The sequence below is a fragment of the Triticum dicoccoides genome, chromosome 3B (assembly GCF_002162155.2).
Source record: "Triticum dicoccoides isolate Atlit2015 ecotype Zavitan chromosome 3B, WEW_v2.0, whole genome shotgun sequence".
Lineage (NCBI taxonomy): Eukaryota > Viridiplantae > Streptophyta > Magnoliopsida > Poales > Poaceae > Triticum > Triticum dicoccoides.
Genome location: NC_041385.1, coordinates 569,815,612 through 569,887,700, shown reverse-complemented (window position 1 = coordinate 569,887,700; position 72,089 = coordinate 569,815,612). Strand labels below are relative to the sequence as shown.

At 45.6% G+C, this 72,089-nt stretch overlaps 1 protein-coding gene across 1 annotated transcript; it reads right to left on the bottom strand.

The window, feature by feature from the left end:
* Positions 1-35,317: 35,317 nt before the first annotated feature.
* LOC119277146 lies at positions 35,318-37,907 on the bottom strand. Its single transcript, XM_037558380.1, has 3 exons — positions 37,475-37,907; positions 36,193-36,270; positions 35,318-36,041 (listed from the first exon to the last, which is right to left on the bottom strand). The coding sequence occupies exons 1-3, from the start codon at positions 37,696-37,698 to the stop codon at positions 36,038-36,040; spliced, it is 306 nt and encodes a 101-aa protein (XP_037414277.1). The 5' UTR covers positions 37,699-37,907; the 3' UTR covers positions 35,318-36,037.
* Between the last annotated feature and the right edge of the window lie 34,182 nt (positions 37,908-72,089).

Below are 72,089 nucleotides of genomic sequence, written 5' to 3'. Positions count from 1 at the left end.
AACAAACTCGGCATCACCACTTTATGCCACCTTGTAGGTACATTGTGCTGATGCATTCACTGTCGCATGTCCTTATACCAACCTTTTGCTTTTGTTAATGTAAGGGCGCATGTAAAATGAAGCGACCACACTATTACCTTAGGGACATGTCTAACCAGTGTTATTGTAAATCTAATGCCTCCAGTGATAAGATGCAATTAAACTGTGTTACAAATGGCACTCCTGCTGTTTCCCCCAGTATGATAAGTAAGTTGCTCCTTTATGCTGCTAAGTGTCCTAGTGTCCCCACGGTCCCATGCCCTTAAACCAACTCTTTAGCTAGTGTTGATTTACTGTGTCTGGTAAACAAGCAATGCCACCATTAAAGTAATCCCATATTTGAGGAATCTCATTGTTGATCGTAATGCTTCCGGTAACATGAAGCATTGCTGGCGTTTTAAAATTTCTAATGTCCTTGCATGATTGCCATGAACATAATTAAGATGCTTCTTTTCATTTTATATATGTTTCGTATATTCTTATTGACCAGCAACTGTTTACTTTCTATCTTTTTGTGCAGATAGGGATATCCATTTCACCTTGTTGCTATTGTGACCTTTTGGTGAACTGCACAAAACACTTATTTTTTGGAATAAGTATCTTGTGCAGTTCAACTAAAATGTCATGTGGGCAACATCTCTCAATTTTGGTGGAACTGCACAAAATGGTGATTGGAGTTTCCAAAATCTTCGTCAAGTTTTGCTGGTAATCTCGTGCAACATTTTATTAGCCTTTGCAAGATGGAGACGTCACTGTCACCACAATGGCACTTTATTTTAGTGGAACTGCACAAAAGGATAAGAAAATTATAGTTGCACCTTACATGAGCCGGACAGCCAACCTTAATGTTCCTCAATTTTAGTGCAACTACTAAAGAAGAACCTGCTAGCTCATGAGAGCAAGTACTTCTTGCTAGCTGAATGATGTAATCTTTGCTTCATTTCAGGTGAATTGCAGAAAAAGGCGCATGAATTGAATCAAGGAACTCCAAGCAGACCTCATCCTAGTGGAGCTGCAGGTTGAGTTCAAGGAGGCCGCTATTAAAGTGAAATCATGTTGTCCTGTCTCATTGTTTGTGCTGTGCAAACAGGAATACTCAACTACAGATGTTGTGACGGTCAAGAGCATTCGCCAAGTTCTTTGATTGTATGACATGGCTAGCCAAGATGGATTTAATCCCGATATTCACTTTATCAAAAGGCTCTAATGGGTTGGTTCTGAATCTTGCAAGCTGGGAATCAATGAGATGTGTAGGCATCTTTGTTGTACTTATTATTTGAATCTTATTTGTTGGTTCTGAATCTTGCAAGTTGGATCAATGAGATGTGTAGGCATCTTTGTTGTACTTATTATTTGGATCTTATTTGTTGGTTCTGAATCTTGCAAGCTGGGAATCAATGAGATGTGTAGGCATCTTTGTTGTACTTATTATTTGGATCTTATTTGTTGGTTCTGAATCTTGCAAGCTGGGAAACACGGCATGATGATGCAGAGGACAACAACCATAACAAACAGTTCAAACTTGGTAGTATTATCTTTGTGAAAGTGCGACAAATGTGCTGATCGTGTGCGTCCTGAGAATAATAATTATAATTGTTGTGCATGTTGATCATGTGGCACTGATAGAACGAGCCAATGCATTGCTTGTTTTAAGTATAAATTTCTATTAAAGCTAATTAAATTTAAGTAAAGTGACCACTAACTCCTGTTATTACAGTACCAATACAGACCGCTCGTGAACCGACGTGTGACCGGAGTAGGTTTCTTAATGGAGGCATTTGAATGCGCCGAGGGTGCATCTTCTGCCGGGCGTGCAGCGAACGAGGGAGGGGTAGTAACTGTTGTCGCCTATACACACTCAGCTTACTGTTGAATCCAGTTCCCCAAGAGCTGAAAAACGAACTACTGCCGCCGCCTACACACTCGTTCACTCGAAGAGACTCCAATGGTGATCCGAGGGGTGAGCCTGCTGGATATGGACTTCAGCAAGGAGTTCCCCTTTGAGTTCGCCGTTTAGTCCTATGGCTGCACCAAGTTGAATGTGATGTACACGAACGATGCGGACTCGGTGAAGCTCTGCCTCACCTCAGTCCTATGGCTGCACCAGGTTCTGGAGCATTCACCCGTTTCATCGGCAGCGCCGACTGCATCTTCGCTACGATGGAGAGAAGGAAGAACGCGACGATTCGTCCATCTGGTGCAACAAGCTTGTCGACATCCAGAAGCAATACAAGATCATCAGCAACGGGTAGGAGAAGGACTCCATGGTTGACCTCGCTGAGACCATCATTGACCCCTGATACGCCAACATGAAAGAAGACGACCTGAACACGTGGGAGGTACCTCTGAATCTAGCCTACATAACCTATGCGGCCAAGGACGCATACACATGCTATGACATGTACAGGCAGATCTTGGACATGAGGGCGTGTCTGCTTCCAATAACCGACGAGTACACGGACAGCCGCAACGTCATGATCAAGCGTGCCAGGAAGGTCTAGATGTTGTACTTTATCTGTTTATAAGCACCTTTATCATCTGAGTGTTTCATGCATTAGCCTATGTGTCGTAATTATCTGTTTTGTCCGAAATATTTCTTTTAAGAACCCATTAACCTGATTGCTTTTTTTAGTGGCTATTTGCTTATGTATGTAACTAGTTCACTTGTCCGTTAAAAAAACTAGTTCACTCGGCTGCCGTGCTTTGAATCTCCTTCCTCCCAACATATTCCCCTCCTCAGGTGGACCCAGCAGGTCTCTGAATTTTCTCCCACTTTCTTTTTCGATGTAAACTGAGTTTTCGCCCAGTACTTTTCCATAGAACCAACTCAACTGTCCCACGTCTAGCCTAAAAAATAATAATACCCCACGTACTATTAACTCATCAAATTTAAATGATATTTTATTTCGTAAGTTGAAAGTTCTTACAAAATAATAATAATAATTGTTTATATATAACTTGGCAAGTTAACTCCTAGTGATTGCGTACATAAGCTTGCAAATATTTTACAGACCAATGCAGTAATAGACGTGCAATCATGTGTTTATGTTTTTATAACATTTCTCCGTCTAGCCCAACATGATATTTTCACCCAGCCCAGCAAGTCCACGGATTTCGAGAAAAATGCAAATGGGATTTAAATGGGCTGCATAGATGCTACATCATTGTTTCACCCAGCCCACCAAATGGACTAAAAAAACAAATGGACTGGCTGACATGTGGGCCAGTAGGTCGAAGCCAAAGAAGGCGTTGGATTTACATCCAACAGCCGACATTCTTCTTCAATCTCTCGTCTTCTTCCCCCAGCGCTGCCAGAACCGCCTGCTCCAGCCTTCGGCGTCCAGCGACGTTGTTTTGCGCTCCTCAGCGAAACGCTACCCCGCCGACGGCCAGACCATCCCTCCACTCCGCACCTCATGTTATTCTTTGCCGAGTGTAGGCCCACCCCGCACACGAACCAGTCAAGTTTCCCACTCGTCTCCGTCTGCGACTCCACTGTTGCGTCTTCCCCATCTCCGGGACATTCTAGTCTAGGGCCTCGCTGTCGTCCACCGCCTCGGTGCGCTCGGCGCGGCGTAGTCAACATACGAGAGTCATCAGAAGAGGACTGTATGTGGAGAGCGTGACAGCTGGGACCCACGAGGTCCATGGTCGCACGCAAGGAAAGTTCCTCCTTATTACGCACTGTCCATGGAATGTACGTGGGAAGGGCTTCTGTATTTCACAAAAAAACGTTCCCCCCGCTGACAGGTCGGACCCACCAGCTATATCTTTGCATGCAAGAAAGTGCCTCCTTATTACGCACAAAAAATGAATACCCCCTGCTAGCTAGGACCCACCATAGTGGGTGGCTGACTTGTGGGCCTACTAAGTTGACGAGGATGGAGGGCATTGTCAACTTAGTCAATATGAACGATTCTAGCTCCAGTGACCGTACGATATCCATCCAACGGCCATAGTGCTTCTTCAACCTCTGGTCATCTTGCTCCAGCCGCCCAAAGCAGCGCCGGTCGTGCCGCGTGTTCCTGCCTCTTGTGGACGGCTGTGATGCCGCGGAGGCCTCACCGCCCCCTACTACTCCCACCGCTGGCCCGGGGCATCCCTCTACTCACCCACACCCCCTATTATTCTGCGGCGATGGCAGCCTGATGCCGCAGCCGAACCAGTGAACCCTCGTACTCCTCTCCGCATGGGCATCCATTGCCGCATATTCCCTGGCTCCGCGTCGTCCCCTTCCTAGGCCTCGCCGTCGTCCACCACCTTGGTGCTCTCGGCGCAGCGTGGTCAATATGGTCAACAACCGACTTCCATTGGAAGAGTACTGTACATGGAGAGGCTGACAGCTGGGTCCATGGCCGCAGCTGGGTCCATGGCCACATCCCAGTTTTTTTGTGATTTTCCAAGTAAGTCGCTTTGTCAGGCTTGTTGGGCTGCAAATCTTTCAAGGCGAGGAGAGCTTCATTCGGTTGGCCGAGAAAATGTCCTATCAGTAATGAGAAATGGGTTGTACATTTTTAAAACACATCAAACCGGCAATTAGTTCCAAATATCTTTTTTATTATTTCGAGATTTTAAATTGCATTTATTTTTATGCGTGGACAATTTGTTGGATTTTATATTGATATACATTTATTTTTTAAATCATTTTGAATGTGACTCGAAATTTCGGGATTAAAAACAGTTCAGACCGCACCAAAATATGCAAAATTTCGTATAATTTTTTAACTGTGGACACAATATGGGCTGTAATGCTAACAAAAAGAATATGGGCTCCAAAAAAACCTTAAGAATTAGCAAATGGGCTGTAAATTATTAGAAATAATGGCAGACGGGCTGTATGCTGTTTTCCACAGATTTGAGGCTTTCCTAAAAAAAAGCTTGACGCACAAGCAGTGACTGTTGGATTTCCATCCAACGGCCGTCGTGCTTCTTCAATCTCTGCTCTTCCTGCTCCAGCCACTCAAACAAGCGCCGGCGAGACTACCTGCTCCCTCCTCCCCGCGGCCGGCTGTGCTACCGCGCGGGCCTCACCGCCCCACCGTACTCCCATCGCTGGCCTAGCCATCCCTCTACTCACCCACACCTGCTGTTATTCTCCGACGACGGCATACGAACCAGTAAATCCTCGTACAGTCGTACTCCCCTCCGTGTGGGAAACAACTGCCGAGTCTTCCCTGCCTCCATGTTGTTCCCTTCCTAGGCCTCGCCATCGTCCATCGCCCTGGTGCTCTCGGCGCGGCCTGGTCAACGTGGTCAACGACCGACATGTATCTGAAGTGGACTATACGTGGAGAGGCTGACAGCTGGGTCCACGGCCGCACGCAAGGAAATGCCTCCTTATTACACGCAAAATAATGATTCCTCCACCTGAAATATGGGACCCACCGAAAAAACATTACCGCCGCTGACAGCTTGGACCCACCAGCTATATCTTCGCACACAAGGAAGTGCCTCCTTATTACGCAAAAGAAAAATAGGACCTAGTATTGTGGCAGGCTGACTTGTGGGCCTACTAAGTTGACGGGGACGGAGGGCTTTGTCAACTTAGTCAATACTCTAGTGACCGTACGATGTCCATCCAATGGACGTAGTGCTTCTTCAACCTCTGGTCTTCGTTCTCCAGCCGCCCAAAGCAGCGCCGGTTGTGCCACATGCTCATGCCTCCCGTGGCCGACTATGATACCGCAGAGGCCTCACCGTCCCCTACTACTCCCACTGCTAGCTAGGCCATCCCTCTACTCACCCACACCCCCTATTATTCTACGGCGACGACAGCCTCACACCATAGCCGAACCATTGAACCCTCATACTCCTCTTCACGTGGGCATCCACTGTTGCGTCTTCCCCGGCTCCGCGTCGTCCCCTTCCTAGGCCTCGCCGTCGTCCACCGTCGTGGTGCTCTCGGCGCGGCGTGGTCAATGTGGTCAACGACCGACTTTCATCGAAAGAGTACTGTGCGTGGAGAGGCTGACAGCTGGGTCCACGGCGGCCGCAAGGAAGTGCCTCCTTATTACGTGCAAAATAATTATTCCTCCACCTGACAGCGGGGACCCACCGGAAGGGCCACCGTATTTCGTGAAAAAAACGTTTCCCCCTAACTGCTGGGACCCACCAGCTACACCTTCGCACGCAAGGAAGTGCGTCCGGGCAAAAAAACACAAAACGTTTCCCCCTAACTGCTGGGACCCACAAGCTACACCTTCGCCCCCCTGACTGTTGGGACCCACCAGCTACATCTTCGCATGCAAGGAAGTGCCTGACAGTCGGTACCCACCTGGTCGAAGCGTATGTAGCGTTGTCATTCTGGTCACGAACGTGTAAGTACATATATACTGGTCGATGTAGAGGCGCGCACGTAGCATGTACACATACGTATAGCGGCCAGTGTGCAAGAAAGAAAATACAGCCACATATGTGTACATACGGGCGGGGTCTCGAACGCCTACTCGCGCATACGTACGGCCAGGGCTCGTGTACATGGCTGGGTCGGAACGGAGAAACAGCGTCGTCGTCGTGTTCATGGGGAGCCAACTGGCTGGGTCGGAACGAAATGCGTCGTCGTGTTCATCGGGAGGGCTTGGACGGAACAGGCGATGGAAACGAGGCCTGGCGTACCGCCGAATGGAGGAAATGTCCTTGTGTTCAACTGGCCACGTTCGAAACGGGATCCTGTTGATCGGGAGGGGCTGGCATATCGCAAAATAAAGGAAACGGACCTCCTACAGTCGAAATGGGGGTCATGTTGATCGGGAGGGGTGTGGTGTACCGCAAAACGGACGAAACGGACTTGTGTTGGAGCGCTACGGTCAAAACGAGGGTCCTGTTGATCGGGAGGGGTGTGGCGTACCGCAAAACGGACGAAATGGACTTGTGTTGGAGCGCTATGGTCAAAATGGGGGTCCTGTTGATCGGGAGGGGTGTGGCGTACCGCAAAACGGACGAAACGGACTTGTGTTGGAGCGCTACGGTCGAAACAGGGGTCCTGTTCATCGGGAGGGGTGTGGCGTACCGCAAAACGGTACTCCACGGGATACTGTTCATCTCCACCGTCGACCTCCTCCAGCCTCCACGGGCTACCATCGACCTCCTCCAGCCTCCACGGGCTCCTGTTCATCCAGCCTCCACCGTGCGCTACTCCACCGGCTACTGTTCAACCACCCCTCCACGGGTACCCCTCCATCGTCTACTGTTCATCCAGCCCTCCACGGGGTCGATCTGTTCATCCACCCCTCCACACCACGGGGTCCTGTTCATCCAGAGGCAACGCCACCGCTCACTGTTCATCCAACTCCCCCGCAACACTCACTGTTCATCCAGAGAGGCAACATCGATCGGCTTCAGTTAGCAGCAGTAGCGAAGGAATCGATCGATCGGGTTCAGTTAACAGCCATCGATCGATCGCTCGGGTTCAGTAATGCGTAGCCTGCAGTGCAATCGCTCGTGTTGAGTTAGAGCCCAACGCCTTGCTCGGGTTTAGTTAGAGCCAACGCCTCGCACACATGTGCGTACGTGTACGAGAGAAACGCGCATCTCTCGGCCCCCGACCGCCCACCGTAACCGGGAACTCTCTGAAATTTTCCTCGCCCTCGCTTCTACCACGGTTTTTTCCATCATGGACGGCCCAAAGAATGTCATGCAGCTGTGTCTCCAGCCCGCCCAGGACAAAAAGCCCATTTTCTGTCATGATTTTTTGTCATAGAAGTAGGAGCCCACCACATCTATGATGATACCGGGTTTTGTCACAATTATCGTCATAGAAGTGTCATATGTATGACATGAAAAAAATTCGTTCGGCCCAAAATGTCACGGATGTGTCTTCTTTTGTAGTGTTATGTTTTGCACAACTCTATGATATGTTTGAAGAAGACGCGTAAGGTACCGACAACCAAGAGGAGAAGAGAAGAAGCAATGAGCACAAGGTGCACGGGGAGTAAAGTGATGGCAAGAAGCTCAAGGAGCAGACAGAAGCCCCAATGCTATATATGAATAATTATGAAACATTATGAATAATGTTGTATTTCTGTTGGATGATGTTGGACCCATGTTAGAACAATGTTTGACATGATGTTTAAATCTGTTGGATGATGTTTGAATGAGCACATGGTTTTTCCTTTTTTTTGATTTTTTTGAATTTTGTTTTGCTCATTTGAATTCTGGTCAAACCTAACTTTGACCAAGATTTAAACAAGTCTAAAATATCAAAATGAAAAACTAATCCTGGATCCTTCTTAGTCAATCCAAAATGAAGCTGTGGTGAGGTTTTTGAAATTTTCATGAAAAATATGCTAAAATGAGGGGTCCAAAGGTAGGGTAAACGGCCTCATTTCTAAGCAAGGTTTTTTTCGACCTTGTCTAAATCAGCAAAATAACTTTCCTAAACATATATTCTATATATACGGACTATGTGTGCTGGTTTTTCCATTTTTTGATTTTTTTTTTAATTTGTTGTGCTCATTTGAGTTCTGGTCAAACTTAACTTTGACCAAGATTTAAACAAGTGTAAAACATCAAAATGAAAAACTAAGCCTGGATCCTTCTTAGTCACTCTAAAATGAAGCTGTGGTGAGTTTTTTGAAATTTTCATGTTCATTTTCCCAAAACACTTCTCTTCACTTCTTACAAGAGAGTTTGAGATACTCGAGATATCACACAATACACATGAACTTATCGTTTAAATGTATGTAAACCTTGTTTATCAACTTAAATCGTTAGTATATGACATAAGAAGACTATGTGCGCAGGTTTTTTATTTTTCTGATTTTTATTTAATTTATTATGCTCATTTGAAATCTGGTCAAACATAGCTTTGACTGCTCCAAACCCCGCTAACCCTAGCGCTGAACAAGGACCGTTCATCTAACCCTAGTGGCGATCAAGGGCCGTCGATCTAACCCTTCTAGAAGGAATCTGCAGGGGGGGGGGCGATCCGCGAGATGCAATATGATTGGCTGAGAGATTCTTTTTTTAAAACAAATACCAGGCGCACTAGATGGACCGTTGGGCCGTCTCGTTGTCTAGGCCTGAGACCACAGTAAATAGCCCGTCTCAGCCTTTCCAGGCCTTGCATGCATGGGAGGCGGCGACGTGGGTTTGCATGCGTGGGAGGCGGCGACGTGCATGCATGCGAGCGAAGCGCGCTAGGCGTGCTAGGCTAGTGAGGCCAGCTAGGTGGTTCAGGCCCGCCCAGTCAAAGAGCTATGTAGTGATTCAGATGCACGCACGCGCCCCATGCATCATTTTCGTGCAAAACTTTAAGAGTGCAAAACGTAACGGATACACACACACGTCCGGATACACACACGCGTTCGGATTCACACACGCACCATTCTCATCCTTTCTCTCTTCCTGTCCCACCCACAGGCCTATAAATGGGGTGCCTCTCTTCCTGTCCCACCCATAAGCCAGATCCGATCCATTATCTCCAACTTCAAACACCCAATCGACCGAGCCCTCCCCAAGCGAGACCATGCAGTTCAACGGGCCGACCTTCAACCGTTCGCCTGTCGTGCCGGAGCTGCGCTACCCACCGGGCGTGCTCGTGGAGAGGAAGCTCCATGTGTGGGCTATTTCAAGGTGGAGGGGTTCCGTCGAACTCACCCGCACCTTCCTCAGAGTTGGCTATGCCCACCTCCCACGGGGCTCGCCGAGGATGTTCATCCTCAACGAGATTCGGGACCGCGGCGGCATCCTCCTACTGCTCACGGTCACCTACACCAACCCGTTTGACGCGCACGAGCTCCTCGGCCAAGTCTTTTGGTGCGGCTGCGAGGCCATCTTCTTCACCGTCTACAACATCTACACCAACTACGAGAGCATCTTCCCCACTCCAGCCCAGATGCACTCCCTTCCCTATGATGAGGAGGAGGAGGTGTGAAGATGAAGACAGTGTTGAAGGGGGCGCGCGGACAAAGTGGAAGAAGGAGGTCAAGATGAAGATGTTCAAGCCTGGAGTCAAGCTCGTCATGTTTCGTTTTTTATTTTGTTGCTTTTCTATGTCGTATCATGTCGTGACATGTTTCGTCATGTGTCCATGAACTGACCGTGAACTTATTATTGTAATGGTACGGTGTGTTGCATCTTATCTAAGTTATTAGGGTTTATTATGTGTGTTAAAAAATGTTCGTGCCCAAACATATCATTTCTTCCCTAAACAAAGTCATGAAGTTCTAGAACTTGTGGTTTTCATTAATGAAAATCAGAGGGGGTGAGAAGCCCTCTGTTTCATTCAAAAAAATAAGTCATGAACTAACATGCAAATTCATTCCCTTTAAATCCTAAACCAAGTGCCACTCTAACACTAAACCAAGAGCCACTCTAACAAAAATCATGTGGCAGTGCAAACATACGTTTTCAACCTTCCAACCCTCCAAAATTTCAGTGCAAAACAAAGGAAAACCACTCTCACGCGTGTGCAAACATTCACGGTCTCACTATTTTTTTGACAAATTTCACAGTCTCACTATGTATACCTTCCTTCCCTACCCATGTCAAAGTCTTGCCATCTGTCCTAGCGGTTACCAGCGCAGCCCTAAACACCACAAACCCACGCGGTCCTGGGTTCGAGTCCCCAGCCGCACCAATTTTTTGTGCATTTTCCACCCTTTATTTTTTTAGACAAATTAGTTTTTTCTCACTCTAATGACCTTAAAAAATGTTCATTTATTTTGGCACCAGGTGTAAACCTCTACCAGAGCTGAGGCACATTTTTCATGACATTTTGGTCTTTGATTTAAATCATGGTGTATTTGAATCGGATTAATTAAATTGCTATTAAATATTTAACAGCTCCAAAAAATTTCTAACCTTAATTGTTTGGCTCTGGAATAATTCAATTAGCTTCCACAAAAAGTTTCAGCATTATGATTTACTGCCTAAATTAAATCAGAACAGAAAATAGAAAAACACGCAAGAGAACCCCCGAATGGGCCTAATTGGATGCAGTTGGCCCATTAGTCTAGCCAGCACTTGGCTCTACGCTCTGAATTTGGCCCAAGAGCAACCTTTTTTTTGACAGAAAGGCAGAGCAGAGAGCTGCATTTCATTGATCAAAAGTTTCTGAATTCCTCATTTCTTCTCCTTTTTTTTCAACATATTTAAATGTTGGTCACTTCTTCTCTTTTTTCAACATTTAAACAACTTTGACCAACATTTAAACTAAGTAAATTTCTCATACAATTTCAAGATTACAAATTCCTCCATAATTCATGCCTTTCCATACATTTTCAACATTACAACCAGTGTGATTACCATACCTACAAATGCCCAAAAGTATTTGCAAATGGGTATTGGTAGTGCTTGATCTTCAAGCTTCCTAACCTTCTTCTTCAACATCTTAAGCTCAACAGCTAGCTCTCTGTCAGTGCGTGCTTTGCCCTCCATCTCTTCTTCTGGAGCTCGTGCTGCGGCCACTGCGATTCGTGGCAGCATGTGCAACCATTCTTCATGCTCTTCTTGCAGTTCATTTATCAAAGTCTTGGCCAGAGCATTGACCCAAAGAAAGAAGCATGTCACCTGCATGAACATGAAACAGATCAATCCATTGCTCAAAGATCCCGACCACAGAAATGGTGCAATTGCCCCGATTCTTACCCCATTCTCGCTGCACACGTAGAACGGACGATTCTGGTTCCTCGGTGTGTGAGAAACCCTCCGATCAACGCCCGTCCGGCACCGCGGACAGACAAAGACAGGCATCTCCACACGCGCCCGGCTCTGCATCCGCGAGGTGGCGCGGGAGCTTGAGGAAGAAAATAAATATAGCTCCAAGTAAAGTTATGTGGTGAATAAAAATATAGCTCCAAGTAAAGTTACCGATGAACGAAGACGAAAGAGGGGATGCCTTCCAGGGCATCCCCAAGCTTAGGCTCTTGGTTGTCCTTGAATATTACCTTGGGGTGCCTTGGTCATCCCCAAGCTTAGGCTCTTTCCACTCCTTATTCCATAGTCCATCAAATCTTTACCCAAAACTTGAAAACTTCACAACACAAAACTTAAGAGAAAACTCGTAAGCTCCGTTAGTATAAGAAAATAAATCACCACTTTTGGTACTGTTGTGAACTCATTCTAAATTCATATTGGTGTAATATCTACTATATTAAAACTTCTCTATGGTTCGTACCCTCCGATAGTACTCATAGATTCATCAAAATAAGCAAACAACACTTAGAAAACTAAATCTGTCAAAAACAGAACAGTCTGTAGTAATATGTAACTCCCGAATACTTCTGTAACTCCAAAAATTCTTAAATAAATTGGTGGACGTGAGGAATTTGTCTATTAATCTTCTGCAAAAGAGACAACCAAATATTTTATAGCATACATGTCATCACAATAATCATCATATATAGCAACTTTGTTCTCATAATCAAGTGGAACCTCTTCCAAAATAGTGGATTCATCACTAAATAAAGTCATGACCTCTCCAAATCCACTTCCATAATTATCACAATAAGGTTCAACAGCCTCCAAAATAGTGGGATCATTACTTCCTAAAGTTGACACTCTTCCAAACCCACTTTCATCAAAATAATCATCATAAATAGGAGGCACGCTATCATCAAAACTTGGGGGACTAAAAATATCATCTTCATCAAATACATCATACCCAAGCTTGTGGCTTTGCATATCATTAGCATCATGGATATTCAAGGAGTTCATACTAACAACATTGCAATCATGCTCATCATTCAAAGATTTAGTGCCAAACATTTTAATGCATTCTTCTTCTAGCACTTGGGCACAATTTTCCTTTCCATCATTTTCACGAAAGATATTAAAAAGATGAAGCATATGAGGCACCCTCAATTCCATTTTTTGTAGTTTTCTTTTATAAGCTAAACTAGTGATAAAACAAGAAACAAAAAGATTTGATTGCAAGATCTAAAGATATACCTTCAAGCACTAACCTCCCCGGCAACAGTGCCAGAAAAGATCCTAGTTGACGGGGTGTTAGTGTCGTTTACCTCGCCTCCCCGGCAACGGCGCCAGAAAAGAGCTTCATGTCTACTACACAACCTTCTTCTTGTAGACGTTGTTGGGCCTCCAAGTGCAGAGGTTTGCAGGACAATAGCAAATTTCCCTCAAGTGGATGACCTAAGGTTTATCAATCCATGGGAGGCATAGGATGAAGATGGTCTCTCTCAAACAACCCTGTAACCAAATAAAAAAGAGTCTCTTGTGTCCCCAACACACCCAATACAATGGTGAATTGTATAGGTGCACTAGTTCGGCGAAGTGATAGCAATACAAGTGCAATATGGATGGTAGATATAGGTTTTTGTAATCTGAAAATATAAAAACAGCAAGGTAACAAGCGATAAGAGTGAGCACAAACGGTATTGCAATGCTTCGAAACAAGGCCTAGGGTTCATACTTTCACTAGTGCAAGTTCTCTCAACAAGGATAACATAATTAGATCATATAACAATCCCTCAACATGCAACAAAGAGTCACTCCGAAGTCACTAATAGCGGAGCACAAACGAAGGGATTATTGTAGGGTACGAAACCACCTTAAAGTTATTCTTTCCGATCAACCCATTGGGCTATTACTATAAGTGTCACTGTAGGACCGAAAGTATGTCTAGAGGGGAGTGATCAGACTACTTGACCAAATAAAAATCTAGCCTTTTCCCAATTTTAAGTCTTGGTAGATTTTAGCAACTTTACACAAGTCAAGCAATCAACCTACACATGCAATTCTAAGAGTATAGCAGCGGAATGTAAAACATTGCACATGAAGGTAAAGGGAGGAGTTTGAGGGAGCAAACGCAATTGGAGACACAGAGATTTTTGGCGTGGTTCCGATAGGTGGTGCTATCGTACATCCATGTTGATGGAGACTTCAACCCATGAAGGGTAATGACTGCACGAGTCCACGGAGGACTCCACCCACGAAGGGTCCATGAAGAAGCAACCTTGTCTATCCCACCATGGCCATCGCCCACGAAGGACCTGCCTCACTAGGGTAGATCTTCACGAAGTAGGCGATCTCCTTGCCCGTACAAACTCCTTGGTTCAACTCCACAATCTTGACGGAGGCTCCCAAGTGACACCTAACCAATCTAGGAGACACCACTCTCCAAAAGGTTATAGATGGTGTGTTGATGATGAACTCCTTGCTCTTGTGCTTCAAATGATAGTCTCCCCAACACTCAACTCTCTCTCTCATAGCATTGGATTTGGTGGAAAGATGATTTGAGTGAAAAGCAACTTGGACAAGGCTAGAGATCAAGATTTATGTGGTTGGAATGGAATATCTTGACCTCAACACATGAGTAGGTGGTTCTCTCTCAGAAAATGAATGTTGGAAGTGTAGGCATGTTCTGATGGCTTTCTCCATGATGAAGAGAGAGTGGAGGGGTATATATGGCCTCCACACAAAATCTAACCGTTATGCACAATTTACAAACTCGGTGAGACCGAATCAGAAAACTCGGTCAGACCGATTTAGTTCATAATGTGACCGTTGGGCATTTCGGTGGGACTGACATGTCAACTTGGTGGGAATGATTTCTTTAGGGTTAGGGCATAACGTTATCTCGGTGAGACCGATTACACAAACTCGGTGGGACCGACTTTGGTAATAAGCTAACCAGAGAGTTGGTCTGGCAAACTCGGTGGGACTGATTCGCTCATCTCGGTGAGACCGAAACGTTACAAAAGGGAAACAGAGAGTTTGCATTGCGAACTCGGTGGGACTGATCGCTCATCTCGGTTAGACCGAAACGTTACAAAGGGAAACAAAGAGTTTGCAATACCATCTCGGTGAGACCGAGATCCCTATCGGTGAGACCAAAGTGACTAGGGTTTCTGGCAGTGGCTATGTCAAATGAACTCTATGGTGCTGGATAGATCAAATCGGTGGGGCCGAGTTTGACTTATTAGTTTGGGACATATGTGGATATGAGAAAGTGGTTGAGGGTTTTGGAGCATATCACTAAGCATCTTGAGCAGGCAAGCCATTAAGCAACACCTCATGCCCTTTTAATAGTATTGGCTTTTCCTATGGACTCAATGTGATCTTGGATCACTAAAAGTGAAATGTAGAGTCTTGAGCTTTAGAGCTTGAGCCGATCCTTTGTCCTTAACATTTTGAGGGGTCCACATTCCTAATCCATGCCATGCCAATCATTGAACTTTCCTGAAATATTCATCTTGAAATAGGATTAGTTCAATGAGCTGTATGTTGTTAATAATTACCAAAACCACCCAGGGATAGCTGCACTTTCAATCTCCCCCTTTTTGGTAATTGATGACAACATATAGATCAAAGCTTCGACAAATGATAATAAGATTGAAATACATTGTCGCTTTGAGTAGTACGTGATAAGCAAGAGCTCCCCCTAAATTTGTGCATTATTTAAGACTTGCTTTTGAATGCAAATGCACAATCGATTAGTATCATGGGTTACTCTTCCATGTAACATACATCTTTGTGGAGCGATCAAAATGATAGCAATTAAAAGCATGCACTCATCACCAAGCAAAGTGAATGATCATATATGGATATAAGAGATAATATCATCCAAGCAAACATTAAAGTAGCATATGAACAAACACATGATCATACAAGTATCTCGCACAAGGACATAAGGTATCAAACAAGCACACAATAAAGTTCAACCAAACAAATAGCAAGAGAGACAGAAAGCAACACTCTCTCTCGAAGCCTATGATCTATACATATTTCTCCCCCTTTGGCAACAAGTTACCAAAAAGTTCAAATATGCATAGTGTTATGCGTCTCTCAGGCTTGGTCTTCGGGAGGTGGTGTAGAGAGAACTCTAAGGATCAAGGCATCAGTCGATGTAGCTGGAGCTGGTGGAGTGGCTGCTGGAGGTAGCACTGAAGCTGTTGGTGCTGATGTGGTAGCTCTAGTATCTAGTACTGGCACTGCAGCTGACCTCTGACCTCTTGGCACTTGCTGAAAAGCGTTTGTAGTTGCCTTCCCTTTCTTCTCCTCTGCTTCCTCCTGGAGCTTCTCAACTGCTGTCTGCATCTCAGTTACTTTAAGATCAAGATCATAGAATTTTTGTTCAATGATCCTCTCCAAGCTCTCCTGATTCTGAGTCAGGGTGGCCAAGCCCTTCTCAATCCTCAAAGTTGATTGGATCAGATATCCAAGTTGATCTTGTTTGCTCTTCAAGAACACTTGAGATACCTCTTCAACACTTGGCATCTTTGCAGCTTTTTCTGTCTTTGCCTTAGCTCTCTTCTCTTGTGCTGGTAGCTTCCTTTGGCAAGTTGCTTGGAGTGCTCCTGCTGCCCTCATCATAGCACTAGTGCCCTCACTCATTTGCACTTGCTCTTCAGATTTATTCTGGCTATCACTCTGGTCAAACATCTTGGCAGGCAAACTGACAGCAAACCCTGTGAATAGATATAGATGAGGTAGAGTAGATGAGCATCACAAAGTGCAGAGATTTTTGCAAAATAAATGAGTCAAAAACTTAGTTTTAGTTCTCTACTGAAATGATTTCGGAGCTACCGAATTGATAAACTCGGTGATACCGAAGCAACATTTGGAACCTAAACTAGTGAACTCGGTCAGACCGAGTCACAGTTTGGTGGCACCGAGATTGCTAGGGTTTCACAGAGAATTGAACCCGGTCACACCGATTTGCAGTTTTCGGTCAGACCAAAAAGCGCATGTGCAATGGCCTAAGCCAAATCGGTGAGACCGATTTCTACAATTCAGTCGATCCGAGATGAGTTCAGCAGAGACCTAACCCTAATTTTTCGAATCAAACTTAACCTAAAGGAAGTTTTCTCTGGATAGATTGATTTCATATGTGGCAAAGATCATGGCATTGACCTTGTGCTTAGAATCGGAGGTAAAAGGAGAGCATAAAGGGTCGAACTCATACCCTAGTTTGGCGGGAGTTCGCTACGGCGGCAACGGCGGAACAAATTCCCGTTGACAGCGACAAAAACCAGTGGCGGGAGGTCGCTGACGGCGAGGAGACAATCCGGAGACTCTAGGAGGCAGAGCAGGGTACGCACGGGCTGAGGGCTTTTGAAGAAATTTCCAAAATCTCACCCCTGTATATATATATCCCGACCCTATCGGTGTGACCGAGTGTAACAACTCGGTGGCACCGAGATGCAAAATCACAAGCGGTTACTGCAACTCGGTGTGACCGAAATGTTCAAATCGGTTGCACCGAGATGAAAACCTAGATCAACTTAGTGAACTCGGTGTGACCGAAATGGATGACTCGGTCATACCGAATTGCACAAAGAGGTTTGGGAAGTTTAAGTCTATGAGGAATCGGGGACTCCGAGTGCTCCTCACATAGAGTGGTTTGAATCTGACTTGATCAAACTTTGTGATGTAGCATGAATAGAGTTTGAGACGAGAAAAGCATAGATAACTAGAGGAGGTTCTTAGGCATTCTTGTCCATCCACTTGGCAAAAGAGAAAGAACCAAACAATCAAAGCAACAAGTGGATGTCCCCGAATGAGAAAAATATGCAACCAACATGCTCACATAATAAAATGGCAAATGAAATATGTGGCAAAGCATGCACAAACACTCTAGCATCTATCAAGCAATTTGCGATGACTAGGTCATCTATATATGAGTATATTGACTTAGGAGTCAAATGGGAACATTTGATCATAGGTCATACTCATCGTTTAAGCACAAGTGGGGTTACCACTTTTACATAAGGCATTGTTGTGTTCACACTGTTAGAGTTGCTTTAGCTCAATTCTTAGAGTAAAGCTCCCCCTAGATGTGATATCCCCCCTAAGAGGGATGAACTAACCTTGGGTTTTGTCGATGATGACTTCATGTAGGTGTTGAAGATGTGGACGCTCAATGTTAATGTAGATCATTCGGAGCAATCCATTGGAGTGAGTTTCACTTTCAATACCTACACGGGTTAGTCCCACAAGGAACAAGCAAGGATATCCATAGACATAGAATGATGTACACACAAGATGATGTCCATGAAACCATTAGGTTACCTTGTCCCTTGTCTTACCAACAAGAGGGTTTGTGACTCCTTGAACTAGTGCAGGATATGGAAGTTGTTTGCACTTGTTCTTACCAAAATGATATGAGTGAAGTGTGTTGGCGGAGTCACCTCAAGAACTCTAGTTCTTCTTCTTTGGAATCCAAATCACCTTGATGGGAATCCTTGGGGTTGTAGTCATACTTGATGAAGTAGAACTTGATGTAGTCTTGGGAACCCACTTGACCAAGGCCTTGGGAGCTTCTTCAAATGCATCAATCTCCTCTTGAAGCTTATCCTTGCCTTTTTGCTTGTGGTCTTGTGGTGGAAGATCATCTTGAGCTTGTGTCCCTTGGAAAGAAGTAGGATCATACTTCTCTTGTTGAGGAACAAACTTTGTCTTGGGGTATTGATCTTCTTCCCACTCAACTCCATTGGCATTGAACTTTCATTCAAAACCAACACCTTGGTTCTTCCGGTGCCTTCCTTGCTTGCATACAATTTCCTCAAATTGCTTACTTCCGGTAAGGCTATTTTAAACACCTTTCTCTATAATTCCCTTCAATAAGCTATTTTATTGCTCAAGTGTAACTTGGCTAAGAGAATCATTAGTGGAATCAAGAGAACTACTAGAAGCAACAACATTGGATTTAGCATGATTATTGTTACTACTAGAAGAAGAATCTTTCTTACTTCTGTTGCTAGATTTAACTTGTGGCATGTAAGTAGAAAAGAGTAAACGCTTGGCAATGTAAGAAGAACTTTCCTTTAGAAGATCATCATTGATTGCCTTTAAAAACTCATGCTCTTGCTCTAGGTTGAGCTTTTCAAAGCGTAGCTTCTCACGAGTCTTTAAAAGTTCTCGATGATCTTCCAAGGTAGTTTCATGAGCTAACTTAAGAGTATTTAGTTCTTTAGTTAGACGATCAATCTCCTTCTATCATCGTCATTCATTTTATCTTGATTAGCATGATTAACAGCAAATTCATCATAGTTTTCATAACTAGAGTTATCAACAAGTAAATCATCATCATCTAGCAAATCATCTTCATCACTATTGAAATCAACATACTCGGGGTGTGATACCTTTGGGCCTTTATCCATGAAGCATCTTCCAATTCCTTCATTTGGTGAGTCAAATATGTCATAGGAGTTGGTTGACACGACTGCTAGACCGGCAACACCTTCATCTTGAGTATATTCGGAGTCGGAGTGATAACTTCTTTCGGAGTGATGGTCGGAATCGGAGCCGGATACCCATTCACCGACGTGAGCTTGATGTCTTTGTTTTGTCTAGCTCTTTGATGATTTGTCCTTCCTTTCCAAATCCTTGCTTCTCCGGGAGGTTCTTCGTTCATAACGATCATCTCTACTCCTTATCTCTCTTGGTGATGATTCTTCTCTTCTACTTCTTCTTTTAGATGAATCTTCTCTTCTTTTGTAGGGAGCCGTATACTCATTGGAGTAGTGTCCGGGTCTTCCACAATTGTAGCAATTACGTTCACGGCTCGAAGATCTTTTGTCATTGTAGGACCTTGACTTGGAACTTCTTTCCTTGCTTCTACTCTTGTAGAACTTCTTGAAGTTCTTCACCATTAGGCACAATTCTTCATTGAGGTTTTGTTTATCACTTGACAATGTAGGAGCATCACATGAGGCTTTGTAAGCACCACTTGACTTGTTGTGAAGCTCTTCTTTATCCTTGAGTGACATCTCATGAGCAACAATTCTTCCAATGACTTCCGTTGGCTTGAGATCTTTGTAATTGGGCATCATTTGGATCAATGTGCACACGGTATCATATTTTCCATCCAAGGCTCTTAGGATCTTCTTGATGGTGAATCTATCGGTCATCTCTTCACTTCCTAAGCCGGCAATCTCATTTGTGATGAGAGCAGGCCTAGAGTACATTCAGCGACACCTTCACCATCCTTCATTTTGAACTTGTCAAGCTGACTTTGAAGCACATGCAATTTGGATTCCTTGACGGGGTTAGTACCTTCGTGCATATCAATCAAAGCATCCCAAATTTCCTTTGCATTCTCAAGACGGTTGATTTTATTGAATTCTTCGGGCACAATCCGTTGAAGAGAATATCACAAGCTTGAGCGTTGCATTGCAGCATCTTCAACTCTTCCGCGGTAGCTTCACGGTTCGGTTCTCTCCCATCGAAGAACTCACCTTGTAAGCCAATAAACACAATAGCCCAGACGGTGGGGTTATGTCCAAGAATATGCATTTTCATCTTATGCTTCCAACTAGCAAAATTAGTACCATCAAAGTAAGGACCTCTACGGTGGTAATTTCCCTCGCTAGACGCCATATGCTCCTAGGTTCTGAAACCAAGGCTATGATCACCAAAATCTATGGAAATCAAGGCAAATGGAGACCGTGTCTCTGATACCACTTGTAGGATCGAAAGCATGTCTAGAGGGGGGTGATTAGACTAATTGACCAAATAAAAATATAGCCTTTTCCCAATTTTAAGTCTTGGCAGATTTTGGCAACTTTACACAAGTCAAGCAATCAACCTACACATGCAATTCTAAGAGTATAGCAGCGGAATGTAAAACATTGCAAATGAAGGTAAAGGGAGGAGTTTGAGGGAGCAAACGCAATTGGAGACATGGAGATTTTTGGCGTGGTTCTGATAGGTGGTGCTATCGTACATCCACGTTGATGGAGACTTCAACCCACGAAGGGTAACGGCTGCACGAGTCCACGGAGGGCTCCACCCACGAAGGGTCCACGAAGAAGCAACCTTGTCTATCCCACCATGGCCATCGCCCATGAAGGACTTGCCTCACTAGGGTAGATCTTCATGCAGTAGGCGATCTCTTTGCCCGTACAAGCTCCTTGGTTCAACTCCACAATCTTGACGGAGGCTCCCAAGTGACACCTAACCAACCTAGGAGACACCTCTCTCCAAAATGTAATAGATGGTGTGTCGATGATGAACTCCTTGCTCTTGTGCTTCAAATGATAGTCTCCCCAACACTCAACTCTCTCTCATAGGATTGGATTTGGTGGAAAGATGATTTGAGTGGAAAGCAACTTGGGAAGGCTAGAGATCAAGATTTATGTGGTTGGAATGGAATATCTTGACCTCAACACATGAGTATGTGGTTCTCTCCCCTAGAAAATGAATGTTTGAAGTGTAGGCATGTTCTGATGGCTTTCTCCATGAATGAAGAGAGGGTGGATGGGTATATAGCCTCCACAAAAAATCTAACCGTTACACATGATTTACCAAACTCGGTGAGACCGAATCAGAAAACTTGGTCAGACCGATTTAGTTCATAATGTGACCGTTAGGCATTTCGGTGGGACCGACATGTCAACTTGGTGGGACCGATTTCTTTAGGGTTAGGGCATAACGTAATCTCGGTGAGACCAATTACACAAACTTGGTGCGACCGACTTTGGTAATAAGCTAACCAGAGAGTTGGTCAGGCAAACTCGGTGGTACCGATTTGCTCATCTCGGTGAGACCGAAACATTACGAAAGGGAAATAGAGAGTTTGCATTGCAAACTCGGTGGGACCGATCGCTCATCTCGGCTAGACCGAAACGTTATGAAGGGAAATAGAGAGTCTGCAATCCCATCTCGGTAAGACCAGATCCCTATCGGTGAGTCCTAAGTGACTAGGGTTTCTGGCAGTGGCTATGTCAAATGAACTCGGTGGCACCGGATAGATCAAATCGGTGGGGCCGAGTTTGACTTTTTAGTTTGGGACATATGTGGATATGAGAAAGTGGTTGAGGGTTTTTGGAGCATATCACTAAGCATCTTGAGAAAGCAAGCCATTAAGCAACACCTCATCCCCTTTTAATAGTATTGGCTTTTCCTATGGACTCAATGTGATCTTGGATCACTAAATGTAAAATGTAGAGTTTTGAGCTTTAGAGCTTGAGCCAATCCTTTGTCCTTAGCATTTTGAGGGATCCACATTCCTAATCCATGCCATGCCAATCATTGAACTTTCCTGAAATATTCATCTTGAAATAGCATTAGTTCAGTGAGCTATATGTTGTTAATAATTACCAAAACCACCCAGGGATAGTTGCACTTTCAGTCACAAACAGCCCTAGAGTTCGTAGTAAAATAATGCCTTAAGACACACATCAACCAACACCCTAATGTCAGCGAGATACTCCAATGTCACCTCAAGTATCCACTGGCATGATTATACGATATGCATCACACAATCTTAGATTCATCTATTCAAACCAACACAAAGAACTTCATAGAGTGCCCCAAAGTTTCTACCGGAGAGTCAAGACAGAAGTGTGTGCCAACCCCTATGCATAAGTTCACAAGGTCACTGAACCCACAAGTTGATCACCAAAACATACATAAAGTAGATCATGTGAATATCCCAGTGTCACCACAGATAAGCACATGCAAGAAATACATCAAGTGTTCTCAAATCCTTAAAGACTCAATCCGATAAGATAACTTCAAAGGGAAAACTCAATCCATTACATGAGAGTAGAGGGGGAGGAACATCATAGGATCCAACTATAATAGCAAAGCTCGCGATACATCAAGATCGTGTCAAATCAAGAACACGAGAGAGAGAGAGAGAGAGAGAGAGAGAGGGAGAGAGAGATCAAACACATAGCTACTGGTACATACCCTCAACCCCGAGGGTGAACTACTCCCTCCTTGTCATGGAGAGCGCCAGGATGATGAAGATGGCCACCGATGATGGATCCCCCCTCTAGCAGGGTACCAGAACAGGATCCCAATTGGTTTTTAGTGGCTACAGAGGCTTGAGGCGGCGGAACTCCCGATCTAGGTTTCTTTTCGGGGGTTTCTGTATTTATAGGAATTTTTGGCATCGGTCTCACATCAGGGGGGTCTCCGAGTCGTCCACGAGATAGGGGGGTGCGCCCAGGGCGGTAGGGTGCGCCCTCCACCCTCGTGGATGGCTCGGGACTCTTCTGGCCCAACTCTTTTACTCCGTGGGCTTCTTTGGTCCATAAAAAATCATCAAAAATTGGCACATCAATTGGACTCCGTTTGGTATTCCTTTTCTGTAAAACTCAAAAACAAGGAAAAACAGAAACTGGCACTGGGCTCTAGGTTAATAGGTTAGTCCCAGAAATCATATAAAATAGCAAATAAATGCATATAAAACATCCTAGATGGATAATATAATAGCATGAACAATAAAAAATTATAGATGCGTTGGAGACGTATCAGCGCTTTACACCAATATGACCTAAACGGCAGTACCACAAGTATGTTGCACTATCATTATCAACTTTGCATCTTTTGGCATCAATATTATGAATATGCGTATCACTATGATCAAGATTCAATAAACCATTCACATTGGGTGTATGACCATAGAACGTTTTATTCATGTAAACAGAATAACAATCATTCTCTGAATTAAATGAATAACCATATTGCAATAAACATGATCCAGTCATATTCATGCTCAACACAAACACCAAATAACATTTATTTAGGTTCAACACTAATCGCGAAGGTAGAGGGAGTGTGCGATGGTGATTGTATCAACATTGGAATCACTTCCAACACACATCGCACCTCGCCCTTAACTAGTCTCTGTTTATTTTGCAACTCCTGTTTTGAGTTACTAATCTTAGCAACTAAACTAGTATCAAATACCCAGGGGCTACTATGAATACTAGTAAGGTACACATCTATAACATGTATATCAAATATACCTTTGTTTACTTTGCCATCCTTCTTATCCGCCAAGTATTTGGGGAAGTTCCACTTCCAGAGATCATTTCCCTTGCAGTAGGAGCACTCAATTTTAGGATTGGGTCCAGCTTTGGGCTTCTTCATAGGAGTGGCAACTTGCTTGCCATTCTTCTTGAAGTTCCCTATCTTCCCCTTGCCCTTTTTCTTGAAACTAGTGCTCTTGTTTAACCATCAACATTTGATGCTCTTTCTTGATTTCTACCTTCGGCAATTTCAGCATTGCGAAGAGCTTGGGAATCATTTTTGTCATCCCTTGCATATTATAGTTCATCATGAAGTTCTGTTAGCTTGGTGATAGTGACTAGAGAACTCTGTTAATCACTATCTTATCTAGAAGATTAACTCTCACTTGATTCAAGCGATTGTAGTACCCAGACATTCTGAGCACATGCTCACTGGCTGAGCTATTCTCCTCCATCTTTTAGGGAAAGTACTTGTTAGAGGTCTCATACCTCCCGACACGGGCATGAGTCTGAAATACCAATTTCAGCTCTTGGAACATCTCATATGCTCCATGTCATTCAAAACGTTTTTAAAATCCCAGTTCTAAGCCGTAAAGCATGGCGCAGTAAACTATTAAGTAGTCATCATATCAAGGTAGCCAAACATTCATAACGTCTGCATCTGCTCCTGCAATAGGTCCGTCACCTAGCGGTGCATCAAGGACATAATTCTTCTGTGCAACTATGAGGATAATCCTCAGACTAGGGACCCAATCCGCATCATTGCTATTATCATCTTTCAACTTAGTTTTTCTCTAGGAACATATCAAAAACAGGGGAGCTACAACGCGAGCTATTGATCTACACATAATTTGCAAATACTATCTGGACTAAGTTCATGATAAAATTTAAGTTCAATTAATCAAATTACTTAAGAACTCCCACTTAAACTTACATCCCTCAAGTCATCTAAGTGTAACGTGATCCAAATCAACTAACACATGTCCGATCATCACGTGCGATGGGGTAGTCATCAATGGTGAACATCTCTATGTTGATCATATCTACTATATGATTCATGTTCGATCTTTTGATCTCCAGTGTTCCGAGGCCATGTCTGTACATGCTAGGCTCGTCAAGTTTAACCCAAGTATTCCGCGTGTGTAAATCTGGCTTACACCCGTTGTATGTGAACGTAGAGTCTATCACACCCGATCATCACGTGGTGTCTCAACATGACAAACTGTAGCAAAGGTGCATACCCAGGGATAACACTTTTTATCTTGAAATTCAGTGACGGGATCATCTTATAATGCTACCGCCGTTCTAAGCAAAATAAGATGCATAAAGGATAAACATCACATGCAATCAAAAATATGTGACATGATATGGCCATCATCATCTTGTGCTTTTGATCTCCATCTCCAAAGCATCGTCATGATCTCCATTGTCACCAGCTCAACACCTTGATCTCCATCGTTGCGTCGTGGTCGTCTCGCCAACTATTGCTTCCACAACTTTTGCTAACGCATAGCGATAAAGTAAAGCAATTACATGGTGTTTGCATTTCATACAATAAAGAGACAACCATAAGGCTCCTGCCGGTTGCCGATAACTTACAAAACATGATCATCTCATATAATAATGTATATCACATCATGTCTTGACCATATCACATCATGACATACCCTACAAAAACAAGTTAGACGTCCTCTACTTTGTTGTTTCAAGTTTTATGTGGCTGCAATGGGCTTCTAGCAAGAACCGTTCTTACCTACGGCACAAAAACCACAACGGTGATTTATCAAGTTTGTTGTTTTAACCTTCAACAAGGATCGGCCGCAGTCAAATTCGATTCAACTAAAGTAGGAGAAACAGACACCCGCTAGCCACCTTTATCCAAAACTAGTTGCATGTCTGTCGGTGGAACCGGTCTCACGAACGTGGTCATGTGTGATGCCCTCGATTCAATCGTACACTAATCATACACGCAAATGTGTACGATCAAGATCAAAGACTCACCGGAAGATATCACAACACAACTCTAGACACAAATTAAAATAATACAAGCTTTATATTACAAGCCAGGGGCCTCGAGGGCTCGAATACATAAGCTTGAATACACAAGAGTCAGCGGAAGCAACATTATCTGAGTACAGACATGAGTTAAACAAGTTTGCCTTAAGAAGGCTAGCACAAAAGCAACATTGATCGAAAAGGCAAGGCCTCCTGCCTGGGAGCCTCCTAACTACTCCTGGTCGTCGGCGGTCTCCGCGTAGTAGTAGGCACCCTCGGGGTAGTAGTAGTCATCGATGGGGTCGTCTGGATCCTAGGCTCCATCATCTGGTTGCATCAACCAGAAAGAAGAAAGAAGGGGGGAAAGGGGTAGCAAAGCAACTGTGAGTACTCATCCAAAGTACTCGCAAGAAAGGATCTACTCTACTTATGCAACATTTATCAAGGGAAGGTTGTATATGTGTACTGGGCTACAGAAATGCCGGAATAGAGAGAAGGCCTAGTCCTATCGAAGACTAGCATCTTCTAGAAACCACCATCTTGCAGCAAACATGAGGGAGTAGAGTAGCATAAAGTAAAGTAGTAGTAGTGTTATCAACCTCGGACAGAGATCCTTTCTCGACTCCCTGCAAGAAAGCAATTCCAGAGCCTACTATCCATTTCTCATATCCATGTCTCACTTCAAGTATCCAGTTCTAGTTGTATCGATCAGGATACAACTCCAAGTGTCCATTACCGTAGGCCAGGCTATCGATAGATGTTTTCTTCCCTGCAGGGGTGCACCAACTTACCCACCACGCTTGATTAACTCCGGTCGAACACACTTTCCCGGGTCATGCCCGGCCTCGGCCAAACAATACGCCGCAACCCGACCTAGGCTTAATAGAGAGGTCAACACACCGGACTAAACCTATGCCCCCAGGGTTCATGGGCCATCGCCTCTGGAACTCCTGCATGTTGCGTACGCGGCCGGTGAGCATACCTAGCTACCTCCTTCAAAAAGGCAGGTGCTTACCAGTCCAACCCGGCACGCGCCGCTCAGTCGCTGACGTCTATTAAGCTTCGGCTAATGCATATGATGTAGAACGCCCATACTATGCCCACGTGATGGTTAGTGCTATCAGGCCAGAGGCCCCTCGGATCAAATATCCAAATCATAGTGGATTAGGAACGTGCGGTAACAAGCAGAGACTCACGAAAGATGTGACCCTGTTTCCCCGTCTCGAGGACTTGCGGCAAGGGCTAGGAATGTCCGGCCACTCCTCATAATTATCTCGCGGGAACCCTCCATGTCAACCCGTCTCCACATCACTCGCGGGTACCCCTCAGGGTCGACCCGCCTTTCCAAGTAGCAGTGGTAAAGTCCAAGTATCCGTGTGTCCAAACATCAAGGGAAAAACCCGAGGAATCACCCCCAGTGAATTCCACTCGATGTAATCATCAAGATGAACATAAGAGGAATCACCCCTGAGGTTCACACTTGAGGGGTTGCACGACAGAGTCATGTCGGAAGTGGTTAAGGCGGAATCACCCTCGATGACCACGACCGAATAGCTACACTATAGGGTTAACATTAGAAGTGATGTAGAGGTCTCACCCTCGGCACTCGATAGTAACCCAGTAGTGTCGAGCAACTAAGGGGAAAGTGACGTGCGGTGCCGGGGCCTGGTCTTCGATCTCGTTGATTGGGTCTTTGATGATGAAGCAGGGGCAACAAGGACAAGGTGAGGGTCACTGATGGATCACTAATCAACCTATACTAAGCAGTTTAGGATAAGCAGGTAGGTATGAATAAGCAGGTTACAAAAGCAGGCTATGCATCAGAATATGAGCAAACAATAATAGTAGCAAAATCTAATGCAAGTATGAGAAAATGGAATGGGCGATATCGGGATGATCAAAGGGGGGGCTTGCCTGGAAGCTCTGCTGAAAAAGAAGAAGTGTCATCGTCGACGTAGTCGATCACAGGGGCAACATTGTTCTCGGGGTCTACCTGAGGGAAGAGGGGGAAGAAACAGTAAATATAAAGCAAACATAAAGCATGACATGACGAAAGCATCGCTAGAGGTGTTCTAACGCAGTGTTACTCGATACCGGCAAAGGGGGATAACATCCGGGAAAGTTTTCCCGAAGTCCGGCATTTTCGGTCACATGAAACGAAGGGGAAAGGTTGCATGTTTGCTATGCTAGGGACGTGTGGCGGACGAACAGACCGCGAATCCGGATTCGTCTCATCATTCTGAGCAACTTTCATGTATAAAACTTCTTAATCCGAGTTACGGTTTATTTTCTATTAATTTTCAAACTTTATACAATTTCCTGAAATTCCAGCATTTATTTAAACCGAATTGACCAAGTCAACTTGACTGGTCAAAAAGGCAGGGCATGGCCCACATGTCACAGGAAGCAAGTAAACTATTCTAGTTAAATAGATTAAGTAGCATGAGGGTCCACTTGTCATTGACTTAGACATTTTTATGTTTATTTTATTTTTTTAATCTAACAATGGGTCTTGCATGTCATTGGCATATACTCCCTCCGTCTCATAATATAAGAACGTTTTTGACACTAGTGTTGTGTCAAAAGCGTTCTTATATCACTAGTGTCAAAAACGTTCTTATATTATGGGACGGAGGGAGTATTAGACCAATTAACCTAACCACTAATTGCTACTTGTTCCTAGTTAACCAAGGCTGCTCTTCTCACGTACACACACATCACGCACACACTCAACACACACAGGAGCTCAGCCATGGCCGGCTGTAGTAGCGACGGCAACAGAAGCACGAGCAGTGGCAGGAGCTAAGCAGCAGCAGCAGCAAGCAACACAGCAGCGGCGGCATAGCAGCGGCAAGGCAACAAAACTGCAACGTGGCAAGAGCAGCCTGAGCAGTAGCAGCAATAGCAAGCAGCGGTAGCACGCAGAGGCAGCAGCAAGCAGCATAAGGCAACAGCGGCCGAGCAGGGCGCGGCCCAGGCGGGCGCTGGCGCGCGGGGGCGCGCCGCCTGGAGCGGTCAGGGCACAAGGCAGGGGAGCCCGGGGCGCGGGTTCGCTGCGGTGAGCACGAGCTTGGGCGGAGGCGGCGCACAACGTCTACGGTGATGGAATCAAAGGGGAAACAGGGGAATCGATGTGGTGCTCACTGGGGAGCACAAGGGTGGCTCGACGATGGCTTAGGAGCAGTAGAGGCGGCGGATCGACGGCGGAGGCGGTGGTACCCGAGAAAGAAGAAGGCGTCAATCCCGTCGATGCAGGGGCTCCCGGTTCCAATTGGTGGATGTAGTCGAAGGAGTGGACGTCGACGAAGCTCGCGGACGAGGTGGCTGGGCGCGGGGAGCTCGGTAGGCACGTGGACGTCAGAGACCATGGCGCCGAGGGCTCGGGCGTCTGCGAGGGTAAGAGCTACGGCGCGAGGGGGGAGGAGAGGTTAGGGTTCGACCAAGGGGGGGTACTTGTAGGTCACCGGGGAGGTGGTGGATGGCTGCCACCACGGCCATGGCGCCGTGGATGGCCACCACGCCCTGCCTCCTATACTGTAGCGAGAGGAAGGGGGTAAGTGGGAGTGTCGGCTGGGCCAAAAGTACTGTGGTCATCCATTTTCTATTCCCCCCCCCTTTTTTAATTCAGTTAGCCACTGTTTGTATTTATTTGAGCGATAAAAATGAATTTAGTCAACTTGAAATTTGGCACACAATTTTAGAACAACATTGTGGTGTGGCATAAAAAGTTTTAGAGCCAACGGAATTGTTCAAGCATTTTTTGAAATTGAATAAGCCAATTAATATGCCATTGGGCCACTTTATATTTTCCTAGGGATTAAAGGGAGAGCCAAATGATGTTGGTTGCCACATGATAATTAGCTAGTGAATATTTGCAACAAAACAAACATTTTTGTTTTGACATTCGAAAACTTTATTTGTTTGATTTAATTTTTAAATTTTGAATTTGAACCGGTTTCGAACCAATACGAGTTTAACAATAGTAATCGTGGTGATGTGGCATCATGAGCAGAGGATTACTGTAGCTTGATTATCCGGGCGTCACAATTCTCCTCCACTACAAGAAATCTCGTCCCGAGATTTAAGGGGTGGAGTAAGAGGGAAGACTCGGGAAGGATGGAGCTCAACACAAGATAGGTACCTTCGGGTTATCTTGGTGAACGTGGCATAGAGGCATCTCTCGAGTTGAAATTTAATAAAGTCATCGAGAGCAAGGTAAGAAGGTGTAATAACAAGCTTCAACCGGGTAGGCAATCGTTCATTGCCTGAAACAGAGGGTGAAAGGGGGTTCAGAGCATCGTGAATAGATCATCTCTCGGAGGGAGGCTCGTGATAACACACAAAGCCAAGAGCATAAGATACTTCGGCATCAAGGTTGTACAGGAGAGTCAAGCTTCGATCCTGTGGAACTGTGGGTTATGGGCCCACCATGTGGGTTAAAAGTAGAAAGAGCGGTGACATGTTACACGGATATGATAGCAAGGCGGGTCAGAGGATAGCCTGTCACTTATGTTGGCTACAAAGTATGGTACCAAGGGCGTGGAACGAAGAGAACCATTTTCCTGCTCGTAATATGAGGCGGACCAATAGGCAAAGTTCCCGTCCATCGGTGGTTACCAGAATGTCATCAACAATAGTAACATGGTCTTACTGACAGAGTTGTACACCGAGGTGCTTATTTAAGCAGGGAATTATCACTGCTCAGGTATGTCAGATTACCAGAAAGGTTAAACAAAACAAATGAAAGGAAAAGTGATTATCGGATTTAAACAGAACAATGGAAAGGAAAATGGGTATACACGAGTATTAGGTGTATCTCCTTCCCAAAGCAAGCAGAGCGGGAATAATCATGACGGGACTACAAGTAGATAACCATCCAGTGAGGGGGGCGAGGAAACGCGTGATGTTACCCATACCATGGTGTTTGGATAATTGATCAAGAAACATTTAGCATTGCTCTTTCAATGTTCTTGTAGATGATTGGAGTACCACAGACATGCTTCGGGATACCATTGACATGGTCATCAGGTAAAAGTCAGACTTTTGAATTCACAAAGGATCCCCCGGGAACTGCTAGAGTAGTTCGTACAATTTCATCATTGAAAGATGAGGATGTGGCCGGTGGGTTCAGCAGCAATCCATCGACATGTCAAAAGGATGTAATGCCAAAATGATATGAACAAAATTGTGTTAGGGGGAAGGAAAGAATGTTGTCGATGATAACCCAAATCATTGAGGGGCACGGATGGTATTTCTCATCATGAATTCGATTGATATCCTGGAGGAGCATCAGAATGTTGATGATGATCATGACACATTTGTCGAGAGATTTCATGAAGATGTAATCGATATGCGATGACATCAAGTCAAAGGAATGATGAAGCGAAAGGTTATTGGAACCACGAGTACGACACAAACTTGAAATCAAGCTTGTTGTTCAAGGCGAAATGATATGATGAGGAAGATCGACGTAGGCTTAGCTTATCGTCAAAAATTGTGCTCTGGGAAGAAGGACCAGGTAGCACAATTAAAATTTAGCACGATAATGATATAGCCGATCAGGCTAGGAATGACTTGAAGGATTATTAAACTCGTAAGCAACGAAAATTACTTAGAGTTATTGAATCGGAGTGCGGAATTGATTCGCTTATCAGTGTTCACGGTTGACAAACAACCCAGAACCCATGAAGTGACAAAGACAGGGTAAGGTAGTACTCCATCAAAAGTTCATAAGATGTAGTGCAATGGCAAGATATCCTCGAGATACCAGGGGTAATACTCGAAGGTAGATCATAATAGAGGTTGGGCATGTGTATTGACCTGCAGAAGACAAGTGATTTAACTTGTCCAAGAAATGGGACCAAAGAAGAACAATCATGGTCGGATCCACGGTTGCGAAGGATCAATTCACCGATACCAGATGATATTATATCAAGGAAAAAAGTTATTATTACAAGAAGCTTCCAAGATAAGTTCTACATCAGGTCCGTGGCATGAACACAAAGTTCAAGGTCGACTCCCACTTCTTCAATGCATAACCTTCCATTCACCTCTCGCTTTCAAAGAAGTTGTAGTGTTGAAAATTTAATTGTCATAACACTAGAACAGTATGACTCGTGAAAACTTTCGAGTCCATAAGGTTTAGGGAAGGCATAGGTTCAACCCATCAGGGCATCTTAGGAACACATACCACAAGCTTCAGGAGTAATTAACACAAGCTCAAAAGTAAAGCATGGTTGACAAAAGGAAAGGATACAATTTACCGAAGGCAATATGTATCAGGGGAGGAGCGCATGAGATTTTGAATATGAAGGACATTGCCGGATAATAATCCATCAAAGGATTCAGGGATCCGCAATTGATCTGATGTGAGTATCAGTACTCAAACAAAAGAAGGAAAGAATGCAAAGGCATTAGATTATAGAAACATCTGAATAATTCGACGTTCAAGTTGAAGGGAACTAGGTGGACAATCAATTACAACATGATTGGTCGAGATCCAACTCATGTCCAGAATGACGTATGAGCAGGAAGGTCAAATTTCAGGGTTCGACTGATGATTGCGAGCAATCGCAACATAATGAATCAATAGGCTGAAGATGACAATGACAAAGGATGCTAATGAATATTGCCGGACATATGGATTCAACCATAATGCAGGCAGACAAGACTTTCGGGAGCACTAGGCTGCAGAGGATCTTCGGGAGATCGAATTGCATTCAAAGAATTTTGTGAGACATAAGATCAATTGGGGATGAACGAATCCCTGATAAGTGTGAGGAATTATTCGTAGGGTTATTCAGGCAGAAAAGAGCTATAAGGCAGTCGGAAAAGGGATTCTCGAAAGTCGGAGAATACTTTCGGGTATCTTGTAATAACAAGAACAACTAGGGATGGAAGTATGAACGGCAAGGGTACGCAGTTATCCATAAGGATTCAACGGTGTTAAGGGATTGCAAAAGAAATGAACACAAGTTCTTGGGAGTAGATCAGAGAGTATCTTCGAAGTCTTCTGGTGAAGCATACAACCATCCGGAATGAAGGGGCTCTCCGGGAAAGTCGTTACGAGAACCTAATGTAGTTAGTAATTCATTTAACCTGAATAGAAGAGAGAACAGAGTCCTGGAGTATAGACGATGAGTAAAAGATCCTAATACCACCCAATGACGACATGGGCCCGTAAGCCACACAACCATGTTAGTAAAAGTTTATCAATGACTAGACTCGACTTCGGCCAAGGAGTTGGAAGGGGGCTACCTACAGGCAGTCGCCTCTGATACCAACTTGTGACGCCCTCGATTCAATCGTACACTAATCATACACGCAAATGTGTACGATCAAGATCAAGGACTCACGGGAAGATATCACAACACAACTATAGACACAAATTAAAATAATACAAGCTTTATATTACAAGCCAGGGGCCTCGAGGGCTCGAATACATAAGCTCGAATACACAAGAGTCAGTGGAAGCAACATTATCTGAGTACAGACATGAGTTAAACAAGTTTGCCTTAAGAAGGCTAGCACAAAAGCAACATTGATCGAAAAGTCAAGGCCTCCTACCTGGGAGCCTCCTAACTACTCCTGGTCGTCGGTAGTCTCCACGTAGTAGTAGGCACCCTCGGGATAGTAGTAGTCGTCGGTGGGGTCGTATGGATCCTGGGCTCCACCATCTGGTTGCATCAACCAGAAAGAAGAAAGAAGGGGGAAAAGGGGTAGCAAAGCAACCGTGAGTACTCATCCAAAGTATTCGCAAGCAAGGATCTACTCTACTTATGCAACATTTATCAAGGGAAGGCTGTATATGTGGACTGGGCTGCAGAAATGCCAGAATAGAGAGAAGGCTAGTCCTATCGAAGACTAGCATCTTCTGGAAACCACCATCTTGCAGCAAACAGGAGGGAGTAGAGTAGCATAAAGTAAAGTAGTAGTAGTATTATCAACCTCGGCCAGAGATCCTTTCTCGACTCCCTGCAAGAAAGCAATCCCAGAGCCATACTATCCATTTCTCATATCCATGTCTCATCTCAAGTATCCAGTTCTAGTTGTATCGATCGGGATACAACTCCAAGTTTTCGTTACCGTAGGACAGTCTATCGATAGATGTTTTCTTCCCTGTAGGGGTGCACCAACTTACCCACCACACTCGATTAACTCCGGCCGGACACACTTTCCTGGGTCATGCCCGGCCTCGGCCAAACAATACGCCGCAACCCGACCTAGGCTTAATAGAGAGGTCAACATGCCGGACTAAACCTATGCCCCCAGGGGTCATGGGCCATTGCCCCGGGAACTCCTGCACGTTGCATACGCAGCTGGTGAGCAGACCTAGCTACCTCCTTGAAAAAGGCAGGTGCTTACACAGTCCAACCCGGCGCGCGCCGCTCAGTCGCTGACGTCTATTAAGCTTCGGCTGATGCATACGACGCAGAACGCCCATACTATGCCCACGTGATGGTTAGTGCTATCAGGCCAGAGGCCCCTCGGATCAAATATACAAATCGTAGTGGATTAGGAACGCACGGTAACAAGCAGAGATTCACGAAAGATGTGACCCTGTTGCCCCGTCTCGAGGACTTGCGGCAAGGGCTAGGAATGTCCGACCACGCCTCGTAATTATCTCGCGGGCACCCTCCAGGTCAACCCGTCTCCACATCACTCGCGGGTACCCCTCAGGGTCGACTTGCCTTTCCAAGTAGCGGTGGTAAAGTCCAAGTATCCGTGTGTCCAAAGATCAAGGGGAAAACCCAAGGAATCACCCCCGGTGAATTCCACTCGATATAATCATCAAGGTGAACGTAAGAGGAATCACCCCCGAGGTTCACACTTGAGGGGTTGCACGACAAAGTCGTATCGGAAGTGGTTAAGGCGGAATCACCCTCGATGACCACGACCGAATAGCTACACTACAGGGTCAACATCGGAAGTGTTGTAGATATCTAACCCTCGGTACTCGATAGTAACCCAGTAGTGTCGAGCAACTAAGGGGAAAGTGATGTGCGGTGCCGGGGCCTGGTCTTCGATCTTGTTGATCAGGTCTTCGATGATGAAGCAGGGGCAACAAGGACAAGGTGAGGGTCACTGATGGATCACTAACCAACCTATACTAAGCAGTTTAGGATAATCAGGTAGGTAAGAATAAGCAGGTTACAAAAGCAGCCTATGCATCATAATAGGAGCAAACAATAACAGTAGCAAAATCTAATGCAAGCATGAGAAAATGGAATGGGCAATATCGGGATGATCAAAGGGGGGCTTGCCTGGAAGCTCTGCTGAAAAAGAAGAAGTGTCATCGTCGACGTAGTCGATCATAGGGCAGCATCGTTCTCGGGGTCTACCGGAGGGAAGAGGGGGAAGAAACAGTAAATATAAAGCAAACATAAAGCATGACATGACGAAAGCATCGCTAGAGGTGTTCTAATGCAGTGTTACTTGATACCGGCGAAGGGGGATAACATCCGGGATAGTTTTCCTGAAGTCCGACATTTTCGGTCACACGAAACAAAGGGAAAAGGTTGCATGTTTGCTATGCTAGGGACGTGTGGCGGACGAACGGACCGCGTATTCGGATTCGTCTCGTCATTCTCAGCAATTTCATGTATAAAACTTCTTAATCCGAGTTACGATTTATTTTCTATTAATTTTCAAACTTTATACAATTTTCTGAAATTTCAGCATTTATTTAAACCGAATTGACCAAGTCAACTTGACTGGTGAAAAGGGCAGGGCGTGGCCCACATGTCACAGGAAGCAACTAAACTATTCTAGTTAAATAGATTAAGTAGCCTGATGGTCCACTTGTCATTGACTTAGACATTTTTAGGTTTGTTTTATTTTCTTAATCTAACAATGGATCCTGCATGTCATTGGCATATATTAGACTAATTAAGGGCGCTTATAGGCGCCGGCGCACCGGCCGAACCGTTTCAGCCGGTCGAGCCCCAACCCTTCGATGCAAGCATGTGTTGCCGTCAGATTGGGCTCTCATGCAGTTCCTTTCTTAAAAAAAATGAATCTCGCGAGCACAGCGGAAAAAAGGAGCCGGTCGCCGCCCCGCCGATGGTCACCGCCGGTCGCCACCGGTCGCGGCCCCCCGCCGATGGTCACCGCCGGTCGCCGCCCCTCGCCGTTGATCGTCACCGTCGTCGATGATCGCCGTCGCCGTCGCCGCCGGTGGCCAGCTCCACGCATGTAACATCGGCACCCGTGGTTGTAGCTCCGGTGGCGACGATTGCAATTTCGATGGCGAGGGCCATAGCTCGCCATCGTGCTCGTCGCCGCTCACGCCTGATGCCGCAGCTCGTCGGTCAAATCTCACCGTCGTAACATCTCGATCACCTGTTTCAGCAAAAAACGAGCGCCGTTCCAGCAAAATCGAGCGAGGGTTGTAGCAAAAAATCAATACGCTGGCTTGTGCAATGTAGCAAAAATGCAAATACATCGGTTGTAGCAAATTTTGACACCGGTTGTAGCAAAAACCGATGATTACCGTGGTGGCCGGCGAGCCCTGGATGCAGCACCGCAGGACGTTGTCTCCATCGCCGGCAGTGCTGGATGTAGCTTTTTGCTGCCCCGGTTCCAGCAAAAAAAAGCTTCAATGGTTGTAGCAAAAATATACTAGCTTCCAACAAAAATATGCGCCGGTTCCAGCAAAAGCAAATTTAGCAAGGAAAAGCTCCAGAGTCGATTGTAGCAAAAAATCAAGCTGCTTCCAGCAAAAATAACATGCCGGTTCCAGCAAAAACACAAAGCCGGTGCCGGTTCCAGCTCCTTGCCATGCCGGTTCCCAGCATGCGGCCGTGGTGACCGCGGTCACAAGATCCACGTCGTCCTGTTCCAGCTCGTGCTGAACACGGTTGCAGCACACCAGTTGGCGTGGTGACGCCATGGAAGCACGGCACCTTGTCGGTTGTAGCACGGTGGCTTCATCGGTTCCGGCATGCCGCAGGACGTTGACGTTCGCGTTGCCAAAGGCCTCCAGGCTGCAGCAGCGGCGCTACGCCCCTGATTGGAAGCAGGGATGGTGCTGTGGGGGAGGGGATGGGGGTCGCTCTTGAGAGGCGATGGAAAAGGTGGAGCTCATCCATGGCTATTGAGCGCAGGAGGTAGGTGGGGATGGAGCAGAGGAGAAAAAGAGCTAAGCGGATGGAGTAGAAGATGCCTGAAAGGATAAGATGAGAAGGGGATCGGGAGAAAAAGAGGCTGGGCGGTGGGGATGGGCCCAGTCACGCATGTGATTGACGCTGTGCAAGCAAGTGACCGGCGCAATGGTTCGGCCGGCGTGCCGTTTCTAAACGTTTCCCTTAACCTAACCACTAATTGCTACTTGTTCCTAGTTAACCAAGGCTGCTCTTCTCACGTACACACACATCACGCACACACTCAACACACACAGGCGCTCAGCCATGGCCGGCTGTAGTAGCGACGGCAACAGAAGCACGGGCAGTGGCAGGCGCTAAGCAGCAGCAGCAAGCAACACAGCAGCGGCGGCATAGCAGCGGCAAGGCAGCAGAACAGCAACGTGGCAAGAGCAGCCGTGAGGAGTAGCAGCAATAGCAAGCAGCGGTAGCAAGCAGCATAAGGCAACAGCGGCCGAGCAGGGCGCGGCCCAGGCGGGCGCGGGGGCGCGCAGCCTGGAGTGGTCAGGGCACGAGGCAGGGGAGCCCGGGGCGCGGGTTCGCTGCGGTGAGCACGAGCTCGGGCGGAGGCGGCGCACAACGTCTACGGCGATGGAATCAAAGGGAAACAGAGAGAATCGATGTGGTGCTCACCGGGGAGCACAAGGGTGGCTCGGCGATGGCTTAGGAGCAGCGAAGGCGGCGGATCGACGGCGGAGGCGGTGGTGCCCGAGGAATAAGAAGGCGTCGATCCCGTCGATGCAGGGGCTCCCGGTTCCAATTGGTGCATGTAGTCGAAGGAGTGGACGTCGACGAAGCTCGCGGACGAGGTGGTTGGGCGCGGGGAGCTCGGTAGGCACGTGGACGTCGGAGACCATGCGCCGCGGGCTCGAGCGTCTGCGAGGGTAAGAGCTACGGCGCGAGGGGGAGGGAGGAGAGGTTAGGGTTCGACCAAGGGGGGGGGGGGTACTTGTAGGTCGCCGGGGAGGTGGTGGATGGCTGCCACCATGGCCATGGCGCCGAGGATGGCCGCCACGCCCTGCCTCCTGTACTCTAGCGAGAGGAAGGGGGTAAGTGGGAGTGTGGGCTGGGCCAAAAGTACTGTGGTCATCCATTTTCTATTTCCCCCCCTTTTTTAATTCACTTAGCCACTGTTTGTCTTCCTCAAAAAAAAAACTTAGCCACTGTTTGTATTTATTTGAGTGATAAAAATGAATTTAGTCAACTTGAAATTTGGCACACAATTTTAGAACAACATTGTGGTGTCGCATAAAAAGTTTATAGGCAATGGAATTGTTCAAGCATTTTTGGAAATAGAATAAGACAATTAATATGTCGTTGGGCCACTTTATATTTTCCTAGGGATTAAAGGGAGAGCCAAATGATGTTGGTTGCCACATGATAATTAGCTAGTGAATATTTGCAACAAAACGAACATTTTTATTTTGACATTCGAAAACTTTATTTGATCGATTTAATTTTTTAATTTTGAATTTGAACCGGTTTCGAACCAATGCGAGTTTAACGATAGTAATCGTGGTGATGTGGCATCATGAGCAGAGGATTATTGTAGCTTGATTATTCGGGCGTCACATCATGTAAGGTTGGTCCGGACTGCTTCATCCAACAATACCGCTGAATCAAAATAAGACATTGGTGGTAAGCAGTATGACGATCACCACCCACAACTCTTTGTGTTCTACTCGTGCATATCATCTACGCATAGACCTGGCTCGTGATGCCACTGTTGGGTAACGTAGCATGCAATTTCAAAAAAATTCCTACGCTCACGCAAGATCTATCTAGGAGATGTATAGCAACGAGGGGGAGAGTGTGTCTACGTACCCTCGTAGACTGTAAGCGGAAGCATTTCACAACGCGGTTGATGTACTCGAACTTTCTTCGCGATCCACCGATCTAGTACCGAACATACAACACCTCCGAGTTCTGCACACGTTGAGCTCGGTGACGTCTCTCGCCTTCTTGATCCAGCAAGATGTCTAGGTATTAGATGAGTTCCGTCAGCATGACTGCATGGTGATGGTGACGGTGAAGTGACTCTGTAGGGCTTCACGAAAGCACTGCAAAATTATGATCGGAGGCGTAAACTATGGAGGGGGGGCGCCGCACACGGCTAAGATAATGTCTAGTGTGTGCTAAGCGCCCCCTCCTCATATATATATAGGTGGGAGGGAGAGGGGAGAGGCCAAGGGGCGCCCAAGCAGGTCCGAATCCTAATTGGCTCCTGCCCTTGGTCGCGCCCTCCTGCCATGTTTATCGGAGGGGGAAGGAAAGAGGAGGAGGGGAAGGAAGGGGGAATCATATTCCCTTTCTTTCCTTTCCTTCTTCCCCTTTCCTTGTCCACCTTGGCCGGCCCATATGGGGGCGCACCAGCCCCTTGTGGCTGGTGTGTTTACCCTCTTAACCCATAAGGCCCATATCTTTTGCCGGGGGTGCCCGGAACCCCTTCCAGTGATCCGATATGTACCCGGTACCCTCCGGAACACTTCTGGTGTCCGAATACCATCATCGTATATATAAATCTTTACCTCTCGACCATTTTGAGACTGCTCGTCATGTTCGTTATCTCATCCGGGACTCCGAACAACATTCGGTCACCAAATCACATAACTCATATAATATTATATCGTCACTCGAACGTTAAGCGTGCGGACCCTACATGTTCGAGAACTATGTAGACATGACCGAGACACCTCTCCGGTCAATAACCAATAGCATAACCTGGATGCCCATATTGTCTCCTACATATTCTACGAAGATCTTTATCGGTCGAACTGTTATGACAACATACGTAATTCCCTTTATCCATCGATATGTTACTTGCCCGAGATTCGATCGTCGGTATCTTCATACCTAGTTCAATCTCGTTACCGGCAAGTCTTTACTCGGTCCATAATACATCACCTCGTGACTAACTCCTTAGTCGTTTGCTTGCAAGCTTGTGATGTGTATTATCGAGAGGGCCCAGAGATACCTCTCTGATACTCAGAGTGACAAATCCTAATCTCGATCTATGCCAACTCAACAAACACCTTCGGATATACCTGTAGAGCATCTTTATAATCACCAGTTACATTGTGATGTTTGATAGCACACAAGGTATTCCTCCGGTATTAGTTGCATAATCTCATAGTCGAAGGGATATGTATTTGACATCAAGAAAGCGGTAGCAATAAACTGAACAATCAATATGCTAGGCTAACGGATGGGTCTTGTCCATCACATCATTCTCCTAATGATGTGATCCCGTTCATCAAAAGACAACACAGGTCTATGGTTAGGAAACTTAACCATCTTTGATTAACGAGCTAGTCTAGTAGAGGCTTACTAGGGACACGTTGTTTTGTCTTGTATCCACACATGTATCAAGTTTCCGGTTAATACAATTCTAGCATGAATAATAAACATTTATCATAAAATAAGGAAATATAAAATAACAGCTTTATTATGGCCTCTAGGGCATATTTCCTTCAATTACATCGAATAGATCTCCAAGAACACCAAGGAAAAATTGTATTGAAGATCAAAGAGAGAGAAGAAGTCATCTAGATCCTAGATATGGACCCTAGGTCTGTGGTAAACTACTCACACATCATCGGAAGGGCAGAAAGGCTGATGTAGAGCCCCTCCGTGATTGATTCCCCCTCCGGTAGAGTACCAGAGAAGGTCTCCAGATGGGATCTCACGAGAACAGAAACTTGCGGCAGTGAAAAAGTATTTTGGGTGGATCTATGATGTTAGGGGAATATTTGAGTATTTATAGAGGCGGAATTATGTAAAGAGGTGCCACGTGGGGCCCGTAAGTCGGGGGGCGCCCCCCCTCGGGTGCGCCTCCCGAGCTTGTCGCTCCCTCGTGACTCTTCAGGTCTTCTCCCGAACCTTCTAGGTTATCTTCTGGTCCAGAAAAATTAATCCAAAGTTTTTTATCCGTTTGGACTCTGTTTGATATTGATTTCCTGAAAAGCCAATGTCACATCCCTAGCTTTACCCTGGCCTTGGACTAGCTTGGTTGCTGCATCATGTTTAAATTCAAATGAAATTTGAATTGAGGAATTTTCAAAGCCTCAGAATCCTTTAAAAAAATGATCAAGATAAAAATTGCTTCAAATAAGTCCAAGAAAATGTTCTTGTTATCCTCTGGAAATATTGGCAAGAGGTAAAATCCAAACCAATATTTTCGGTATCTCAGAAACATTTATTTTGGGTATTTGAATTAAATCAATAGCTATTTGAATTGGACTTATATCTACTGTTAAATAAATATAGGTCCAATAATTCTGAAATATTTTTGTGGAGCATTGTTTTAATTCTTTTAGCTCCTAAAAATATTGTCAGAAGTAAAATAAATTGAATTGGTTTCAAAACCAAATTCAAAACAAACCTGCAAAATAGAAAACAGAATTAAAACAAAAGAGAGAGAGAGAGAGAAGGAAGTTACCTGGCCTTACCGTGCAGCCCACCAGAGCCTGGCCCAGCTCCATCTGGCCGGCCCAGCCGGCCCAGCCCACCTCCTCCCCCTTGTCCTCTTCCTCCTCTGCCAGGAGGACGAACAGAGGCGAGGCGTGGCGTGCGCCCGAGAGGCCTCGGCCACCTCCTGCTTCCCCCCTGGCCACCTCCTGCCTGGTTGCCTCCCTCCTCGACGCCCGGAGACGCCACGCACTCCCCCTCGCCCCCTGCACCTCTCCTCTCTCCCCCTGGACCCCATTCCCTCCTCTGCTTCCCTCTCGCGCACACCACCGAGCGGAGCTCGCCGTCATCGTCGCCGTACCCATGGCCACCACCACCCCCTCTCCTCCCCGACGTGCTCCTAAGCTCCGCCGGTCCTCCCTCTACCTCCTCAACGAGCCACGAGGCCCCGGACGTGCCACAACACCGCCCTCGATGCCTTCTTCAACCTCGGGACCGCCGGCCATCTTCGTCAAATTCGCCGGCTCCGGACCGTCCCCGACCTCGCCGAGCGTCCCCTCGTCATCGCCGTGAGTCACTGACCCTCTCCCCTAACTCAGCATGCTCCCCTCCGTGCCGTAGCGCCGTTCCCCACGAGCACCGAAGCCATCGTCCGCCATTGCTGCTGCACGCATAGCCCCCGTGCTCCCCTGGCCTCACTGAGCTGCTCTTAGTGCTCCCCATGTCTAGCAGGTGCTGCCCAGCCTCTCCATTTGCTCACTGATGCACCGTAGCGACGCGCCCGAGCACCACCGAACACCATCGCCGCCAAAGCTCGTCGCCGGCATGAGTTCCGGCGACCCCACGACCTCCCACTTGGTCCTCTGGATGCGCGAGAGCAAGGGCCATCCCCTGGTGCCCTCAGCGCGCCAAACTGACGCCTCTAGCGCAAGTCCGGCGTGCCCCCGCCGTGTTCTGTGGTCGCCGTCGGCTGGTCTCCGGCGTGCTGACGTGGCGTCGTCGTTAAGGGCTAATGACCCTGCTAATTAACCCTGTGACACTGACAGCAGGGCCCCACCTGCTAATTAATCCTAGATTAGTTTCTGCTTAGTTTATAACTAATCCTAGTGGCCCCACGCGTCAGTTTTGACTAAGCTGACGTGGCTGTTGACTGGGCCCACATGTCAGCGACACTAAGCAGCCCCAGTCACTGACCAGTGGACCCCACTAGTCAGGTTTGACCTGAACCTGCCCTGTTGACCGGATGGCGTCAAGGTGATGTCATGCTGACGCATTAAATGATTTTCTGGATTTAAAATAAATCAGAAAATTCCAGAAAATGCCTAAAACTTCTAAAAATCATAGAAATTCAACCGTAACTCCAAATTAAATAAATTATATATGAAAAATTATCAGAAAAATTCAAGGAATCCATCTGTACCATTTTCATGCATGTTAGAACAACTTATAGCTGCTGTTTAGCACAAATCAATTAAAGGGCATTTAAATAATCACATATGGAGTTTGAATTTGAATCTTGTATTCAAACCAACTTCATTTAATCTGTTGCTAGTTGCATTAGCTCAAAACACATTCATATTGCCATGTCATGAGCATGCATCATATTGTGCATTGCATTGATTGTGTTCCTTTCTGTGTTGCCGGTATTTGTCCCCTCTCGATAGACGCGATACCGATGATGTGATCGTTGACACTGATGAAGACTCAATGTTATCTTCAGAAGTGCCAGGCAAGCAAAACCCCCTTGTTCATTCCGATACAATCCCACTCTCTCGCTCCTGCTCTCTTTTACTGCATTAGGACAACACCGATTCAACTGTTACATGCTGCGGTAGTTGAACCCCTTTATCCTCTGCATGACCTGTCATTGCCACAGTAAATAGATGAAACCCACTAGCATGAGTAGGAGTTGTTTGAGCCCTGTTGTGCCTACTCATTCATGTTTGTTTGTCATGCCTGCTACTGCTTAGAGTTGAGTCAGGTCTGATTCATCGGGGATGAATTAGAGGTGTGTGAACATGTCCTACTGTGTGTGAGCTAAGTGTGTGAACACGATTTGGTAAAGGTAGCGGTGAGAAGCCATGTAGGAGTACATGGTGGGTTGTCTCATTGAAGCCATCCTCAGGAACTGAGTTCTGTGTTTGTGATCCATGATTCAGCTACTACCATACATTGGGCCCTGAAATATGACCCCGCTCGACTTCTTATTCACCCTTGTCCTCTGTCCAGGAGTTGCAAGTAGTTTCTGGTGCTTGTAGTATGCTGGAGGCCGTGGACAGCGCTGACCGTAGGGGTGGGCTGTGATGCGGTAGGCACGTGGCCGGGTAAACCGGGCACCCGTTTGGTATCAGAGCTTGACTGCCTGTAGGATTACCAAGCCAAACTGGTCGAAGTTGAGTCTAGAAATTCTTTAGTTATATAAGGGAATTGATTGTGGGATGGAACGTAAGGCTCTTTTTACTCCTTATACCTCATGGCCTTCTGATCTGAGACATCATCTTCTCTTCTACGGGGATTAAGAACTAGGCTATCTCTTCTTCCTATCAGGATCACGTGTACTAATCCGTAGACTTATAGATTGTTGGATTTAAGCTTGAGTTCAGTTTCTTCTACTTCCGTACGTTAACTGTTGATCTCGAAACCTTGATATTGTGTTTCTGAGTGGTTATGCCACCATTTTTGTGAATGTCTCAAATCTTTTCTGAGCATTTACAGCCGTTATGCTGTCCGAGTCATCCCAGGTTTCTAAATAGTCGGATGCATTTGCAAATCCTTTTCTTCCCGTTTCAATGTTCCCATGGGCCAGATTAACCACACTAATCAGTGAGTTGAGGTACTCCGTTACCTTGACATATATGTTGGAGATATTATTATGACCCTAGGTGTCTTAGGGGATCATCTAGTAATTTAGCCATGATTTGTGTTCCCAGTGTGATGATTCTGGCCATCATTCTCGAAAGCATCCCGTGATGTTATTAGTTAGTAGGCATTCTATTTCTGGGTTTTGAACCCGAGATTCACTCTACTTACTTCATGTTGATAGTGTTTGCTAGTTCCTTCAGGATATTAGAAACTTTGCGATAGTCCTCGAGGTCCGTGGTATTTCCTTCTTTCAAATACTATGAACCGCTTATGGCAGATGTTTATTGGATCAAAAGATCACAATTGGAGTACTCTTGAGGAGATCTCCATTCATAAATCGTGACTCTGCCAGTCCTACCTCTCTGCATGGGTTATCTGGAAGAAATGTTGATCTCGCTCGACATACTAATCTATGCATCCACAACTCAGAAAATTATATGTTCCTTTGAGTTGTCCCTCTTTAGTTGTCTACTGACCTTCGTCTATCAATTGATATCAAGGGTATGCATGCATTCGTTTATCGATGCCTATTACCCTTGTGGTCCGTCAAGCCATTCTGTCCTGAATGACTTGGAGAAACAAACTCCAGTACCTCGTCCATATCTAGGATTGGGTCAAAGTAGTTGTATTCCGCAGATCAAATGCCAATCCAGCTTTTGGTTCTGTTCTACCTTGGAGTATTACCTTATTCTATATCGAGATTGTTATAGGAATTGCACACCATCCTATGAACTCTTGGTACAGTGATACTTCTCACCATCATTAGTCATTCCTCGGCCCTCGTGTTGATGCAACCGGAATACCGACAAATGAATTGTGATGTGTGAAATCAATACTCCCAGCAACCTCGTTGCTTGGTAGTTAAAGGATAATAATTTCATTCTTAGCATGTTGGTTTTTGAATCATCCTTCTAAGACTTATCGTGCTACCTAGTTCTTATTTCGGTGCACCCTTCGATTGATGAGTTAGGATCTTGTCAAGTCCTCACTCATTTGATTATATCGTCTTGCCCTCAAAAGCGAGATTGTTCTCGAGCTTAGTAACATACCGGTGGTTCGTGATTTTCTGAATGTCTTCTCGGAAGTATCACCAGGTCGTCACCTGACCGTTATGTTGAGCCCGTGATCAAGTTGGTTTCTTAAGAACCACCTTCTTTCCAAGAATCGGTGTTAGATATCCCTGAGCTAGTTGGTTAAGCTGGACAACAACTTGGAGAGTTGGAAGATAAAAGCTTGTCTGACTTAGTTCGTTCCAAAGGGATATTCTTGTGTAGTGTGTGTTGAAGAAAGATGATATCTTCATCGATTGGTCCTTGTGATCAGTTGCTGGACCTATTGTCTTATCAATCCTTTGATTTGAGTGTGGGCTATCGTCAAATCAAATCAGTACCAATGATGCTCGTAATGTTGTCTTATTCGTGGTTGATCCCTCGAGCATACACCATTACATCTTTGGTCTGACCAATGCTATCACCGTGTTCACTTAACTATGGAATTCCTTTTAAAAGGAAACCTAGATGAATTGTTGTTGAGCCCATTGACAACATCCTTATCTCCTCCATGGTCTTGTTGGACAATAAGTTAGTGTTGGAAACTTTTGAAAGCATTATCTTCATGCTAGCTCATGAAGTATTTGTTTGATGAAAGGAGTGACTTCCTCTTATACACGTGCATTTGGTGAAAGTTGCCGCCGTGAATTTGAGAAAGTTAGTTTTGCTTCCTCTGGAATCATCCCAAGTCAGTCATGCATATGTGCGAAGTATTCTATGGTTTGGAGACTTGCAACCTTCATTCCATATGTGTTCCGAGCACAGCAAGCCACTGATTGATTTGTTCAAGGAGAAGAAGTTTCTTCTTAAGAGCATGCCTTATGCAAGGACTTCAATATCCTCGATTATGGTTCCCCACCTGAACTCGGTAGTGTTTTGTTGTAAGACTACCATGTGATAATGTTTTGTCTAGGACAACGTGTTCACGTGTTTGTAGCAGAACCAACTCATGTTTTGGAGCTTGCTATCGTAGTTCATCTCCCGAGAATCCTGCAACGTCATCTCGTCGATTTGTGTTGCAAACTTTCATTTTTCTTCCTAGACTCGATGAGTCTGGAATATCCTGACACCAACCAGATCTGAATCTCAGGCAGATATGATGGTTGGAACATTTCCCAAGAACTATAATATTGGTCCCTCGATAACCGGTAAGGTGGATGTCGTGGCCAACACACCCAGCCGAAAGACCTATTATTGTAGTATCTTGATTGAAGAAGTTGGCCACCTTCCCATAAGGATTTCGTAGGATTTACCTCCGTAACTGTTCCTTATGGATTCTATTGCTCCCAAAGTCCGACCTTTTACTTGATGTTCTAGTTATCAAACCATATCTATGAATGGGTTACGCTAGCACATCAAGGAGAACATTAGAAGCGGAGTGCTAAATGTCTCTCGGTCGATCATCCAGATTCTATTCCCTTGGCCTCGCTAAGATGAAATCTGAGAAGTGTTATCTTCCTTTGCATCTGCATCATCCATCATCATTCATCATGGTAGCAAGTTGTGTTGCCAGGATCCTTGACACGGATGTTGGTAAAACCTTGATGAATATGGAAATGCTCAAGTTCTTGAGAGCACGCACAAGCGCTACGTGTTATCATCGGCACTAACTGGGATGCTCTCAGTTCCCTCGGCAATGCTATGACCTTCTCAAACAGTGAATTCACTCTCTATTGTTGGGTTCTTCCCCAGTTACCAGAATCATTCCCAGCATTTGCATTTTGTTCCCAGCTTGCACCACCAATGTGCCATTCTACCATGGGTCTCTTCCATTTCCGGTGATAAGCAAATTCATCCATTACGTTGTCTTCAACAAGGTAATCCACATCATCCAAGTCCGGGTATGCCATTCTACCGACCCCCTACAAACGATCGCTCGAGAATTGCCTTAGGCTGGCCTAAAGAGTTTCATTGATCTTTGAATCAAAGGTAATTCTTTTTGCCACTTAAGGAGATATTTCTACGAGTCACCTTCCCTAAGGTGCATCGTTATGGTATCATGGCAACTCAACTCCTCGCTACGTTGGCAATCGTTTACCACCTTCTTAAGTGTGGAATTATTGTCTACCTAGTGAACCTTCGTCATCTGCTTCACTCCATTCCCATGGATGTATGTTTAGTGTCTCAGCTCGAGAGAGGTTGCTATGTCTCATTCCGTGAGTTAATCCTGAGTTGTTCGATCTTCGAGAAGATCGACCCTTCTAGAGTCTCCTTCTTCTCTCCATGTCATGTTGGCAGGATTTCTCAGAGCAAGACTTCGAGACAATGATGGTGATCGAATCAACGTTCATTCGAAGCGCAACCTGGATTGTGAAGATTATACTAGTTTGCGTTTCCCCTTCATCCTACCCTACGCTTGAATCTCGAGACGAGATTCTTGTTTAGTGGGGGTGAGTTGTCACATCCCTAGCTTTACCCTGGCCTTGGACTAGCTTGGTTGCTGCATCATGTTTAAATTCAAATGAAATTTGAATTGAGGAATTTTCAAAGCCTCAGAATCCTTTAAAAAAATGATCAAGATAAAAATTGCTTCAAATAAGTCCAAGAAAATGTTCTTGTTATCCTCTGGAAATATTGGCAAGAGGTAAAATCCAAACCAATATTTTCGGTATCTCAGAAACATTTATTTTGGGTATTTGAATTAAATCAATAGCTATTTGAATTGGACTTATATCTACTGTTAAATAAATATAGGTCCAATAATTCTGAAATATTTTTGTGGAGCATTGTTTTAATTCTTTTAGCTCCTAAAAATATTGTCAGAAGTAAAATAAATTGAATTGGTTTCAAAACCAAATTCAAAACAAACCTGCAAAATAGAAAACAGAATTAAAACAAAAGAGAGAGAGAGAGAGAAGGAAGTTACCTGGCCTTACCGTGCAGCCCACCAGAGCCTGGCCCAGCTCCATCTGGCCGGCCCAGCCGGCCCAGCCCACCTCCTCCCCCTTGTCCTCTTCCTCCTCTGCCAGGAGGACGAACAGAGGCGAGGCGTGGCGCGCGCCCGAGAGGCCTCGGCCACCTCCTGCTTCCCCCCTGGCCACCTCCTGCCTGGTTGCCTCCCTCCTCGACGCCCGGAGACGCCACGCACTCCCCCTTGCCCCCTGCACCTCTCTCTCTCCCCCTGGACCCCATTCCCTCCTCTGCTTCCCTCTCGCGCACACCACCGAGCGGAGCTCGCCGTCATCGTCGCCGTACCCATGGCCACCACCACCCCCTCTCCTCCCCGACGTGCTCCTGAGCTCCGCAGTGCCTCCCTCGACCTCCCCGTCGGCTCACGCGACCGGAGAAGCCCCGAAGCGCCGTCCCGACGCTTTTCCCCTCCTCGGCCATCGAGGACCGCCGCTGTCGATTCGCCGCCTCCGACGCCTCCCCGAGCTCCCCGAGACCACCGACGAACTCCCCGTGAGCTCCTCTTCTCTTCCCCACACTCCCCGCACCTGATTTCGTTCCCTAGCTCCTTCTTCCACCACGGCCGAAGCTCGCCGCCGCCGTGCCTCGTCGCCGTCGTGGCCAGAGCCACTGGAGCTCCCACCTGAGTGCACCATCGTGCTCAGAACGTCTCCACAAGCCCGTAGCACGCCCCAGCTCGCCTTCCTGTGCCCCTAGCTCTCGCTCGCGTCTCGCCCGAACTCCGGCCGCCGCCGCAAGCTCGCTTCCGACGAGCTCGGTCCACCCCAGCTGCTCCCGCTTGCCCCGTTAGATGCGCCACTCCTCCAGCTCCCCGTAGAGCCAAACCCCGTCGCAAACCACCGTCTGTAGCACCGTCCCGAGCAACTCCGGCGAGGTCCCGCCGTCGCCGTGGTCGCCGGCGTCACTTGGTGACGTGGCACGTCATTAGCCACTAATGACCCAGCCAAAGCAACCCCAGTGCCACTGCCATGTGGGCCCCGAGCCTAATTAGGTTAGTTTAATTTTTCTGTTTAGATTAGTGCTAATCTATGGACCCCATGTGTCAGATTTTGACTTAGTCAAGTCAACGTTGACCGGACCCACCTGTCAAACACCCAAACCAGCCCTGTGTCACTGACGTGTGGCCCCCACACGTCAGGTTTGACTCCGGGCGACCCAGTTGACCTGCTGACGTCATGATGATGTCAGGCTGACGCAATAAGTATTTTCTGGATTTAAAAATAATCAGGAAATTCCAGAAAATTGTATAAACTTCTAAAATTCATAGAAAATCAACCGTAACTCCAAATTAAATAAATTATATATGAAAAATTATCAAAAAAATTCAAGGAATCCATCTGTACCATTTTCATGCATGTTAGAACAACTTATAGGTGCTGTTTAGCACAAATCAATTAAATGGCATTTGAATAATCACATATGGAGTTTGAATTTGAATCTTGTATTCAAACCAACTTCATTTAATGTGTTGCTAGTTGCATTAGCCCAAAACACATTCATTTTGCCATGTCATGATCATGCATCATATTGTGCATTGCATTGATTGTGTTCCCTTCTGTGTTGCCGGTATTTGTCCCCTCTCGATAGACGTGATACCGATGATGCGATCGTTGACACTGATGAAGACTCAATGCTATCTTCAGAAGTGCCAGGCAAGCAAAACCCCCTTGTTCATTCCGATACAATCCTACTCTCTCGCTCCTGCTCTCTTTTACTGCATTAGGACAACATCGATTCATCTGTTACCTGCTGCGGTAGCTGAACCCCTTTATCCTTTGCATGACCTGTCATTGCCACAGTAAATAGATGAAACCCACTAGCATGAGTAGGAGTTGTTTGAGCCCTGTTGTGCCTACTCATTCATGCTTGTTTGTCATGCCTGCTACTGCTTAGAGTCGAGTCAGGTCTGATTCATCCGGGATGAATCAGAGGTGTGTGAACATGTCCTACGGTGTGTGAGCTAAGCGTGTGAACATGATTTGGTAAAGGTAGCGGTGAGAGGCCATGTAGGAGTACATGGTGGGTTGTCTCATTGCAGCCGTCCTCAGGAACTGAGTTCTGTGTTTGTGATCCATGATTCAGCTACTACCACGCATTGGGCCCGAAACCAATGGACCCTCTCGGCTTCTTGATCACCCTTGTCCTCTGTCCAGGAGTTGCAAGTAGTTTCTGGTGTTTGTAGTATGCTGGAGGCTGTGCGCAGCGCTGACCGTAGGGGTGGGCTGTGATGCGGTAGGCACGTGGCACGGTGTACCGGGCGCCCGTTTGGTGTCTCGGGAACCCTGTTCACATCGTTTGGGGCTGTGAGCGAAACTCCGGCCGGATCTCCTCATGGATGGAACCCGAATAGGCGATAAACCTGGACTAGAGACTTGAGTGTTTAGGCAGGCCGTGGCCGACACCCACGTTGGGCTTCCGCTTGAAGGTTGCCGAGTACATGTCGTGTAAACGGCGGTAAGTGGTGAGAGCGTGTGTGAAGAAGTACACCCCTGCAGGGTTAACATCATCTATTCGAATAGCCGTGTCCACGGTAAAGGACTTCTGGGTTGCTTATATCAGTTCATAGACAAGTGAAAGTGGATACTCTAAAATACGCAAGATAAGCGTGAGTGCTATGGATGGCGTTCTCGTAGGGAGACGGGAGCGGATCCATAGTGGTGTATTGATATGGTGAATATGTGGACTCGTGTGCGCCACCTCAAAAGAGTTACTCGCAGTCGTAGTTCAGGATAGCCACCGAGTCAAAGCTGGCTTGCTGCAGTTAAACCCCACCATCCCCTTTGTTGTTAATGATGCATATGTAGATAGTTCTGATGTAAGTCTTGCTGGGTACATTTGTACTCACGTTTGCCTATTTTATGTTTTTGCAGAGAGACTTCGGTCTCGCTAGTAGTTCCACGTGGACTTCGACGTTTAGCTTGATACCTCAGCTACGATCTTGTGCCCTCGGCAGGATCTGGTAGATAGTCAGGCTTCTCAGCCTTTTTCATTTATAGATGTCTGTACTCAGACATGATAGCTTCCGCTTGTGCTTTGATTTGTATGCTCTGATTGTTGGGTCATGAGACCCATGTTTGTAATATATCGCTCCTCGGAGCCTATTGAATAAATACTTGAGTCGTAGAGTCATGTTGTGATGCCATGTTGTATTGCACATATCGAGCATATTGTGTGTATGTTATTGAAATGCTTGATATGTGTGGGATCTGACTATCTAGTTGTTTATCTTTAGTAGCCTCTCTTACCGGGAAATGTCTCCTAGTGTTTCCACCGAGCCATGGTAGCTTGCTACTGCTCCGGAACACTTAGGCTGGCCGGCATGTGTCCTTCTTCGTTCCTGTGTCTGTCCCTTCGGGGAAATGTCACGCGATGAATACCGGAGTCCTGTTAGCCCGCTACAGCCCGGTTCACCGGAGTCCTGCTAGCCCAGTGCTACAGCCTGGATTCACTCGCTGATGACCGACACGTTCGATGCTGGGTCATGAATGCCTGTCCCTGTAAGTCTGTGCCACTTTGGGTTTACGACTAGCCATGTCAGCCCGGGCTCCTTATCATATGGATGCTAGCGACACCGTCATATACGTGTGCCAAAAGGCGCAAACGGTCCCGGGCCAAGGTAAGGCGACACCCGTGGGAATACCGTGCGTGAGGCCGCAAAGTGATATGAGGTGTTACATGCTAGATCGATGTGGCATTGAGTCGGGGTCCTGACAGCCAAAAACAAGCAAAAAACAACAACTGTCACTGGGCACTAATTTAATAGGCTAGTCCCAAAAATGATATATAATAGCATAAAGTTGCATATAAAACATCCAAGATTGATACTATAATAGCATGGAACAATAAAAAATTATAGATATGTTGGAGACATATCACTTGGCCGTGTGCATATTAGTTATGTAGAATCCAAGTGTGTTCATTATGTTTGTATGCCCTTGATGCTTCATTATGTATCAATAAGAAACACCCTTTATCAAAAACTAATGGTGTTATGGCCCACGGGTGCCTCACCTCTCTGGTTACTGGCCCAAGTGGGCTGGCCCAAGGCCCCCTAGGTTGATTTTTGCCATGGGCCATCAAGTCGGCCCATGGGTCTTGCATAAGGAAGATTCGAGAAGCCTTTCCATTCAAGACGAGGAGGTCAGATTCATGGAGGAATACCCTCCACTGACACAGCCGACTAGGACTCTTGTAACCCTAGGGGCCTTGATATTTTAAATAAGTCGGGGCCAAGCAAGTCGATAGAACACATTAGAATCTCTAGGTATACCTGTTTCGTAAGGAGAGTCTGCACCTGGTTAAATCCGTCTCCAGTTTCCCCGCTGACCTAAACGCTACGCCAGGATACCCTGCCAAGGGATCGGTTGGAATAAGCACTGACTATAAACAAATAAATGCTTACCAAATAAAGGTTTCTCAAGTAAAATCCTATCCTTGTACATAATCGCACTAATATGGGCAAGTAAATCATGAATAACCTAAAATATATTTATCTCCCGGTTGCAATGCACAATAATTATCAATGTTTTTGATAAATATCATATATTAAGAGCATTTCCAACTGTACTAGGATGACCCCCTAAATGTCCATGGATAATACCCGATAGTGGCCGATGGTGGTGGCGCTATGGGTTGGGGACGATGGCGGAGCTAGGAAAGGGATGATGCAGACAAGGAAAGAAGTGCCATGGGCATGTTGCGAGGCTTGGGGACGATGTGAAGGGATTTGGAGTGGGTCCGGGTTGTCGAATCCGACGTGGCAAACGTGTCCCGGCTACCCAAATCCACACCACATACAGGCTGGGTCTGAGGGATGTTGCACAACCTGGTCGTTTGAGATGGTTTTGGGACTTTAGGGGGACCGGTTGGGTGGTTGTCTTTGATCCGGGCGGAGGAGTGGGGATCCGATTGGATATGCTCTAAGGGCAACTCCAATAGCTCCCACATCCCAAAAAACTACCCTTTACGGGAAGTTGGGGTAAAAAAGGCCTCCAATAGCTCTCGTAAACTCAATCTTTTTATGGTATCCCGTATATTCACCTTCATCGTCCCTTATGTTTATGGGAAGATGACCTTCCCATATAACTTTGACGGGCGAATAACCGCCTGAAACTTCAAGAGAAGCGAACCTTGCACCACGTCAGGCCGCCGCCGTTGCGCAACCCCATCTCCTCCCCTGCCCCGTGCCATTACAAGGTCGCACCATCGTCGTCGACACTCCGTCTTCTCCCCTGTCCTGCAAGGACGTGCTACCGTGAGGCTACCGCCAAGTTACGCCACCGCACGGGCTCCCACCGCCAGGTTGCGCCATTGGCGCAGCTCCGCCGTGCAGCCCTGCCTCCTCTCCCCTGTCCTACAAGGCCGCGCTTCTGGAAGGAAGACTGCCAGGTTCCGCCACCGCTCCGCCTCCTCTCCCCTGCCCCACGAGGTCGCACAGCCACAAGGACGGCCGATAGGTCACACCGCCTCATTGTTGCAGCCATCATTGCCATGCCATGTCACTGACTTGCGGTCCAAGCATCGTGTCACTGACTTGCGGGCCCTAACATTGTTTAATGGGAAATAGAAAAAAATGATTTAAGGGGAAGGAGTATTACGGGAACTGAGAAAAATAAGTGTTGGAAAACTTTCCCAAAATTATACAGCCATCTCGTAAAATGACTTCTACCGGATGATTTTTTACAAGAGCTATTGGAGTTGCTCTAGATGTGTTTGGTTTGAGGACCAAAATGCATGGAATGTCATGGATTCATTCCTGGGGTATTGGTTGGTTCCTTTCTTGTGTTTGTTTCGAGATAAAAAATGGCATGGGTTTATTCCGCGCATAAGTTTGGTTGAAAAGGTGGAATGAGAAGAATCTGAGTCCACTCATCTTTTCATGTGACAACAAGAGTTTTTTAAGCAACAAAGAGAGGAATAACCGAGATGATTAACCATAATGTGGACGTCAACAGAACACGAATAAGTCCCAGCGGAATACGGCCTAGCCAGCCGCCGCCTCCCCAAACAGCTAGGGTTCCTCTGCCTCCCACCGGTGTCGTTGTCGGTCCATCCTGTCTTCGTTGGCCTTAGGGCCATGGGGGCAACGTGGATGATACCTCTCCAATGTATCTATAATTTATGAAGTATTCATGCCATGTTTACAATAATTTTATATGGGTTTGGTATGATTTGCATGGAACTAACCCGGACTGACGTTGTTTTCAGCAGAACTACCATGGTGTTGTTTCTTGTACAGAAATGAAAGTTCTCCAAACACTGCGAAACTTTTTGTGGATTTTTTATGGACCAGGAGACTACCAATGGGCCAGAGCAGCACCTGGGGGGTGCCCTGAGGGGGGCACAACCCACCAGGGCATGCCTGGGCCCCCAGGAGGGCCCTGAGGGGGGCACAACCCACCAGGGCATGCCTGGGCCCCCAGGCGCGCCTCGGTGGGTTGTGTCCACCTCGGTGGCCTCCCGCACCCCCTGTTCGCCCTATAAATTCTCAAATATTCCTAAAACCCTCGGGGAGAACCTAGACCAAAAGTTCCGCCGCTGTAGGCCTCTATAGCCACGAAAAACCAATCTAGACCCCGTTTCGGCACCCTACCGGAGGGGGAAATCATAACCGGTGGCCATCTTCATCGTCCCGGCGGCCACCATGATGAGGAGGGAGTAGTCCACCCTCGAGGTTGAGGGTTTGTACCAGTAGCTATGTGTTTAATCTCTCTCTCTCTTTCGTGTTCTTGAGATGCCACGATCTTGATGTATCACGGGCTTTATTAATATAGTCGGATCATATGGTGTTTTCCCCTCTCTATCTTGTTGTGAATTGAGTTTTTCCTTTGAGATTTCGTTTTATCGGATTGAATACTTTTATGGATTTGAGAACACTTGATATATGTCTTGCATATGAATACTCGTGGTGACAATGGGGTATCATATTGATTCACTTGATATATGTTTTGGCACTCAACTCGCGGATTCTCGAGGTGACATTGGGGTAATCTATGCATAGGGGTTAATGTACGTTCTTGTCTTTGTTTCTCCGGTAGAAATCTTGGGGCACTCTTTGAAGTTCTTTATGTTGGATTGAATATTATGAATCTGAATTTGCTTTGGTGTTATTTTAGTACGAACTCTTGGATAAATCAAACAGAAATAATAGCTTTGTGTTATTTTAGTATGAACTCTTGGATAAATCAAACAGAAATAATAGCTTTGTGTTATTTTAGTACGAACTCTTGAATAGATCGAATGGAAAGAATAGCTACAAACGATTTCTTCTTATGTTATCCGCTAGATAGGAACTTTGGAGTGATTCTTCATCGCACGTTGAGGGATGGTTATGTGATCCAATTATATTAGCATTGTTGAGAGATTGCACTAGCGAAAATACGGACCCTAGGCCTCATTTTCCATCATTTCAATACTGTTTGTGCTCCGTCTTACTATTTACTACCTTGTTGTTTTTTATTGCTCGCACTACAAACACTCATATCTACTACTCGTACTACACTTTTATCACCATCTCTATGCCGAACTAGTGCATCTATACAATTTGCCATTGTATTGGGTGTGTTGGGGACACAAGAGGCTTTTTGTTATTTGGTTGCAGGATTGTTTGAGGGAGACCATCTTCATCCTACGCCTCCCACGGAATGATAAACCTTAGGTCATCCACTTGAGGGAAAATTGCTACTGTCCTGCAGAACTCTGCGCTTGGAGGCCCAACACGAGTCTACAAGAATAAAGTTGTGTAGTAGACATCAAGCTCTTTTCTGGTGTCGTTGCCGAGGAGGTTAGGTAAGCGGCACTCACATCCCGTCAACGAAGCTCTTTTCTAGCGTCGTTGCCGAGGAGGTGAGTGCATGAAGGTATATCTTTAGATCTTGCAATCGAATCTTTTAGTTTCTTGTTTATCACTAGCTTGGTTCATAAAAGGAAACTACAAAAAAATGGAGTTGAGGTTGCATCATATTGTTCGTCTTTATAATGTCTTTTGTGAAAATGATGGAAATGAAAATTGTGCTCAATTAATAGAAGAAGAATTCAATAGAATGTTTGGCATAAACGATGAGCATGAGTGCAATGTTGTTAGTATGAATTCTTTGAATACCCATGATGCTAGTGATATGCAAAGCCATAAGCTTGGGGATGCTATGTTTGATGAAGATGATATTTTTAGTCCCCCAAGATTTGATGTGCAATTTTTTTATAATGATTGCATGCCTCCTATTTATGATGATTACAATGATGAAAGTGGATTTGGAGAGGTCATGACTTTATTTAGAGATGAAGCCACCATTTTGGATGAGGTTTCAATTGACTATGATAACAAAGTTCCTATCTATGATGATTATGGTGATGACATGTATGCTATAAAGAATAATGATAACCATGAAACTTGTCATCTATTGGGGAACGTAGTAATAATCCAAAAATTTCCTATGTGTCACCAACATAAATCTAGGAGATGCTAGCAACGAGAGATAGGGAGTGCATCTTCATACCCTTGAAGATCGCTAAGCGGAAGCGTTACACGAACGCTATTGATGGAGTTGTACTCGCGGCGATTCAAATCGCGGAAGATCTGATCCAAGTGCCGAACGGACGGCGCCTCCGCGTTCAACACACGTACAGCCCAGGGACGTATCCTCCTTCTTAATCCAGCAAGGGGAGAGGAGAAGTTGAGGGAGAACTCTGGCAGCACGACGACGTGGTGGTGGAGCTCGTGGTTCTCCGGTAGAGCTTTGCTACGCTCAACGGAGGAGGAGGAGGAGTTGGAGGGGGAGGGCTGCGCCAGGGGCAAGGGTGTAGCTCCCATGTGCCTCCCCACTATATATAGGGGTGGAGGGGGCTGGTTTTCTTGCCCTCCAAGTCCATTGGGGCGTTGGCAAAGGTGGGAGGAAAGAAATCCCATCCTTTCCCTTCCCCACCGATGGTTATCCCCCCTTTTTAGGGATCTCGATCTTATCCCTTCGGGATATGATCTTAGTGCCTTGACCAGGGGTGTGAGGCCTTGCCCCCACTACCCACGTTCATGTAGGTCCCCCCATGCAGGTGGGCCCCACTCCAGAACCTTCTAGAACCTTCCTGGTACAATACCGAAAAATCCTGAACATTTTCCGGTGGCCAAAATGGGACTTCCCATATATAAATCTTTACCTCCGAACCATTCCAGAACTCCTCGTAACGTCCGGGATCTCATCCAAGACTCCGAGCAAGCTTCAGTAACCACATACAATTCCCATTAAAACTCTAGCATCACCGAACCTTAAGTGTGTAGACCCTACGGGTTCGGGAACCATGCAAACATGACCGAGATGCCTCTCCAGCCAATAAACAATAGCGGGATCTGGATAACCATATTGGCTCCCACATGTTCCACGATGATGTCATCGGATGAACCACGATGTCGAGGATTCAATCAATCCCGTGTACAATTCCCTTTGTCCATCGGTATGTTACTTGCCCGAGATTCGACCATCGGTATCCCTATACCTTGTTCAATCTTGTTAGCGGCAAGTCTCTTTACTCGTTCTGTAACGCATGATCCCGTGGCTAACTCATTAGTCACATTGATCTTATTATGATGATGCATTACCGAGTGGGCCCAGAGATACCTCTCCATCATACGGAGTGAGAAATCCCTGTCTCGTTTTGTGCCAACCCAACAGACACTTTCGGAGATACCTGCAGGGCACCTTTATAGCCACCCAGTTACGTTGTGACGTTTGATACATCCAAAGCATTCCTACGGTATCCGGGAGTTGCACAATCTCATGGTCTAAGGAAATGATACTTGACATTAGAAAAGCTCTAGCAAACGAACTATGCGATCTTGTGCTATGCTTAGGATTGGGTCTTGTCCATCACATCATTCTCCTAACGATGTGATCCCGTTATCAACGACATCCAATGTCCATGGTCAGGAAACCACAACCATGTATTGATCAATGAGCTAGTCAACTAGAGGCTCACTAGGGACATGTTGTAGTCAATGCATTCACACATGTATTATGGTTTCCGGTTAATACAATTATAGCATGAACAATAGACAATTATCATGAACAAGGAAATATACTAATAACTATTTTATTATTGCCTCTAGGGCATATTTCCAACAGTCTCCCACTTGCACTAGAGTCACTAATCTAGTTACATTGTGATGAATCGAACACCCATAGAGTTCTGGTGCTGATCATGTTTTGCTCGTGGAAGAGGTTTAGTCAACAAATCTGCGACATTTAGATCCGTGTGCACTTTACAAATATCTATGTCTCCCTCTTGAATATATTCATGAATGGAGTTGAAGCGACATTTGATGTGCCTAGTTTTCTTGTGAAACCTGGGTTCCTTGGCAAGGGAAATATTGGATCCTTCCCAAGTAGAACACCGCACCAGCTCAAGAACACCCCTCACGAGGCTGTTCTTCCTCTATATTGTTCACTATCAGCCCCAGAGGCAATCCACCACACAACACACTGGATTAGGGTGTTACACCACAACGGTGGCCGGAACCAGTATAAACCTTGTGTCCCTTGTGTTGTTCATCGTGTTAGCTTAGATTCACGGTGAGGTTTTGGGGCGTGAATCGGTAGGGAGTAGATCTTCACGCGCACCCCCAGAGTTCGAATCTTAAGGGTTTTGCCGGAACCCGATATCCGACAGCGGCATCTCGAAGGCGAATAATGTAGCGTGGCTCACTAGCGGCCCAGTACGACCCGTCTTGATCAACAAACACTCAAGACCCCCGCGATGGGCCAAGCCTCGTGGGGCGGACGATGCAAGGCCTCCCCAGGGGCGGCCTCACCAGGCAGGCTCGCAAGGAGGCGGAGAGATCAAGGCAAGGGGTACCTCACGAGGTGCTCATGACGCAAGCCATGACGATCGAGACCAGGCGGGCGGCAAGCGGGCGCCAGCCTGCACAGTGTCCTCGTTTCCTCTTTGGTGCAAAGGGGGCAAGCATAGGTGCGGAGACCGAGGCATCAAGCAAAGGTTTCCATATTAGTGCAACGAGACCAAGACCAGCAGGACGGAGGTCACCGTGGAGCCCAAGACGGTGTCATCACCAGTGCCTTTGGTAGTCAAAGACCACCTTTAGTCAGGATAGCTTGTACTAGTTGTCCCCTTTCAAAATGGCCGTTGTTGGCTCCCTTCCCGCTCAATATTTGGGAAGAGGACCAGGGCCTCTATATATAGGACTAGCCACCACAGTAGAAAGGGGGAAGAAGTTCATCTGCATTCCACCACAAGAACACCTCTCCTCGCAAGGCTATTCCTCCTCTGTACTATTCATCATCAGCCCAAGAGGCAATCCACCACACCACACACTAGAGTAGGATATTACACCACAACGGTGGCCCGAACTAGTATAAACCTTGCATCCCTTGTGTTGTTCATCGTGCTAGCTTAGAATCGCGGCGAGGTTGTGGGCATGAGTCGGTAGGGAGAAGATCTTCGTGCGCACCCCCAGAGTTCAAACCTTAAGGGTTTTGCCAAAACCCTATATCCGACAAGTTCCACGTCTGCATCGACATTCCTGGGATCAGCAGGGTCGCGTCTCGGCAGCTCATGTGGCCATCTCATGTCGGCCAATGCGAGGGTCCGCCTCACAGCTATGTCTGCATGCCTTTTGGCCTGGCGGGCGTAGCTGAGGAGTTCCAGCGCTGCATGAGGGACGCTCAGACGGCCTGCAAGGCCAGGCACCAGGTGATCCTGGCGGAGATGGAGGAGAACCTCCAAGAGCCTTCTGGTCCCTCCAAGCCTCCCGAGGCTCAGCACTGGGGCGGCTCATGAGGAATGGCTTCAGCGGCGCGCGTTTTTTTGGCTACTTCAACAACTCTTCAGCAACGGTACCAGGTGACATCTCCCTAGTTCATTCAGTTCTTGGGCTCACGTGAGCTGGTGTGGTGTGAGCTAGTTCGACTTGTCTCTCTTCTTTGGTGGTGGCTAGTCCTATTTATAGTGGCCTTGGTCCTCTTCCCAAATGTTGGCGGGAAGGGATCCCTCAATGGCCAGATTTGAAAGGGGACAAGTAGTACAACTTATCCTGACGAAAGTAGTCTTTGCCTGCTAAAAGCCTCTGGTCGTGACGCTGTGGTGGGCTCGTCGGTGACCTCTGTCCTGCCGTCCTGGCAGTCTTGGTCTCGTTGCACCAGAATAGAAACCTTTGGTTGACTCCTCGGGACTCCGCGCCTGTGGCTTGCCTCCCTTGCACCGAAGAGGAAACCTGCGATCTGCGCCCGCCTGGCGCCCGCCTGGCCTTGGTCGTCATGGCTCACGTCAGCTGAGCCTCGTGAGGTGTACCTTGCATAGAACTCTCCGCCCCTCGGGAGCCAGCTTGGTGAGGCCGATCCCCTCGGGGGTCTTGACGTCGTCTGCCTCGCGAGGGTCTTGCGTTGTTGATGCTGAAGCTGGGTCGTACCAGGCTGTCGATGGAGCCACGTGGTGGCCCGCAGGCAGGCAGGGTTGGATACCCCCAAATCCAGGATGCCGACAACGCGCTTGGCGGGCGGCGCCGCCCCGACTCCCGCCTGTCGGTTCGAATTCCACGAGGCGGCCTTGGCCTCGGCCGGCTCCTGGCGACCGACTCCTCTCAGCCGGATGGAGTAGAAGGCGGAAAATCACCTGAGAAGGAAACTGTTGAGGCCCTCCGGCTACTAGAAGCCATAGAACCTCACCAGCTTCGGGGACTACTGATGGGGGGATAGACCCTGGGTAGCCTCATCAACACTTCAGCACTATTTAAGACATCAGGGCTGGCCAAAACCCTCAGTCCGGCAGGTCGCAAGGCCGGCCCTTGGGGCCAGCTAGAGCCAGTGGACCATCATCCAGAAGGCGGTGGACCCCAAGAAGGCGGCTGGAACTACCGGACCGCCTCCTAGCAGGCGACGGATCCCAAGATGGTGGCGCGCTCCAGGAGGCGGCAAGGGCATGACTCGACTCCTAGCAGGCGGCCTGTCCTTTCCCTTGGAGTCAGCACCCGACCAAGAGAAAAGCTGGGGCATGGCCACAGTGCGCCATGCCTTCCCCAAATCCCGGAAGCATGGCTACAGTAACCGCCTCCAAGCGGCCACCGACCCGCCCGGTGCGGCACTGTAGCCATGGTGTGCCCGATATGGCCCCCGTCAGCACGGAAGGTGCGACAGTGGAGAGCCGTCCATGAGGCCCGTAGGCAGTGGGCCCCACCTGTCAGCCGGTTCCTCGAAAGCCGGCAGGGCCCACCAGAGGCAGGGCCCAGGAGCCGGCGAAGAAACCGACCTCCTTAGTCACTGACGGCCAGGACCTACCACCCGACCGGATTACCATTGTACCCCTGGGGGTAGGCCTATATAAACCCCCCAGGCACTGATACGTACGTCTCCAATGTATCTACTTTTCCAAACACTTTTGCCCTTGTTTTGGACTCTAACTTGCATGATTTGAATGAAACTAACCCGGACTGACGTTGTTTTCAGCAGAACTGCCATGATGTTGTTTTATGTGTAGAAAAGAAAAGTTCTCGGAATGTCCTGGAAATCCACGGAGGCACTTTTTGGAATTTATAAGAATTTTTGGCGAAAGAATCAATGTTAGGGGGCTCACGGCCTGCCCACGAGATAGGGGGCGCGCCCCACCCCCCTAGGGCGTGGCCTCCTATCTTGTGGGCCCCCTGGACCTCCTCCGACCTTAACTCCAACTCCATATATTCCGTCTCGGGGAGAAAAAAATCAAAGAGAAAGTTTCATCGCGTTTTACGACACGGAGCCGCCGCGAAGCCCTAATCTCTCTCGGGAGGGCTGATCTGGAGTCCGTTCGGGGCTCCGGAGAGGGGGATTCGTCACCGTCGTCATCATCAACCATCCTCCATCACCAATTTCATGATGCTCACCGCCGTGCGTGAGTAATTCCATCGTAGGCTTGCTGGACGGTGATGGGTTGGATGAGATTTACCATGTAATCAAGTTAGTTTTGTTAGGGTTTGATCCCTAGTATCCACTATGTTCTGAGATTGATGTTGCTATGACTTTGCTATGCTTAATGCTTGTCACTAGGGCCCGAGTGCCATGATTTCAGATCTGAACCTATTATGTTTCATGAATATATGTGTGTTCTTGATCCTATCTTGCAAGTCTATAGTCACCTATTATGTGTTATGATCCGACAACCCCGAAGTGACAATAATCGGGATACTTCTCTGTGATGACCGTAGTTTGAGGAGTTCATGTATTCACTATGTGTTAATGCTTTGGTCCGGTTCTCTATTAAAAGGAGGCCTTAACATCCCTTAGTTTCCGCTAGGACCCCGCTGCCACGGGAGGGTAGGATAAAAGATGTCATACAAGTTCTTTTCCATAAGCACGTATGACTATTTACGGAATACATGCCTACATTACATTGATGAATTGGAGTTAGTTCTCTACCACCCTATGTTATAACTATTGCATGAGGAATCACATCCGGCATAATTATCCATCACTGATCCATTGCCTACGAGCTTTTCATATATTGTTCTTTGCTTATTTACTTTTCCGTTGCTATTGTTACAACTACTACAAAAACCCAAAAACATTTATCTTTACTGTTGCCACCGTTACCTTTATTATCATACCACCTTTGCTACTAAATACTTTGCTGCAGATACTAAGTTATCCAGGTGTGGTTTAATTGACAACTCAACTGCTAATACTCAAGAATATTCTTTGGCTCCCCTTGTGTCGAATCAATAAATTTGGGTTGTACTTGACCCTCGAAAGTTGTTGCAATCCCCTACACTTGTGGGTTATCAAGACTAATTTCTGGCGCCGTTGCCGGGGAGCATAGCTCTATTCTCTGAGTCACTTGGGATTTATATCTGTTGATCACTATGAAGAACTTGAATGACGCTAAGACCAAGATTTTGCCCTCAACTACGAGGGGAGGTAAGGAACTGCCATCTAGCTCTGCACTAGATTCTCCTTCCGTTATTAGTAGGCTTGCGACACCTAAACCTGCTACTGCTATGAATTCTGATATGTCGCATGTTATTGATGATGCCACTTCTGCTATGCATGATGAAACTACTTCTGTGCGTGATACTACTTTGCCATTAGGTGAATTTCTAGATGAACAACTTGCTAGAGTTAGGGGGGATGAAAATATTGAAGAACCTATTATTGATGATAGTGATGATGAACGTTCCCCCAATGATTATGTATTACCTGTTGTTCCTAAGGGTTATGTTATGAATGAAGCAGCTGCTATGGAAATTCTTGCTTGCAATGATAGAAATGATCTTAAGAAATTACTAGCTAAATGGAAGCAACAGTCTCTTAATGCTAGAATGAAACCCGATCCTGCTCTTGCCACTTCACCTATCTGTGTTACTGATAAGGATTATGAATTCTCTGTTGATCCTGATATTATTACTTTAGTTGAATCTGATCCTTTTTATGGCCTTGAATCTGAAACTGTTGTGGCACATCTTACCAAGTTGAATGATATAGCCACCCTATTTACTCATGATGAGAAGTCTCGCTATTTATATATCCTTAAGATATTTTTGTTCTCATTAAAGGGTGATGCTAAGACTTGGTATAATTCTCTTGCTCCTGGTTGTGTGCGTAGTCCCCAAGATATGATTTATTACTTCTCTGCTAAATATTTCCCTGCTCATAAGAAACAAGCTGCCTTGCGGGAAATATATAATTTTGTGCAAATCAAAGAAGAGAGTCTCCCACAAGCTTGGGGGAGGCTTCTCCGGTTACTCCATGCTTTGCCTGATCATCCTCTTAAGAAAAATTAAATATTTGATATCTTTTATAATGGACTAACCGATGCTTCCAAGGACTACTTGGATAGTTGTGCTGGTTGTGTTTTCAGGGAAAGAACAGTCGACGAAGCTCAAATATTATTGAATAATATGTTGACTAATGAAAATAATTGGACTCTTCCTGAGCCAGTTCCTGAAGTAATTCCTGAACCAATTGAGCCAACTCCTGAGCCTATTCCTAAATCCACTCTGAAGAAGAGAGGTATTTTATTTCTCAGTCCTGAAGATATGCAAGAGGCAAAGAAATAAATGAAAAAAATAGGTATTAAAGCTGAAGATGTTAAGAATTTACCACCTATTGAAGAAATACATGGTCTTAATTTACCGCATGAAGAACCACATTGTCTTGATAACCCGACACAGGTAGTAAAGGTAAATTCTCTCTATAGATATGATAAAGTTGAAATACCCTCTACTAAATTTCATAGCCCATGCTTAGATGAATTTGATGACTTTATGGCTAGACAAGAAAGTTTTAATGCTTATGTTGGTAGAGAGTTAAAGAATAATGCTTTCGAGATAGGACGCGTAGGTGATAATCTGGCTAGAGTTAAAGATGAACTTCACCTCGTTAGCAAATATGCTTCTATGGTTGCTACTCAAGCTGAGCAAGTACTCAAAGCTCAAAACGATTTGCTTGATGAATTGAATAATAAAAATTACTTTGCCATTAGAGTGGCTACTAGAACTGGTAGAATGACTCAGGAACCTCTGTATCCTGAAGGCCACCCTAAGAGAATCGAGCAAGATTCTCAGAGAAATAATTTAGAGGCACCTAGTTCTTCTAAAAAGAAGAAGAAGAAAGACGATAGAACCTTGCATGCTTCTAGTGAACCTACTGTAGACACACCTGAGAATCCCAATGATATTTCTATTTCTGATGCTGAAACACAATCAGGTGATGAACATGAACCTAGTGATAATGTTAATGATAATGTTCATGTTGATGCTCAACCTAGCAAAGATAATGATGTAGAGACTGAACCTGCTGTTGATCTTGATAACCCACAATCAAAGAATCAACGTTATGATAAGAGAGATTTTGTTGCTAGGAAGCACGGTAAAGAAAGAGAACCATGGGTTCAGAAACCCATGCCCTTTCCTCCTAAACCATCCAAGTCAAAGGATGATGAGGATTTTGAGCGCTTTGCTGAAATGATTAGACCTATTTTCTTACGTATGCGCTTAACTAATATGCTTAAAGTAAATCCTTATGCTAAGTATATGAAGGATATCATTACAAATAAAAGAAAGATACCGGAAGCTGAAATTTCCACCATGCTTGCTAATTACACTTTTAAGGGTGGAATACCAAAGAAACTTGGAGATCCGGGTGTCCCAACTATACCATGCTCCATTAAAAGAAATTATGTCAGAACTGCTTTATGTGATCTTGGAGCCGGTGTTAGTGTTATGCCTATCTCTTTATATCGTAGACTTGAATTGAATAAGTTAACACCTACTGAAATATCTTTGCAAATGGCTGATAAATCAACTGTTATACCTGTCGGCATTTGTGAGGACGTGTCTGTTGTGGTTGCAAATGTCACTATCTTAACGGACTTTGTTATTCTTGATATTCCCGAGGACGATAGTATGTCTATTATCCTTGGTAGACCTTTTCTTAATACTACAGGGGTTGTTATTGATTGCAACAAAGGCAATGTCACTTTTCATGTAAATGGCAATGAGCATACGATACACTTTCCGAGGAAACAATCTCAAGTTCATAGCATCAACTCTATTGAAAAAGTTCCAACTATAATTTTTGCAGATTTTGAATTTCCTCTCCCTACTGTCAAGAAAAAGTATGATATTCTTATTGTTGGGGATTTTCATATCCCCGTTGAGGTAACTTAGTGTTATTCGAAATTTCTCCGGTTCCGTGTTATTCGGAATGAGTTTGTTAACAAGACTTGATCAACCTTGTTAGCGGGTTCATTTTGATGATCACGAGATGGATGAAACTAGAAGGCACAACCTTCTGTACCCTCTTTCTACTTTTTGTTATTTAGAATAAATAAAGCAAAAATAGTATTATCCGTCTGTTTTCTGAATTATCCGTGCATTAAAAAATAGTCCGAAAATAAAAGTGCTCCAAATGCCCTGCAAATTTAGTATGATTTTTTTCTGGAATATTTGAGGATTTTAGGCACTGAAAACACTACAGGAGGGGCAAGCACCAGGACACGAGAGAGGAGGGTGCCCCCCTGTAGGGTGCACCCCCTGTCTCGTGGGCCCCTGGTGGCTCCCCTCCACTTATGCTATCACCCACACACTCCATCTTCTACCCAAAAAAATCCCCATCCAGCTCAAGCACGAGTTCTAGCTCGTTTTGCTGCGATTTTCGATCTCCTAGCTCAAATCTCCATTCACAAAACTGCTTTGGGAGATTGTTGCTTGGTATGTGACTCATCCATTGGTCCAATTAGTTGTTGTTCTAGTGCTTTATTCATTGCAAATTTTTGTTGCTTAGGTGACCATGTTCTTGAGCTTGCATGTTAAATTTTTTGAGGCCCCAAGCAATTCCAATGCATGATATAGACTCTAGGCACTTGTAGGAGTAGTTGCTATCAATCTTGTTTAGTTTTATCCACTTTTATTTTGAAGTTAGTAAAATTTCAGAAATTTTCAGAAAATGTTAAGGAGGCTCTTTAAAGGCTCTTCTAGCCAAAGCTCTGAGGAAAAACAAGCCAAAGAGAAGGAAAGAGCCAAGTATAATCTTCCTCGCTTAGCGGAAGTACAGTCGTGTGAATGGCCATGCAAGAATTTTTTGAAAGAAGCCAGAATCCATGAAGACTTTCATGCTTTAATCGAGACTACAAGCCTCACCGAGTTCATCAACGACCGAATCGATCAGTATCTCTTACTCACCAATACTTTCGTGCAAAACTTTTATTTTTATCCCAAGAAGTCACCGCCTGCAGTATCATTTCACTTATATGATGAGTTCAAAGAAATGTCTTTACGTCATTTTTTCGCGGTATGTAGGATACCTTATGAGGGAGAATTAGAGGAACCCCATCGTGAAGATGTGGCTGGCGTTAATACTATCGTTGTAGAGGAGCCAAAGAAGGGTTCCGAAGCAAAAGTCTCTAGCATACACTTTCCTATTTTACGCTACTTTGCCATATTTGCTAGTAGATGCTTGATTGGATGTGGGAATAATGGAAACTTGAGTGTTCCTGATATTATCATTCTTCAACATGCTTTGCTTGGAGACAATAGTTTTAATATGGGTGCCGTCATTGCTAAATGGCTAGCCCTTAATCATACAAAAGGCCCCATATTTGGAGGTATTTATGCTTCACATCTTGCTAGACATTTTCAGATACCCATTATGCACCATGAGGAGGAGGAGACAACATTGCCTCCTCACATTTTAGATTACAAGAGCATGGTAGCACATAAGTTTATTGTTGACAACGAAGATAGGATGCTCTTGTATAAACTTAGATTCAATAAGAAACACTTTAAGATTATTATTTTGCCTGCGCATCTGTTGTTTGATTTGCTTGCAGAAAAATTTCTCGTCACACCGGAAGCGGTGAACAACCATCGAGCCCAAGCTTTTACTCCAGAACCTGAACTTGAGCCGGAACCTGAGCTGGACCCTTATCGTGCATCATCTGTCCAGTGGGATCCGGAGATGACCAGCCAGTGGTATCCTGATTATACCTCTCATTACACTGGAGAGAGTAGCGGCGGTCCTTGGTATTAAACAAGCTTAGGCCAAAAGCATAAGCTTGGGGGAGTACGTATTTCTCACCGACTTTACATTCATGTTCACACACTAGTCGTCGGTGCTCATACTCTTTCATTGTATTATCCATGTTAGTTTAAATTTCTTTTTTTAGTTTTCTTCTTGTGTGTTTGATAAACCTTGAGAAAAACCAAAAAAAAATAGTTAGTTTAATTTCCTTGCCTGTAGTAGGAATTAAAATTAAAACCCAAAAAGATTTCTAGTTCTTCTTTTACTTGTTGGGAGCTTTCCCGTGTAAATAGTTTTATTTTCTTTTCTTTCCTTTAGGGGTCGAGAAGACCATATTGAAAATGCTTAGTAGCTCTTTTATGCATGATTGTTTATTTAATTTAGAGCCCATATTACTTGTCTTCTCTCTTGAGTTGAATGCTTGCAGATTCCAGCTTAGTCCAATGCACGTACACTCTTATTATTACACACATCGTTCGGTCGTGCGAGTGAAAGGCAATAATGATGATATATGATGGACTTATTGGGATGAGAAAAGCCGGTATGAACTCGACTTCTCTTGTTTTTGTAAATATGATGATTCATCGTTTCTAAGTCAGCTATTATGAAGTAAACATATTTGCAATGACATTTAGAGATTATAGTTACTTGTGCCATGCTTGATTAGCTATGAGTTATAATGGTTTACCTTGCGTACCAACATGCTATTAGAATGATTATGATGTGGTATGATGGGATGGTATCCTCCTTTGAATGTATTAAGTGACTCGACTTGGCACATGTTCACGCATATAGTTGAATAAAATCAACATAGCCTTCACGATATTTATGTTCATGGTGGATTATATCCTACTCATGCTTGTATTCGGTGTGAATTAATTTTAATGCATGCTTACGACTGTTGTCGCTCTCTCAGTTGGTCGCTTCCCAGTCTTTTGCTAGCCTTCACCTGTACTAAGCGGGAATACTGCTTGTGCATCCAAACTCCTTAAACCCCAAAGTCGTTCCATATGAGTCCACTATACCTACCTATATGCGGTATCTACCTGCTGTTCCAAGTAAATTTGTATGTGCCAAACTCCAAACCTTCAAATGAAATTCTGTTTTGTATGCTCGAGCAGCTCATGTTACAACTAGGGCTGCCTATATCTTCCATGCTAGGTGGGTTATTCTCAGAGGAGTGGACTCCGCTCCTCATTCACGAGAAAGGGTCGGTAACCGGGATGCCCAGTCCCATGATCCAAAAGATCAAAGCAAATCAAAATAATTAAACAAAACTCCCCCAGGGCTATTGTATGTTGGAGGCACTCGTTGTTTCGAGCAAGCCATGGATTGATGCTTGTTGGTGGTTGGGGGAGTATAAACCTTTACCATTCTGTTTGGGAACTGCCTATAATGCATGTAGTATGGAAGATACAGCCATCTCATAGGTGTTGCATTGACAGCAAAAGTATGCCGCTCAAAATGTTATTCAATCTCTATTTTAAAATCGAGCTCTGGCACCTCTACAAATCCCTGCTTCCCTATGCGAAGGGCCTATCTATTTACTTTTATGTTGAGTCATCACCCTTCTTATTAAAAGCACCCGCTGGAGAGCACACTGTCATTTGCATTCATTATTATTGGTTTATATTGGGTATGACTTGACTAGATCTCTTTTACCATGAATTACAATGTTTAGTCAGTCCTTGATCTTTAAAGGTGCTCTGCATTTATGTTTTGCGGTCTCGGAAAGGGCTAGCGAGATACCATTTTGTTATATCATGTTATAATTATTTTGAGAAAGTGTTGTCATCCGAGTTTTATTATTATGGCTCGCTAGCTGATTATGCTATTGATATGAGTGATTGTGATAGCTAAGTATTATTGTGAGTATGGTTAGTTCATAATATTTGCTGAAACTTGAATGCTGGCTTTTCATGTTTACAACAACAAGAGCAAACAAAGTTTGTAAAAGTTTTTCTTTATCACTTTCAGTTTATCAACTGAATTGCTTGAGGACAAGCAAAGGTTTAAGCTTGGGGGAGTTGATACGTCTCCAATGTATCTACTTTTCCAAACACTTTTGCCCTTGTTTTGGACTCTAACTTGCATGATTTGAATGAAACTAACCCGGACTGACGCTGTTTTCAGCAGAACTGCCATGATGTTGTTTTATGTGTAGAAAAGAAAAGTTCTCGAAATGTCCTGGAAATCCACGGAGGCACTTTTTGGAATTTATAAGAATTTTTGGCGAAAGAATCAATGCCAGGGGGCCCACAGCCTGTCCACGAGATAGGAGGGCGCCCCCCTAGGACGCGGCCTCCTATCTCGTGGGCCCCCTGGACCTCCTCCGACCTCAACTCCAACTCCATATATTCCGTCTCGGGGAGAAAAAAATCAGAGAGAAAGTTGCATCGCGTTTTACGACACGGAGCCGCCGCCAAGCCCTAATCTCTCTTGGGAGGGCTGATCTGGAGTCCGTTCGGGGCTCCGGAGAGGGGGATTCATCGCCGTCGTCATCATCAACCATCCTCCATCACCAATTTCATGATGCTCACCGCCGTGCGTGAGTAATTCCATCGTAGGCTTGCTGGACAGTGATGGGTTGGATGAGGTTTACCATGTAATCAAGTTAGTTTTGTTAGGGTTTGATCCCTAGTATCCACTATGTTCTGAGATTGATGTTGCTATGACTTTGCTATGCTTAATGCTTGTCACTAGGGCCCGAGTGCCATGATTTCAGATCTGAACCTATTATGTTTTCATGAATATATGTGTGTTCTTGATCCTATCTTGCAAGTCTATAGTCACCTATTATGTGTTATGATCCGACAACCCCGAAGTGAAAATAATCGGGATACTTCTCGGTGATGACCGTGGTTTGAGGAGTTCATGTATTCACTATGTGTTAATGCTTTGGTCCGGTTCTCTATTAAAAGGAGGCCTTAATATCCCTTAGTTTCCGCTAGGACCCCGCTGCCACAGGAGGGTAGGACAAAAGATGTCATACAAGTTCTTTTCCATAAGCACATATGACTATTTATGGAATACATGCCTACATTACATTGATGAATTGGAGCTAGTTCTATATCACCCTATGTTATAACTATTGCATGAGGAATCGCATCCGACATAATTATCCATCACTGATCCATTGCCTATGAGCTTTTCATATATTGTTCTTCGCTTATTTACTTTTTCGTTGCTACTGTTACAACTACTACAAAACCCAAAAACATTTATCTTTATTGTTGCCACCGTTACCTTTATTACCATACCACCTTTGCTACTAAATACTTTGCTGTAGATACTAAGTTATCCAGGTGTGGTTGAATTGACAACTCAACTGCTAATACTCAAGAATATTCTTTGGCTCCCCTTGTGTCGAATCAATAAATTTGGGTTGTACTTCACCCTCGAAAGTTGTTGCGATCCCCTACACTTGTGGGTTATCAGGCACACCCATGCAAAGGGTTCAACCTTTAATTCATTCCACCCATAGCTAGGGGAGAGATAGAGCTAGCTTGCCCTTCTTCTTCCTCTAGCCGAACAACTCGAGGAGCAACCTTGTAGCTACCGTGTTGATCATAGTCACCATGCGGAGACCCCGTAGAGCAGGACTAGGGTTAGGGTTTGAGGTCTTGCCTACTCCCGCTTCTAGAGCCCGACAACATACTCCTGTCCCCACACATGATAAGCCATCCCTTGGCATATGTCAAGGAAATACCACGACACTCCCCTCTTCTCAGGATTTGATTTGAGCTCATGAGTTCTTCCACTGCCATAACCTTCGGTTTAGGAATTACTTTTATTTTCGGGACCACTATAGATCCAAAATCATAAGTGGAACTTTGTAAAACATGTTTTTCCAGCACTTAGTAATTTTTTTGCTCCACTCTAGATCTGTAGACAGTAGCTCTTCATGTCGGTTTAAATGACAACAAGTAACCCGCCAAATGCCTGTCGGCTTAACTCTGAATCCTTTTGAACCGCCAATTTAATGTTGACATAACCCGGCTACATCTTGCCAGTTTAACCATGCTTTTAATTTTTCTTCTTAAGCCTTGTGTAGCAAACATGACTAAGACCGCCACTTCATGTGATTGGGTTCCTTCAATCGTCATGGAACAAAAACTCGATGACTATGTCAAAACGGGCATCTTGTCAGTAAAGAACACCATTCACTGGCATGTTCCAAACCCAGATGAAGCTAGACCTCAGCCGAGGGAGAACGAGGTTATCGTCTTTGCTGATCACATAAACCAGGGCTTCTCACCGCCCAGGTCAAAATTCTTTTGTGATGTTCTGCACTTATTTCAACTCCATCCTCAAGACATTGGACCAAATTTCGTTTCAAATATCTGCAATTTCCAAGTCTTCCGCTTAGTGTATCTTCAAGAAGAACCCAACATTGAACTCTTCAGAGAGTATTATTACCTGAACCGCCAAACTGAATTCGATGGACCCAGCCTAGAGCTTGGTGGAGTCTCAATTCAACGGCGAAAAGATGCTATATTTCCTTCTGCTACCCTTCCAAATCACCCTAAG

Coding starts and splice junctions, on each gene's coding strand:
- LOC119277146 (XM_037558380.1), bottom strand. CDS start 37,698: ATGGTCTCCGACGTCCACGTGCCTACCGAGCTCCCCGCGCCCAACCAC. Junction 36,271..37,474: donor AGCCACCCTTGTGCTCCCCG/GTGAGCACCACA, acceptor GAACCGGGGCAG/CAAAAAGCTACATCCAGCAC.